Genomic DNA, 72089 nt, shown 5'->3' with positions numbered 1-72089 from the left:
TTGATCAATGTCTTGGTTCTCCTTGCTTTTCACTATAATAAACATAAAAAAATGTTATAAATTGTGACAATGAACAAAATTCATTAAACAACTATACAAAGAAAGAATCATCTATAATCGTCCGTAATAATATTTTGGTCTTGATTGTAGTTTTGTGGGACAGTGCCCTGGTCATTATATTCATTCTCCTTATTTCAAACTATAATCAACATATGAAATGATATGAATCACAATAATAAAAATAATAATTTAAAATAATAAAAAAATATAGAGTTACAATTATTAATACTCATTTCTATCTCCATCGTTCCATGGTCATTGTCATGATTAATTTCATTCATCTCATTATTCCCTATAATAGTCATCCAAAAATGTTATGAATATGGAAATTAAATAAATTGAAAAATTATCAAGAGAAAAAACCAAACAAATTATGTACTTGGTATGATAACTTCTTCCTCTCCTCCTTCTCCTCCTGTTTCCATCTCCATAATTTTTCAACAACATAAGCATTGTGTTGATTATTTTTTTCTTCCCACTTTCATCATTCTCTATTTTAGAATCTCCATCATTAGTCATTTTAGTAAACACTTTGACAATTAAGAAATATGAAAAAAATAGTATCCAAAGTATTATAAGAAAAAAAAATGAATTGTAGTACCTGAATTTTCCAATAAGTTAATGGATCCTAGATTTGATAGTTGAAAAGATTTATAATTATTTAACATGATCGTCCTTTGTGACTATGTTTGCACAACACATGAAATTATTCTTCCATATGTACAACATGCCTTGATTAAATTTTTCCCCGCATAAAGAGAAACAACCACTTTTGCATCACTACATTGTTGGTGTTTTTCCACTAAATCCATCCAGAAATCATAATCTCTCTCATTTTAATCAAATGTGTCTTCAAATGTGTGAGAGTATTTTATAGCCTCCAAAATTTTTAATTCTGAAGTATGGAAATGTATAGTAAGAACTATATCATAACTATAATTGTTTTGGGACTTACATTCATAAATGCCACTATTCATTTTATAGTTGAACTTGGAGTTCTTTATGGAAATTTCTAAACATTGGCATACATCATTACAAAACCAAAGTTATAGTAAGAGAACAGTAGTAAAGTCATTCAACTCATTTTTTTCGATAAGAAATCGAAAAAATTCAATATAATAACCCTTGTGGAATTATTCTTTTTTCAAAGCCAGTGTATCCAAAACAACAAGGCCCGTATGTAAAACTGATTACAACTGACATGGGAAAGAGTGCAAAAGTGTTGACAAAAGATCAAGGCCCCCAAAATGACAACCAAATTCAAAATTTTTATCAACCTGTTGAACACTTGTTGATCCATTTATCATTCTATCAAGGACTCCACATGCTTACTGAGAAAGGGACTCTATCTTTGTATTACATGTTCCTTGACATAAGTAGACCCCTCCACCATGTTGCAAAAATTAGTAAATATGATATCATTAATTTCATAATGCTCAAGAATGTTGAATGTGGTAAGAGTCATCTCATTCAAGTTTTGATCATGACTTTGACAATATGTAACCATTGCATCCAATATTGTTCTGTTGGTTTTCAATTTAGAACAATAATATTTTAATTTTATGGCATTTGTTGAATCATTAAGTGGAATAGAAAACCAAATGGTTCCATCCAATAGTTTATCTACTACTGAAGCAATTTCTTCCATGGTTAATCCCTGAAGGGGCCGAAGAGTAGCTATTGTCAAATTGTGTAGACTATTTCTCTTGTAGTTCTCAAAATCAGGTTGACTTGGAGAACACTTTAATGTGCCTAGTTGATAACAGTTAAAAACAGTGTCCCATTCATCCCAAATAGGTTCATCAAGATATAAGAGAATTTTTTTATCAGAAAAATTTGTAATTGGACAGTCAGAGAATGAGCACAACATTTCATCATCAACCTGATAAAATAATAAATATAAAATAATAAGAATTCAATGTAAAAATGAAACTAAATAAGGTGTTATAATATAATGAGAAATCATTATAAATATCAGAAAATATGACTTATATTATCATCTTTAGTCATTTATCTACAATAAAAATATATACAATAATAAAATGTTAAATGTAAAAATAATTAAAATTACATACCTTGTCTTCAGCCGTCTTAGAACATCCAATCCTCCTTTTCTTTAATTTGTCATTGGAAATTAAGAAATGTCTTGCCGAGCGCACACAATCAATAAATGGAGTTTTGAAGAATACTTTATTTGCAAAATTTAATTGACAACAAATGTGGATCACCTCAGTGGTTTCAATCGAAGGATGCAAGAATCGAGCATTACGTTTTTTATATTTATTTTTTTCGCTTCTGTCGAAACATTATATTTAGGATTTGTTAAAATTTCTTTCGCTACTTGAATGGTATGTTGACCATCAACTATCCAAAAATTGATATTCTTAGAATTTATATCTGTCTCATTTATAATTTTGATAGAGTTGACTAATGGATTAGGCTCATTGATGTCAAATGGAATCAAAAGAGCATCGGGTAATGAGGTTTGAAATTTTTCTAGGAATGATTTAACTAATACTTGAACATCTAAATCATATCGTGATCTTAATTTGAACACTTTGGGGGCTTCTTTACATCTTTCAACAACCACTTTTCTATTAAAGGAGTTTGAAAATAGATGGAAATGCTTGAAGGCTTCATGAATCTCATCACATTGATTTGCAAGGTTTGTTGTCTCAAATTCAACGTTCCTAGTTTTTTGAAATTTTGTAGTGGGCTTGAAATCACTTTATATTATGTTCTCCTCCAAATCAGATAAATATACTCTTCTTAAAGCAAGTAATTGAGAATCAATTTTATCATCTGGTATTTTATCAAGAAATTTACATTTTTGTTGTAAATGAAGAAGTACAGATGATGTTTTTTTACTTCTTACATAGCAATATCTCAAAACGATGGCAATGCGTTTTAAAATATCTGCACAACTATTTAGTCTAGATTTAGAGAATCTCTCATAATTATCCAACTTGAATATTGAATTCTTTATCGTATTTGTTGAATCAGTACTTGAAGCTTCAATCATATCTGGTCTAAAATTCCTATACTCCACTAGACATGAAATTAATTTTACCTCATTTTCTTTAATCACTTCCACTTCAAAGTCAATGTCATTTTCATTGTAAACATAGCAATTAATTATTATGCCTAATATCTCTGGTTCGTTTCCATCTATTGATCCAAATAGATATATATCAAGAAACATGTTCATGGGAACTTCTATTTGGATGTACCAGTCTTGTACAAAATCATATTTATTATATGTATTGTATTTTTTAATCATTTCAAAAGTAGAAGTAGAAGGTGTTATTGATAATGCCTTTTGAGTTGAATAACTTTTCTTTTTCTTAAGTGATGGTTGAAACATTTCATTTGATTTTGGGTCAACCAATTCTGCAAATAACAACAAAAAAATATTTGCATTAATCAAAATGAAAATATAATTTCAAATATTGTCACATAATGTTCTTATAAATATTGAAAAACCACCTAATCTAACCATTTCTAAGGGAGTGTACATAAAATATAAAACCACCATACCAGTTGAAGGAGGCAATGTTTGTATATCACTTTTTTTTTGTTTCTTCTTCACTACTTTACTTCGAATTTCAAGCACACTAGATTCCATAGTTTCTAGAAAAAAAATTATGTAATACATGAAATACCAAATATCATTAAACAACCTTATAATACATGATTTCCATTTACATGCACAATAATAAATGAGTACATATGCTATGCAAGTTTACTATATGACACCAAAAGTTATCACTTGGGTAATATTGCTAAGAAAAGAAACCACCTAATCGAACCATTTCTAAAAGAGTACATAAAATATAAAACCACCATACCAGTTAAAGGGGGCATCATTTGTATATCAGTTGTTTTTCTTTTTGTCTTTGCTGCTTTACTTTGAATTTCATGCACATCAGTTTCCACAGTTTCTAGAAAGAAAAATATGGAAGACATGAAATAACAAATAGTATTAAACAACCTTATAATACATGATTTCCATTTACACGCACAATAATAAATGAGTACATATGTTATGCAAGTTTAGTATATGACACCAAAAGTTATCACCTAGCTAAAATTGCTTGGAAAAAAAAATACCCATGTTAGTATGGGTTGTCCTCATTAAAACCCCACTCCTAAGGCTATTTCCATGGGTTTTGTTAATCAACAACCAGTTATTAACACAATTCCTAACGATTGTAACAAAGTATAAACTAAAATAGTCATACCATTTAAAGAATTTAGTGTCGTGTTTCTTGAACTTCCTTTTTCCTTGGATGCTTCATTTGAATTCTCACTAGCTTCATAGTCCATGGTATCTAAAAATAAAGTAAAAAATTGTTATCACAGTTTCGAATTATTGAAGAAAATATGAATTTATAAATACTATAACTACTCACATCATTATACGTGTAACAAAATGATCAATAACAATAACAAGTGTAGAAATCACAATAATAGCTAATCAAGGTTAGAAAAAGCACACCCCCAAATAATTTATTATGTTCTTTTAATCGTGAATATAGGAAAACAAACATCTACTAGGTTTCCTTCTAGCACAAGCATTAGAACATTTCCAAAAGACATTACATTGTGAATAAATAAAAACAATTGTAGAGACTACAACAACATCATATATACAAAAAATTTATCTCTTATAGTCATTTATATTCTTAGTTTTCTTTAGAAAAAATAAAAGCAAAACACAATGAAAGAACATTAACTATGACGATCATAATATTTTCTTCTAGATCTTCGTTTAGCGCAAAGACAAACACATAGCAACTTTGCAAGGTGAAAGAAATATAGAATGTGATAGAATTACTTGTAACACGAACAAAAGCATATTGCCAACAAGAATCTTGAAAAGCAAAAGAAATATTCACATCCTAGATTTATTTCTATTACAAACGCATGGATATTGTCAAAAAAAACATTGTAAGGTGAAATAAATCTAGCACGTGCTAGGATTATTTTTAGCACGAACACATTCATATTTCCAAGAAAAATATTGCAAAACAAAATAAATCTAGCACAAGCTATATTTCCTTCTACCACAAACACAAACACATTGTCATTAAATATATTGCAAGGCAAAGTGGTGACCTAGGTGCAGGCAATATTGACAAGCGTTCAAAACCCAATATGATTTCCTCTAATTCAGGCGGAATCCCTTCATCAATCTCAGGCGGAGTATTAGTCATCTATTATAAAGACTGTCTGTTCTGTTGATTTAGCATGGTCACCAAATATCGCCCCCAACCATAGTGGTTCCACTATTCTCTATATCATTGCATATCACAACCACCGACGAGTATCAAACCTTTAAGCGACGCGACGCAACCTCCTTTGTCCGATCAATTCCCTTATCCGACAGTTAGCTCCTCACTCGATCAATAAATTTTCTCGGTGTTCCTCCGTCGTAGATCAAACCTCAAGTTGATCCAATGACTGATAGCGATTTTGGGCGCACAAACTGCATGACCCTTAATCAAATTCTGGACCCGATGGAAATTATAAATTGCCAATGTAAAAAAGTTCGGGTCTGACCTCTCACTTAACACCTGTTCACTTTTTTAACCTGAAATCTATCAGATGATGAGGCCCGAGTGTTCTATGGCTTGCGGGATTAAACTACTACACAGGTTAGTCAACGAAATCAACAGTGTAGGATGACTGTGGTAAGTTGCTCTTGCTTTAGGAGCAAACTCTTCCAACCCTTTGTGGTTGTAAATATAACGACAAAGGATTTTAAAACAATCACATTGAGACTAATTCTATCAACCAAACATAAATTCAAATTACCTTTATAAATTCAGTTGAACAAGAATTGATGATAAATAGAGGATTACAGAGGAATGCACACCTCCAGGATTGACTAATTTACAGTGGAAATACACAGAGCTTAAGCTTCTGCAAGTTTATTCATATAAGGCCAGACAAGTCGAATAAATTCCAGTCAGTCAAAATCCCCATTTCATCATTCGAAACTTACATTAATGCACTCCACTCCAACTATCAGATCCTTAAACACTAGATCGAATCTGCCTATTTAGACAAAAATCAAATCTGAGAAATATCCTCCTCAAGGCTCTCAACTAAAACAAAACCATTCTAATTAATCACAGAATCATTCAATCCTAAATTCTAGTTCAAAATCCTATCTAGACTATATTCCATCGCATACAAGAAGATTGCCAACAACAACATTGTATTGTAAAGCAAATCTAGTGGATGCTAAATTTCCTTCTAGCAAAAACATAAAATCAATGTCAACAAAAACTTTGCAATAATAATATTTCCTGGGACATCTCCATGCTTATGACATTTGACATTGCCTTTTAAAGACTACGAGGTTTTAGTCCATGCCTACATAGACTATTGTTACAATGTAAAAAATGTTAAACCCTAAAATGATTAGAAGGCCCTTCATATGGAATATGTGGTCTAAGAATGGGATAGTGTACAAATATTTCCTCCTATAAAAAACACAAGAACGTTGCAAATAAAAACATTACATGGTGAAAGAAATATAATGCATACTATATTTCCTTCTAATGCGAACATAATCACATAACAACATTGTAGGGTGACAAAAGTTTAGTCTGCGTTACATTTACTTCTAACACAAACATATAAATATTTCCAATGACAACATTACATGACAAAAAAATCTAGCACAAGCTAGATTTCATTGTAAAATAAAATCTGACATGTGTTAGATTTCCTTTTAGCGCAAACTCGAGCACATAGAAACATTGTAGAGTGAGAAGTCTATCAAGTGCTAGATTTATGTCTACCACAAATACAAGCACGTTGCCAACAACAACATTGTAGAGTATAAGAATTCTAGATTGTGTTAAATTTTCTTCCAACACAAACACAAGCACATTTTAATTTGAAATAAATATAACACATGTTATATTTCCTTTGAGTGAAAACACAAAAACATAACAACATTGTAGGAATAAATAAGTTTAAAGTGTGCTAGATTAACAAAAATGCAATTTAAAATAAAATCTATCATGTGTTATATTTCCTTTTAGCGCAAACTCGAGCACATAGAAACATTGTAGAGTGAGAAATCTAGCTAGTGCTAGATTTATGTCTACCACAAATACAAGCACGTTGCCAACAACAACATTGTAGAGTATAAGAAATCTAGTTTGTGTTAAATTTTCTTCCAGCACAAACACAAGCACATTTTAATTTGAAAGAAATCCAACACATGCTATATTTCCTTCTAGCACAAACACAAGAACATAAGAACATTTTAAGACTAAATAAGTCTAATGTGTGCTAGATTAACAACATTGCAATGATGCTTTGACAACTTCGCAGGGAGAGCGATGGCTAGGGTTTCAGAAGGAATGAATTGTGTTGCTGCCGCACAATAACCCAGAGATCAAAGCTGCAATGGAACAACAAGGAGTTCAGCAGTTGGGATCGCCAAGCATATTTATCTATCAATGACTTGGCCTAGATCTGAATCAGGAAATGATACCCATGGGATGGATCAACTCATACCTCGGCCAAGGGAGGGTTCTCTCTTCCTAACTCAGGGCGGTTTACACTGGGTGAAGCTAGGATCCATACCACTGGGACAAGGAATGATAGATTTACTTCAGCACCGACTAGACCCTACCCTTGTTCGAGCCACCATTCAAATTGATGAAGGAGAACAGTCAGGCAAGGTAGGGTTGCACGCGATGGGTTGAAGGCTGTGCGGTTGATTGAACCCCCATCCTCCTTCGGACTGTCCCGTGTCGACCGATATGCCATTCTCAGGCAAAACAACAAGGGAGAGGCCGACAAGCAAGAAAGGGGTGCGAGTAAAGGGTCAAGGGTCAAGCGGCTTGCAGTACCCCTGTTCTCCACCGGACAAACGCGGGCTGATGACATCAAGGGGAAGAAGAAACTCATGACCGGGACTCTCCTTATCAAAACTGCCATACCTCGGGAGGTCAAGGCTTCCTTGATACAAACAGAAACTCTGGGCATCATGAATGGGCATCTGAAAAATGACCTCGGAGAGCTTGAACATCTCACTGTTCCGGTGGCCCAAATAGCAGAAGGATCCTGGTCAACCAAGGACTCCGGACAGGAACTAATACAAATTTTTATCAGAACCCTGTCAAGGAGAACGATATGCAAGCAAACCTGGAAGAAGAAGCTGATAGAAGATATAAAGTATGAAATACAAGCACATATAGGCATATCAGCAAACATGCAAAGCTTGATATATGCAGGACAAATTTTACAGGACCAATACACAGTGCAGGACTATGGAATTGTGCGAGATTCAACCATCATACTAAGCACGAGACTAAGAGGTGGAAGCTCTGGATCCAGCTCATAGGGTACAACTTCGTTCAAGGATGCTGTCAAAGGGAAGGGGGATGCCAGAAAAAAGCTAGCACCACCACAAGATCTACCGGGACCCTATATTGTGGAGAAAACAATGCAGACTCCAGTACTGACAATCGCTCTGCCTGAGGTAAACAAATTTTATACTGATTTTTCTACAAAGGTTTTCATATGTAGATTCAATGGCTTTTGGTCCAAATCAAATGCATTACAACAATGGATCTACTCCACATGGACAAAAAACTGTGATATTCATTTATGCTCCAAAGGTTTTTTTATTATCAGCTTCGACACGGTCAAGGATAGGGAATATGCCCTCCATGAGGGTCCATGGTTTTGGGGCAATGCAGGACTCTTCATGACCCCCTGGTTCCTAGGTTTTGATGCCAATACTATGGTGGTTTCCAAAATGCCAGTATGGGTTAGGTTACGCAACCTCCCGCTACACTTCTGGCTTCCCAAAGTTTTCTAAGCAATGGGGAATGCGATAGGAAAATATCTCAAGCAAGACAAGGAAATAATTTCAAGAGGTATACATACTTTTGCCAAAATTTGTGTAGAAGTAGATCTTAGCCAAGGCTTACCTGATAGCATAATTCTGATCCATAACAACACAGTGGAATCAACCACTAGATTATGAGAACACAGCCTTTAGGTGTCGTGGCTGTCAAAAAACAGTTCACCTTCTTAGTAACTGCCCACAAGCTAAAAATAAACTAGAAGAAACAAGAAACAAACACAAAAACCAAGAGGCTAGCAGTGCACAGTAAACCCATATGAAGCAGCAGAGGATGAGGAGGAAGCTATCCCTCCACCAGATCCTAATGATGTCCCTACCATCCCCAAAGTGAACAATCATACACACAAGGCGCCAGCAATAGAGGAATTTGTAACACAAGAACTGATGGACTCTTTTCCGGAGAAGATACCAGATACAACAGACACTAGTGGAGCCAAAAGACAGCATTCTCTAGAACAATCGGATTCTGACAAGGAAAATCCATGCCCTGTGGAAGGAACTTCTCTCACACTTTATTCATCCTCATCGACTCAAGGGGAATGGAGAAAGGTTGAGAAGAAAAAATGGAGAAAAACATGATTTCCTCCCCACTTGTACATTATTTTTTTGGTTTTTTTTTACAACAGTCTTTTCATCTGCTTTATGCATATGAGCCTCAGCATCTACAAAATGTAATTTTGTTATCATTAATAAAATTACAATTACACAAACACAAGCACATTTTAATTTGAAAGAAATATAACACATGTTGCATTTCCTTTGAGCACAAACACAAGAACATAACAATATTGTAGGACAAAATAAGTATAAAGTGTACTAGATTAACAAAAATGCAATTTAAAATAAAATCTATCATGTGTTAGATTTCCTTTTAGCACAAACTCGAGCACATAGAAACATTGTAGAGTGAGAAATCTATCAAGTGCTAGATTTATGTCTACCACAAATACAAGCACATTGCCGACAACAACATTGTAGAGTATAAGAAATCTTGCTTGTGTTACATTTTATTCCAACACAAACACAAGCAAATTTAAATTTGAAAGAAAATTAACATGGGTTATATTTCCTTCTAGCACAAACACAAGAACATAACAACATTTTAGGACTAAATAAGTCTACTGTGTGCTATATTAACAACATTGCAATGTAAAAGAAAATCTAACAGGTGTCAGATTTCCTTTTAGAGCAAACTCAAGCACATAGAAACATTTTAGAGTGAGAAATCTAGCAAGTGCTAGATTTATGTCTACCACAAATACAAACACGTTGCCAACAACAACATTATAGAGTATAAGAAATCTAGCTTGTGTTAAATTTTCTTCCAACACAAACACAAGCACATTTAAATTTGAAAGAAATCTAACACATGCTATATTTCCTTCGAGCACAAACACAAGAACATAACATCTTAGGACTAAATAAGTCTAATGTGTGCTAGCTTAACAACATTGCAATGTAAAAGGAAATCTAACATGTGTTAGATTTCCTTTTAGTGCAAAGTCAAGCACATAGAAGCATTGTAGATTGAGAAATCTAGCAAGTGATAGGTTCATGTCTACGACAAATACAAGCATGTTGCCAACAAAAACATTGTAGAGTGTAAGAAATTTGGCTTGTGTTATATTTTACAAACACAAGCAAATTTAAATTTGAAATAAAACTAACACATGTTATATTTCCTTCTAGCACAAACACAAGAACATAACAACATTTTAGGAATAAATAAGTCTAATGTGTGCTATATTAACAACATTGCAATGTAAAAGAAAATCTAACATGTGTTAGATTTCCTTTTAGAGCAAACTCAAGCACATAGAAACATTTTAGAGTGAGAAATCTAGCAAGTGCTAGATTTATGTCTACCACAAATACAAGCACGTTGCCAACAACAACATTCTAGAGTATAAGAATCTAGCTTGTATTAAATTTTCTTCCAACACAAACACAAGCACATTTAAATTTGAAAGAAATCTAACACATGCTATATTTCCTTCGAGCTCAAACACAAGAACATAACAACATTGTAGGACTAAATAAGTATAATTTGTGCTAGTTTAGCAACATTGCAATGTAAAAGGAAATCTAACATGTGTTAGATTTCATTTTAGCGCAAATTCAAGCACATAGAAACATTGTAGATTGAGAAATCTAGCAAGTGCTAGATTATGTCTATGGCAAATACAAGTACGTTGCCAACAACAACATTGTAGAGTTTAAGAAATCTGGCTTGTGTTACATTTTATTCCAACACAAACACAAGCACATTTTAATTTGAAAGAAATATAACACATGTTATATTTCCTTTGAGCACAAACACAAGAACATAACAACATTGTAGGACTAAATAAGTTTAAAGTGTGCTAGATTAACAAAATTGCAATTTAAAATAAAATCTATCATGTGTTAGATTTCCTTTTAGTGCAAACTCGAGCACATAGAAACATTGTAGAGTGAGAAATCTAGCAAGTGCTAGATTTATGTCTACCACAAATACAAGCACGTTGCCAACAACAACATTGTAGAGTATAAGAAATCTAGCTTGTGTTAAATTTTCTTCCAACACAAACACAAGCACATTTAAATTTGAAAGAAATCTAACACATGCTATATTTCCTTCTAGCACAAACACAAGAACATAACAACATTTTAGGACTAAATAAGTCTAATGTGTGCTAGATTAACAACATTGCAATGTAAAAGAAAATCTAACATGTGTTAGATTTCCTTTTAGCGCAAACTCAAGCACATAGAAACATTGTGGAGTGAGAAATCTAACAAGTTGTGATGGATGTCACACACTCATCTCCATATCCCTCCACTTGCTCCTCCCCATCTAGGAGATGCATATACATGTTTATAAACAACATTAAGTAAATTGTCTCTCTCACTCGTGTGAAATCCTAGGTCTTTGTAAGATTTCCCAAACTATGCAAATAGAACAAACTCTAACATTATCATCAAGAAAAAAAATTCCCTCTCTATGCTTACTAAATCTAGAGTTAAGATGGCTCTTGATGCAGGGTTAACCTTGCTTACACCCACAGTATGCATAAATTATGCATAAACCTATTTTCCCCAGGAATTTTAACTCACAACAGAGTCAAATCTTCATTCATGAATGGTTAAGGCCCCCTTTCTTAATCTCTATGGAATAATTCATTACAATATCCTAGTTTAACCCTTTATTTATCCTTTCCTTTATATCAAGATTCATTCCCCTCATAAACCTTAGTTTACACCTTAAGCCCGCATATATATTCAAACCCACTTATAATTGGACTTACACATAAAATCCTCCTATCAACGCTTTAATTCATTATAAACCATTTAAAAGGGGAATACACATAAACATACATGTGTAAACATACCCTTTTCTGCTTATTCCATAGCCTTTTCACATTCTCCAATGTTTCCCCTTTATCGCTATTGCTAATCACTGCCTCTACGGGTCACATTAACACATGCCTCCTTCCGCCTCCAATATGCGATTAACATACTGGACTTCAAATCAATAAAACCCCTCCTATACTTAATCGGGTTTGCTCCTTCACACTTTACATTATCCATCAGCTGATACATCACCATTTAATAACTGCAATGCGATCACTTCATTGATCGCATCGGCCATCGCATATCACACTTCTTTATCGCCAAGGTTATTCACTTCTACGAAATAACATTGTGATTAAATCCGCACCGTTGATCCTCGTCTCAGATCTAATGGTCCTCCTTTCATCGCTTAATCGCAATCGCTAAATCTTAAGGTCGGGTTCATTTCTCCTGTTTCTTTTCTCCGATGCGATATATCATAACTCCATTTATGTGATTTAATCCTGGCCATTGATCATAAAGATCCAATGGTTCCTGTGTGCCGATACTTCACTTCTCCGCTCTTCTTCTTTACTTAGATTTTACATCATTTCCTCAGTTTTCTGTGGTTTTGGTTTTTCTTCAGGCTTTTGACCTTTTTCTTTTCCGCTGCTCAATCCACTTCCAAGTTTGACTTCTACGTATTCTGCTATGATCTTTGTCTCTATAGAGATTTCCTATAGAAGAATAAAGAAGAATGGACTCTTGTACCAGGGAAAATGGCCATGGGACATCTCCATGCTTATGAAATTTGACATTTTCCTTTTAGATGAGTTTGATTGAATTTTATGGTTGATTGCTAGATCAAATGTGAAAGGCAGATTTGGGTCCAGGGAATGAACTCAATCTTGCAGAGGTTTCTGTGGGGCGAGGTAGGTAAATTCTTTATTACTTTAAATCGAGTGAAATGGATAGTCTTAAGACTGGTGAGGAGTTGGAGAGGGCATGAAAGTATCAGGAATCCTCTTCAAACAGTTGAAAACATGTATAGCTAAATAAACCCTAGGTAGAGCACTGCAACATCAATGATTTCTACCTTTTATCCTTGATTCATTTAGTTAAGCAGAAAAGAGAAAGATGATGGCACGCATAAACACATGTAAACTTAAATCATGGAAGGAAAAAAAATACTAAATCACCTTGCCACAAGAATCCCACAAAATGCTACAAACCCTGGTCTATTTCCTTGCCAAACTACAGAGATGAATGTACAATAATGCTCAAAGCATTCTCAAGAGTCCAACCTTTACAAATGACTGAAAAAGTACTAGATATAGGCAAAAAACCACCCATGCTAGCCTTTATGGGTCGAATTCATGATTTTAGGAGCTATTTCAACAAGATCTAAACTAAGAACAAAAAAATAGGCAGTGGAATAGCTTGCCTCTAAAACCTAGGAAACTGATTCATTCAGTTCAAAACCACCTATACATGATGTAACTACCTCCTTGAGTAATTTTTAATCATTTTTACATCAAATTACATCCATTTACATCAATTTACATCATGATTTTGACCATGTGAGAGAAAAAATTCAAATTGAGAAAAAACTAGGCGAAAAACAGAGTTTTTGAGCAAAATTGGCACTTTTTCATCATGTGCGTAATGCTTTTTCCCAGCTGATTTTGAAGGACTTCCCCTTCACTAAATTTGCTCCAAATGAGCTTGTTGGAAAGGTCTATCTATCTACTTTCTAGAACAAGTGGAATGTTTGAATTTGGTGCCCATTTTCCCCTCCAAAAATCATTTCTCCCAACATTGCTTCCTGTGTGGCCAAAAAGTGGTAGAGAGGGCATTTTTGAGGTGCTTTTGACCCTTTTGGAGGCTCAAAACTTGTCAAAAATTTCTAGTAATTTCTGGGTATGCATAATTTTTCATGAGGAATCCAAAAATGTAAATTTTTCCTCCAGAGGATATCCCTATCAGAAGCAAGAGCCGGGTGGCGCTACACACCAGCTGGAAAAACCTGTTTTTTCCTTCAAAATTTCAAAATTGCAAAAAAGTGTGCCAAATTTCTTGAAATTTGGCATGAGTGACCTGCATCAAGTACTATGTTGGGCCAAGGAAGCTTCAACCAAGATCTTGAGCTTATATTGCTCTTTCTTTCTCCTCAAAGTTTTCCTCAACTTGGTTTTTAGGCTCCTTATCCTCACTTTGCAAATTTTGTTTCGTGCCAAATAGTGATAGGCCATGTGCCTCAACATATTTTTCTCTTTATTAGCTTTCTCAAGTAGCTTCTCCAAGTGCATATTTTCTCTCTCTAGCCAAGCTTCCCGATCAACATCAATCTCTTCCTCAAGTGGTGTCAATTTGACTTTCCTCCTCTTTGTTGCTTGCCGGTTTTCCCTTATGTTTTGCAGCTCCATGAATGTCTGTTTGTCCTCCAACTGCTTGTTCCATTGCTCAAGGTAATTTATGATCCACTTAGCTCTTTCAAGGTTAAGATATAAGTCATGAATTTCAGCTTCTTGTTCTTTGATGATCTCCTTGAGTTTTGAGCTTTGGGAGCCCAAATCAGTATCCTCATCCTGAATCAAAATGAAATCTTTCTCCTGACCTTCAGAAGGCCCCTCATCATGCAATGGTTGTTTCCCTTTGTCCTGTACCTACTTTGCTGAAGAAGAAAGAAAATCCCCTTTCGCCCCCGCTGAAGATAGCATTTGCCTATGATCTGATGAATGAAATGAGACCCCTTCCACCCCAGGTGGAGATAGTACTCGTTTGGCAACTGCAAATAATCTCCTTGTGCCCTTTTCATAAGTGATAAATGCTAGCATACTGGTGGTTTGAGTCTCATGAACTTCTTGCTGTTTTGAAGGCCCTCCTACCTCTTGAAATACTGATGTGGTCAATTGAAGGCTTTTGAAAACCTCATGTGAAATGAAATCATCCCATGAAACATTCAGCAAACTCAGTTGATGCAAAACAACAATCTTCATCAATGCAAAGTGATAAATGTTGTTGTATTGTTTATGAGGAGGTTTTCTTTGCACCAATGTGGTCATTTTCTCAATATTTTTGCATATGAAACAGGGGAGGCTCATCATCCTCACTCTAGTGAAATGCATCAATAATCTAACATGATATGTGTACAAGCGAGAAAATCTCCCTTCATAGCTGAAGTATTTGATAATGAGCTTCATGAGTGGAGCATAAGTGTCCTGTAGGTATCTGAAAGGAAAGACTCTACTAATTTGCTTCTGATAACTAGCCTTGATATAAGGCTCATAATGCTCTTTGTCCACAAGCTGTCCTTTGTTCCATTGTTCACCCACATTCGGAATACCTGTTGCTTCAGCTATAGTCTCAGGGCTCAAAGTGAAGGTAACACCTACCAAATTGACCTGGCTATTATGAAGATGGAGAACAAGTAGTCTAGCAAGCTCATGGTGGTATTTCACTCTTTCCACCATTTCACAAAACTGGTAGCAAGACTGATGTTTGAAACATGCTACTGCAAGAGGACAAGCCAATAGCTCTGTGAGTGTAGTGGGCTCCTCCCGGATGTGTTTTCCTCCCTTAAGTGGTTTTCTTGGTGCATGAATCTCTTGGGAGAAATCACTCACAGTTTCCTCATCCCTTTCATAAGCTGAATTTGTTTCCATATTTGCCAATGTATGGTGTAAAATGATGAGTGTGAATAGATTTTATATCAAAAATAGGTGACTGTTGTTTTCTTCTTTGGGATTTGATGAGTGGAACAGGTGAGTGGGATTTGATGCTGGATGTAGGGTTTTTAGGGAGTGATAGGGTTTGGGGATGCAAATTAGGGTTTGGGAATAGTGGGAATTAGGTATTAGGGTTTTAGGGTTTTGGGGATAGGGGGTAGGATGAGTGGAAATGAGAGAGGGAAAGGGAAATGAAATTTGGGAAATGTAGTGGAGGGGAATGTGAAAATGATACAGGGGAGCAAAACAACAATAATGACAACTTTCAAAACCCTAGACAGTTTTTTGCAATATGACTGTGCAACAGTTAGGGTTTGTTTTTTCACCTATTAAAACACCATCAAAGATGATAAAATCTCTTGTAATGGCACAATGGGAGGTTCCACTTACTTGAGGAATGATGATTGCAAAGTTTTGGAGCTTGAGGAGGTCGATTGGGTGAAATTTAGGCTTGGAGGACTGGTGCACCGCGCCAACACCCAGGTGCGTCGTGCCTCACAGGTGTGCCGCACCAACACCCAGATGCGTCGTGCTTCACAATTGCGTCGCGCTAATACAACTTTCAGTGCAATTTCTGTGTTCTGTGCGCCACACCGGGCAGGTGTGCCGTGCCACTACCCAAGTGCACCACGCCAAGTAGACTTTGAAAACTTTGCTGCAGTTTTTCTCCCTTTGCCTCAAAAACGCGATTTTCGTTTGTCCACTCTCTCTTTTGGCACAAATGAAGTCTTTAACCCAAGAAACACTTTATATACAAGTGACTTTAATTTTTTCATTTAAAAAAAACCCACTTTCTAAAGTTTGATTTTCACTTTATCCCTTAAAACTCTGTTTTGCAGTTTGGCTCTCTTTTTGACTTTTGATGGACTAATGCTTTGACTTTCTTATCTCTTTTGTAGGAGCTTGAGTGCAGGAGTTTGGCAAGGTGACCCAGGGCTGCATTTTAGACTTATACATACAGGAAAATTAAAATTACATGAAATTTTTATACATAGAAGATAAAACTCTGTTTTTTCTTCAAAATAGGGTTTTGAGGAAAAATCAATCATTGAGCATGTCATTATTGAAATTTTTGATGTTGAGACCTTATTAGACCTCCTCATGTTCCTGCTGACCATTGTTGAGATTTTACAAGACTATGATGACAAACCCTAGACCTAATGAGACCTAAAACCCTAAAAAAGGATTTTGCAAATGTAAAGACAAAAGATGACTGTAAATGACATGAACTTGTAAAACTAGGCCAGCAGGTAAAGACGATGAGGGAAAATTGATAATGAGCCACTACCATTAGATGATCCATGACCTAATGGAATGCAACTAATCAGATGAGACACCTAAAAATGCAATGCAAAAAGAGAAATTTGATCACTGATGGAGGGATGAAGATACCGACACTAACACATTGTACAGTGAGAAATCTAGCAAGTGCTAGATTTATGTATACCACAAATACAAGAACGTTGCCAACAACAACATTGTACAGTATAAGAAATCTAGCTTGTGTTAAATTTTCCTCCAACACAAAGACAAGCACATTTTAATTTGAAAGAAATCTAACACATGCTATATTTCCTTCTAGCACAAACACAAGAACATAAGAACATTTTAGGACTAAATAAGTCTAATGTGTGCTAGATTAACATCATTGCAATGTAAAAGAAAATATAACATGTGTTAGATTTCCTTTTAGCGCAAACTCAAGCACATAGAAACATTGTAGAGTTAGAAATATAGCAAGTGCTAGATTATGTCTACCACAAATACAAGCATGTTGCCAACAACAAATTATAGAGTACAAGAATTCTAGAATGTGTTAAATTTCCTTCCAACACAAACACAAGCACATTTTAATTTGAAAGAAATCTAACACATGCTATATTTCTTTCTACCACAAACACAAGAACATAAAAACATTGTAGGACTAAATAAGTCTAATGTGTGCTAGATTAACAACATTGCAATGTAAAAGAAAATCTAACATGTGTTAGATTTCATTTTACTGCAAACTCAAGCACATAGAAACATTCTAGAGTGAGAAATCTAGCAACTGCTAGATTTATGTCTACCACAAATACAAGCATGTTGCCAACAACAACATTGTAGAGTATAAGAATTCTAGAATGTGTTAAATTTTCTTCCAACACAAACACAAGCACATTTTAATTTGAAAGAAATTAAAGACATGCTATATTTCCTTCTAGCACAAACACAAGAACATAACAACATTTTAGGACTAAATAAGTCTAATGTGTGCTAGTTTAACAACATTGCAATGTAAAAGGAAATCTAACATGTGTTAGATTTCCTTTTAGCGCAAAGTCAAGCACATAGAAAAAATGTAGATTGAGAAATCTAGCAAGTGCTAGATTTATTTCTACGACAAATACAAGCATGTTGCCAACAACAACATTGTTGAGTATAAGAAATCTGGATTGTGTTACATTTTATTCCAACACAAACACAAGCAAATTTATATTTGAAAGAAAATTAACACATGTTATATTTCCTTCTAGCACAAACACAAGAACATAACAACATTTTAGGACTAAATAAGTCTAATGTGTGCTATATTAACAACATTGCAATGTAAAAGAAAACCTAACATGTGTTAGATTTCCCTTTAGAGCAAACTCAACCACATAGAAAAATTTTAGAGTGAGAAGTCTAGCAATTGCTAGATTTATGTATACCACAAATACAAGCATGTTGCCAACAACAACATTCTAGAGTATAAGAAATCTAGCTTGTGTTAAATTTTCTTCCAACACAAACACAAGCACATTTAAATTTGAATGAAATCTAACACATGCTATATTTCCTTCGAGCACAAACACAAGAACATAACAACATTGTAGGACTAAATAGGTCTAATGTGTGCTAGATTAACAGCATTGCAATGTAAAATAAAATCATACATGTGTTACATTTCCTTTTAGCGCAAACTCAAGCACATAGAAACATTGTCGAGTGAGAAATCTAGCAAGTGCTAGATTTATGTCTACCACAAATACAACCACGTTGCCAACAACAACAATGTAGAGTATAAGAAATCTGGCTTGTGTTGAATTTTCTTCCAACACAAACACAAGCAAATTTATATTTGAAAGAAATCTAACACGTGCTATATTTCCTTCTAGCACAAACACAAGAACATAACAACATTTTAGGACTAAATAAGTCTAATGTGTGCTAGTTTAACAACATTGCAATGTAAAATAAAATCTAACATGTGTTAGATTTCCTTTTAGCTAAAAGACAAGCACATAGAAACATTGTAGAATGAGAAATCTAGCAAGTGCTAGATTTGCGTCTACGACAAATACAAGCATGTTGCCAACAACAACATTGTTGAGTATAAGAAATCTGGCTTGTGTTACATTTTCTGCCAACACAAACACAAGCAAATTTAGATTTGAAAGAACATTAACACATGTTATATTTCCTTCTAGCACAAACACAAGAACATAACATCTTAGGACTAAATAGGTCTAACGTGTGTTATATTAACAACATTGCAATGTAAAAGAAAATCTAACATGTGTTAGATTTCCATTTAGCGCGAACTCAAGCACATAGAAACATTTTAGAGTGAGAAATCTAGCAAGTGCTATATTTATGTCTACCACAAATACAAGCATGTTGCCAACAACAACATTATAGAGTATAAGAAATCTAGCTTGTGTTAAATTTTCTTCCAACACAAACACATGCACATTTAAATTTGAAAGAAATCTAACACATGTTATATTTCCTTCGAGCACAAACACAAGAACATAACATCTTAGGACTAAATAAGTCTAATGTGTGCTAGTTTAACAAGATTGCAATGTAAAATGAAATCTAACATGTGTTAGATTTCCCTTTAGCGAAAAGTCAAGCACATAGAAACATTGTAGATTGAGAAATCTAGCAAGTGCTATATTTATGTCTACGACAAATACAAGCATGTTGCCAACAACAACATTGTAGAGTATAAGAAATCTGGCTTTTGTCACATTTTATTCCAACAAAAACACAAGCAAATTTAAATTTGAAAGAAAATTAACACATGTTATATTTCCTTCTACCACAAACACAAGAACATAACAACATTTTAGGATTAATAAGTCTAATGTGTGGTATATTAACAACATTGCAATGTAAACGAAAATCTAACATGTGTTATATTTCCTTTTAGAGGAAACTCAAGCACATAAAAACATTTTAGAGTGAGAAATCTAGCAAGTGCTAGATCTATCTCTACCAAAAATACAAGCACGTTGCCAACAACAACATTATATAGTATAATAAATCTAGCTTGTGTTAAAATTTCTTCAAACACAAACACAAGCACATTTAAATTTGAAAGAAATCTAACACATGCTATATTTCCTTCGAGCACAAACACAAGAACATAACATCTTAGAACTAAATAAGTCTAATGTGTGCTAGTTTAACAACATTGCAATGTAAAAGGAAATCTAGATTTCCCTTTAGCACAAAGTCAAGCACATAGAAACATTGTAGATTGAGAAATCTAGCAAGTGCTAGATTTATGTCTACCACAAATACAAGCATGTTGCCAACAACAACATTGTAGAGTATAAGAAATCTAGCTTGTGTTACATTTTATTCCAACACAAACACAAGCAAATTTAAATTTGAAAGAAAATTAACACATGTTATATTTCCTTCTAGAACAAACACAAGAACATAACAACATTTTAGGACTAAATAAGTCTAATGCGTGTTACATTAACAACATTGCAATGTAAAAGAAAATCTAGCATGTGTTAGATTTCCTTTTGAGAGTAAACTCAAGCACATAGAAACATTTTAGAGTGAGAAATCTAGCAAGTGCTAGATTTATGTCTACCACAAATACAAGCACATTGCCAACAATAACATTCTAGAGTATAAGAAATCTAGCTTGTAGTAAATTTTCTTCCAACACAAACACAAGCACATTTAAATTTGAAAGAAATCTAACACATGTTATATTTCCTTCAAGCACAAACACAAGAACATAACAACATTGTAGGACTAAATAAGTCTAATGTGTGCTAGTTTAACAACATTGCAATGTAAAAGGAAATCTAACATGTGTTAGATTTCCTTTTAGCGCAAAGTCAAGCACATAGAAACATTGTAGATTGAGAAATCTAGCATGTGCTAGATTTATGTCTACGACAAATACAAGCACGTTGCCAACAACAACATTGTAGTGTATAAGAAATCTGGCTTGTGTTACATTTTATTCCAACACAACCACAAGCACATTTTAATTTGAAAGAAGTATAACACATGCTATATTTCCTTTGAGCACAAACACAAGAACATAACAACATTGTAGGACTAAATAAGTTTAAAGTGTGCTAGATTAACAAAATTGCAATTTAAAATAAAATCTATCATGTGTTAGATTTCCTTTTAGTGCAAACTCGAGCACATAGAAACATTGCAGAGTGAGAAATCTAGCAAGTGCTAGATTTATGTCTACCACAAATACAAGCACATTGCCAACAACAACATTGTAGAGTATAATAAATCTAGCTTGTGTTAAATTTTCTTCCAACACAAACACAAGCACATTTAAATTTGAAAGAAATCTAACACATGCTATATTTCCTTCTAGAACAAACACATGAACATAACAACATTTTAGGACTAAATAAGTCTAATGTGTGCTAGATTAACAACATTGCAATGTAAAAGAAAATCTAACATGTGTTAGATTTCCTTTTAGCGCAAACTCGAGCACATAGAAACATTGTAGAGTGAGAAATCTAACAAGTTGTGATGGATTTCTCACACTCATCTCCATATCCCTCCACTTGCTCCTCCCCATCTAGGAGATGCATATACATGTTTATTTACCACATCAAGTAAATTGTCTCTCTCACTCGTGTGAAATCCTGGGTCTTTTTAAGATTTCCCAAACTATGCAAATAGAACAAACTCTAACATTATCATCAAGAAAAAAATTCCCTCTCTATGCTCACTAAATCTAGAGTTAAGATGGATCTTGATGTAGGGTTAACCCTACTTACACCCACAGTATGCATAAACCTATTTGCCCCAGGAATTTTAACTCACAACCGAGTCAAATCTTCATTCATCAATGGTTAAGGCCCCCTTTCTTAATCTCTGCGGAATAATTCATTACAATAGCCCAGTTTAACCCTTTATTTATCCTTTCCTTTATATTGGGACTCATTCCCCTCATAAACCTTAGTTTACACCTTAAGCCCGCATATATATTCAAACCCACTTATAATTGGACTTACACATAAAATCCTCCTATCGGCACTTTAATTCATTATAAACCCTTTAAAAGGGAAATACACATAAACATGTGTAAACATACCTTTTTCCGCTTATTCCATAGCCTTTGCACATTCTCCAATGTTTCCCCTTTATCGCTATCGCTAATCGCTACCTCCGCGGGTCACATTAACACATGCCTCCTTCCACCTCCGATATGCGATTAACATACCGGACTTCAAATCAATAAAACCCCCTTATACTTAATCGGGTCTGCTCCTTCGCACTTTACATTATCCATCGACCGATACAACGCCATTTAATAATTGTGATGCAATCACTTCGCTGATCGCATCGGCCATCGCATATCACACTTCTTTATGGCCAAGGTTATTCACTTCTGCGAAATAACATTGCGATTAAATCTGCACTATTGATCCTCGTCTCAGATCTAATGGTCCTCCTTCCATCGCTTAATCGCAATTGCTAAAAGCTTGAGGCTAGGTTCATTTCTCCTATTGCTTTCCTCTGATGCGATATTTCATAACTCCATTTATGTGATTTAATCATAGTCGTTGATCATAAAGATCCAACGGTTCCTATGCGCTGATACTTCACTTCTCCGCTCTTCTTCTTTACTTGGATTTTATGCCATTTCCTTAGGTTTTTGTGGTTTTTGTTTTTCTTCAGGGTTTCAGCCTTTCGCTCTTCCGCTACTCAATCCACTTCTGAGTTTGACTTCTACATATTCTCCTATGATCTCTGTCTATACAGAGATTTACCTTATCTTCTAATGGATTCAAATATCCATAGTGATCCTTTTTCACGCTCTCCTCTTCTCCTCCTCTGTGTATTCGCCTCGACTCTGCCTGCATATATTTATACTGAATTCCAATTCAGTCATCACTCATCATTCAACACTCAAAATACACATTCGAACTCAGAATTGAGTTTTTTGTATTAATAACCAAATGTTTACATAAAAGACTCTCTTTGGCCTGATCTTCAATATCGGTGGCCTCAGTTTACACTCTGCCCGTAGGCTTAAAACCACACTCTAGCTATCTATCTAGCCTGTCTAACTTCTTACTTTCTAACTCCTATCTATGCCTTTTAGGCTTACATTTATACCAGATGGGCTCTGTTGAACTAATTCTGGTTCAGATCCTTAATCTACTGAACTGACTCCTAATTAACCTCTAAGTCCACTTTTAACTCTAGTTAATCCCTAAGAATTCTCTCTAGTTCCTCGAATCATGAAACTAGTAAGAGTTACAATTGACTTCTAACTCTCTCAATCTCCACTAATCACTCATGTTCTCCTACATTCAAGAGCATTTACAAATATCTCACAATATATAATTAATTCCTATTCTAGTAATTCAAAAGCCTAAATAATTACATTAATTCGTACTTAGGAAACCAACTTCCATGAAAACACAAGACCCCCTATGTCTACTAAAATACAATGATTTTCCTTGAGCTGAATGCTCCTACATCAGATCTAGAGGAAAAGCTTTCACCTTGAGAAATTTGATCCCTTTGTAGGCTATCTAAATTTAGAGTTAAGATGAGTATAAAATGGTTTAATTATTAATAATTATAATTCTTATTTTATTTTATTTTATTTGATATTTATGTAATTTGACTAAATTAACAAGTTTAAATAACATTACATAACCTTAGAACATCTCACTCACTTTGGGCTAAAGTCTCCCATGTAATCATTCATGTTGGACTAAAGTCTCTCCATGCAATTTTTTGAATTTGTAGATATTTCTTTTTTTTTAATCAATAATATTTAATATAAAGTAGAAAACATAAACTTGGAAAATCCCATAATTATTATAAATATCAAGTGAATTACAATGAAATTTGAACCATTTAAAATTATAATTTTATATTTTTATTTTAGAAAAATTTCAAACCATAAAATTGATAATAAAATTATTTTATTAAATGTCAACATACCAAATTCTTTATTATTATTAAAATTTGTAGATATTTATTTTCATTTTAATGGATAATATTTAATATATAAAGGAAAGTATAAATTTGGAAAGGGCTACCCAAATTATAAATATTAAGTGCGTTATAATGTAATTTTAACCATTTAAATTTATGATTTTATATTTTTTTATTTAAAATAAAATAAAATTAAAACATATAATTAATTAAATTTATGATTTCACATTTCTAATTGAAAAAAATTCAAAACATAGAATTGATTGAAAACATATTTTTTTTAAATTATATGTAATCTTATTCTCAAATATAATAAGCAATATAAAATTGATTAGCTTGATAATTCTACAATTGGGGAAAATGGTTACAATTCAGATTTTTCTATCTCCACTTGCTCCTCCCCATCAGGGAGATGCATATACATGTTTATAAAGCACATCAAGTAAATTTTCTCTCTCACTCGTGTGAAGTCGTGGGTCTTAGTAAGATTTCCCAAACTCTACAAATAGAACAAACTCTAACATTATCATCAAGAAAAAAATTCCCTCTCTATGCTCACTAAATCTACAGTTAAGATGGATCTAGAGGAAAAGCTTGCACTTTGAGAAAATTGATCCCTTTGTAGGCTATCTAAATCTAGAGTTAACATGGATATAAAATAGTTTAATTATTAATAACTATAATTCTTATTTTATTTTATTTTATAGATATGTAGTTTGACTAAATTAACATGTTTAAATAACATTACATAACCTTACAACATCTCATTCACTTTGGGCTAAAGTCTCCCATGTAATCATTCATGTTGGACTAAAGTCTCTCCATGCAATTATTTAAATTTGTAGATATTTATTTTTATTTTAATCAATAATATTTAATATAAAGTAGAAAACATAAACTTGGAAAAGTCCATAAATATTATAAATATCAAGTGAATTACAATGAAATTTGAACCATTGGAGATTTTTTTGCAATAGTCCGGCAGAAACGAGAATCTCAGAGGTTTCGAACTCAGGATGCCGAACCCAAAGGTTTTCTTTGATATGCAGGTCAGCGGTGCCCCAGCCGGCCGAATTGTGATGGAGCTCTATGCGGATGTGGTGCCGAAGACGGCTGAGAACTTCCGCGCGTTATGTACCGGCGAGAAAGGCACCGGCCGCTCAGGCAAGCCTCTGCACTTCAAGGGTTCGTCGTTCCACCGTGTGATCCCAGGGTTCATGTGCCAGGGCGGTGATTTCACAAGGGGCAACGGTACCGGTGGAGAGTCGATCTACGACGAGAAGTTTGCCGATGAGAACTTTGTAAAGAAACACATGGGGCCTGGCATCCTCTCCATGGCCAACGCCGGCCCTAACACTAATGGCTCGCAGTTCTTCATCTGTACTGCACAAACACTCCAAAAAGGCAGCGAGGCGGGGGTTTTTCTGATGCAAATTATCATTCGGCCTCTCTACAAATCTGCAGCCCTACCCTTTGCAGCGGATCTGGGTTGGAGTGATAGCTTCCATCGGCAGAAGCTTTTTCCTCCCCCTCCGCCTCCAGTTCGTCAGGAGATAGGAGACCCAAAAGATTCTGGCCCTGTGTCGCTCCAGAAAGCTTTTGAAAATTTCTCTGCCCCCTTTCAGGTTCAAATCACACAGATCTCAGGCAAGACCATTCTGCAATGGGTATACCCTTCAGATCTGGTGCAGAATCTCAAGGTAAATCTGGAACGCCGATTCAGGATCCCCTCTGCCCTACAGAGACTTATATTTCAAGGTAAACAACTCGATGATCCTCTTCCCCTCTCTTCTTACAGCATAAAAAATAATAGCTCTTTAGTGTTTTCCCTTCGTTTGAGAGGTGGCGCTGTAGGTCAATCTTCTTCTGTTCCTCCCTTCTCCTACAAAACTGCAGTACACTCTGAGATTCCCATCTCTCCTGAACCTCCCAAACCCAAGCCTTTTCTGGTTGACAAGTTAGAGGAGGTTCCCTCTGTTGAGATCTCCCACCCTGGCCTTGCAGATGACATTCAAAAATTTACTGAAAGGGCCATCATTTGCAGATTCAATGGGCTTTGGCCACGCTCTAAGGACCTCTATGACTGGATCCATGACAACTGGACTCACCATTGCAAGGTTTGCTTCTGCTCAAAAGGATATTTTATAGTTCTATTCGACAATCCTAAGCATTATGAATAGGCCTTAGAAGAAGGTCCTTGGTTTATGGGTACAACAGGACTCTTCTTAACTCCATGGTCCATAGATTTTGACCCAGCATCTGCAGTCATCACCAAAGCGCCTGTCTGGATCAGACTTCCAAACTTTCCAGCTCACCTGTGGAATTTAGCAGTCTATAGGAGCATAGGCAACAACTTGGCCACTTTTTAATGGGAGATTCCAGGCGGAAACATCAAGGTCTCTACACATATGCCAGAATATGTGTGGAGCTAGATCTAAGCAAGGGACTGCCAGATCAAACCAATCTCAGGATCAATGACTTTTTTTGGACCCAGAACCTGGATTACGAAAACGCTGCCTTCCGCTGCCGCCATTGTCACCTAACCGGGCACCTGCATAATTCTTGCCCATCGCTGACTGTAAAATCGAAAAAGGGCAACTTTGCAAAGACCAAACCCAAGCATTGGACCCCTTGTTCTACACCACCAACAGTGAACTCTGATTCCTCAAGCTCGGAAGATGAGGAGAGCGATGTAGAACCGGACCAAGCGCCTCAGACGATGGATCCGTCCACAGATACTCCTGCGCACACCACTGTCATAGCAATATCCTATAAACGCGTCCATGAGACCTCCTCTTCTGAATCATATAAGGAGATCCCACTGATGGAGAATTCCAGTCTTCAAGTTGTTTTAGCTCATACTCCCCAGGATGGCTGGATAAAAGTCAATAAAAAGAAAGGGAAAAAACATCGTGTTGAGATTTCTGCCCCTGTGGGGTAAAAGTTAGTTTTTGCTCTCAAGTTAATTGTTGTAGCTCCGTGAATGGTTCACTCCTTCTCCGGGACCGAGGTTGATAGTTTCATCATTTCCGGTCTGCCGGTTTCTTGTCTCTCTTGATTGTACTATATTTTACTCAATAGAAATAGTTTAATTTTACTGAGAAAAAAAATGAAATTTGAACCATTTAAAATTACAATTTTATATTTTTTTAATAGAAAAATTTCAAACCATAAATTAATAATAAAAAAATATTAACATACCAAATTATTTATTATTATTAAAATTTGTAGATATTTATTTTCATTTTAATGGATAATATTTAATATATAATGGAAAGTATAAATTTGGACAAGGATATCTATATTATAAATATTAAGTACATTATAATGTAATTTTGAACCATTTAAATTTATGCTTTTATATTTCTAATTTAATTAAAAAAAAAACAAACAAAACAAAACAAAACAAAACAAATTAAAATTAGAACATATAATTCATTAAATTTATGATTTTACATTTCTAATTAAAAAAAATTCAAAACATAAAATTGATTGAAAACGAATTTTAGGGATACCCAAAGAGCAGCCAGTAGCTAAAATTCTTTATTTCAACACTATGGAACTAGAGGGAATGGATTCAATGGAGATCAAGACCTTGCGTTGTGTTTTACTAAGTGGAAGTGATTTGTCCTTTTTTGAATGTTGAAAGTTATGCTTAACTATTATAAAACCATAATAAGCACCAAAAATATTGCTTGAGAAGCAACAAAGGAGTTGAATCCAAGAGAGGAAGAGGAAAGGGAGTCCTTCGGAAGGTAAGATAGGTTACTTAATGTCCAACAAATGACCAAAATTACATCAACGAGACTTCTCAGTACATAAGTGGCAGTATAAAGTGGGATTTCAAAGGCTGTTCCTATAAAAGCAAGAACCAGTCCTACTCAAAAATATCTAAGCATGACTATCACAATGCTAAGAAGAAGAAATACAAAGGTTTGCAGCCAAGTAAAAGAGAATCCTCAATGCATCGAATTCCCACTGTTAAACACAGGTTATTCCTCTAAAGCTGAAACAGAAGCTATCCTACCATCTCAAGATCTGGATAGAAAGCTGGGTAAAAGAGATGGATTTGGTCTAGGATAAGTCTCTCTATAAGGAAAAGAGGGTCCTCTGCATGGAGCTGGTAGAAGGGAGTTACCTAAAAATCTAGAATGTGTTATCTAGAAATCCCATACAAAAACATCACATGTATTTTCTTATCAAAGGATGGGCTTCCTCTCATAACCCAATATATCATTGCTGCCCTGTATCCCTTACATAGGTTCTATATTTTGACCACGTTGTTTTAAAGGCTCTTTCACCTACCTTGTTGATGATATGTTCCAAGTACAAACTCAAAATACTATATGGAAGACACATGATCCTAATGCATGGGAGAAATAACATATACTATGTCTTGAAGAGTTTCTTTCCCTTTCATTCTTACACTATTCCTCATGCGGAAAGAACACATGCCTCCATAGCTACCATTCCATATAACCAACCCAAGAAGCCATTGATATTGAAAGATGTGTGAGTTTGTGTGAAGCTAGAGGTGTTGTGTTAGAAATGGAAGGAAAGCATTGTGTTTAATCTTGAAGACAGAGTTGCAGAGTAAGCAACATGAAATCTCATTACCCAGTTGTTTAAATCAATGTTCACTACAAATGAGCTAAGGTATCTTTGAAATCACATTATCCACTTGTTGATTCATCACTGTAATGAGCCGAGGTATACAAATTTAAGGGATTCCCAAATAGAAACCAATAACTAAAATTATTTATGCTAATGCTCTGGAACTAGAGGGGATGGATCCAATGGAGATCATTACCTTGCGAGATCATTACAAGAAAACATTGTTGGTGTCTGGTTGTGGATATATTTTTTAGTATTGTGGGTTGGTATGTATGAGAAATAAATCCAACAGCCATACTTCATCCCTGTGGTCTCATAACCCAGTTTTGGGGTGGCATTTACAGCAGATGTTTATTGTTGGGAAATTGATCACTCATTTGTCAATAATTAGATAGATATATTCATGGAAAATATGAGGGATTATCATCATTCTCATGCCAATTCTCTCTCTTTTGTAACTTTGCTAAATAATTCCGTTAAGTTCTCCTCAAGGCATAAATATCTTGCATGGGGGTGGACATTTGTGAGAGAAAATGCAGCACAACTAATCCTATGGTGGGATGGAACGTGTACCCTACTTCAGTTTCCTGTATTTTTCTAGTCGCAATAGATAAATATTTATTTCTATGTTAATGATATTAATGGCATATATGGTTTAGTGATATGCATTATTATTTGTTGTTATAATATCATTGAATTTATTCACCTTAGTGTTAGTTATGATAGTAAAGTTTGAAATTAGATAAGTGCAACAGGTTTGAATTCACTTGGTTGTGGAATTTAAATGAATTGGGATGCATGCGAAATGCATAATAATTTTCGTAATTGTATGCCTTCCCTCTTAATTGCATGATGAATTTTATTTAATTTCCTCTACAAGATATAAGTCCCAAGTTTTTACTCTAATTTAAATAAGCCAAGAAAGAGTTTTAGGGTCATTCTTGGAGTTTAAAGGTGGAAGCCTAAAATGTGACTTATGGGGTAAATAGGTCATGTTTTGGGCTAGCACAAGGAGAAGGCGCTGCTGCGGAGAAGTTAGGGTTTTTTTCGGCTCTTGCTACCGCCGTTGCGCTTGCGGCGGCAGGGCTTGCCTCTGGTGTGGTTTCTGGCCGCCCTTCTTGTCGCCATCGCTTGGTGCTTCGACGCTTTGTCGTGTAGCCGAAGTTCTTTGAAATATGTGTGCCGGGGTTCGTAGTGTCAGGTGGGGTTTGAAGTTCTGCGGTTTCTGTAGCCTGTGGCGGGGATTCAACTTCGGCCTCCGCTCCCCTCATTCCTGCGGACCTCTACCCTTGTGACGTGCAATATTTTCTTTTTCCACAGCGCGGCTCTGCGTCCATTACCTCGTCTTCGGCTCTGACGATCCCGGGTTGGTGGTCTGCTCAGCTTGGGATCTGACTTTCATCGGAAGTGTTCCGGGGGACTTGCTTTGCGCATTGAGTCGGGAGGCGGTGGAGTGTGTTCATATCTACTGGTTTCGGTGGTCTTCTGCTCAAACTTCCATGCCGCTCTGCTTTGGCGGTCTCACCAAGGGGTTTTGGCCTTTGGTGTATTGATCTGAGCCGCGGAGCGGGTGCGAGGTATTGTTGGTCCTCTTGATACTCTTCGTGGGGGCGAGGTGGTTGCCCTAGCCGCCTCTGCCCCCAGAATCAAATCGCCTCTGCTCTGGTTGGGACTTGATGGGTTCCTTTGCTGAGGCGTTTGGTCCTATTTTTGGTCGCTTTCTAGAAGTTGAAACTTGGACCATGGTGAGGGAAACTCATGTTGATCATCCTGTCCAAATTTTAGATCTTTGGTCATGATATTTTAGGAGATATTATCAAGGGAAGTATAGCTTCCTGGATGCTCCTAAAATCATGTATCAAATAGGTCATGTTGACATTTATGCTATAACTTTTCATCAAGAAAGTTCCAAAGGCTAAAACTTGAATCATAGTGAGGGGAATTCCCACTAATCATCTAGCTCACTTTTTATAACTTCAATTGCTATATTTTAGGAGGTATTCCCTAAGGCATTTTCTATATTAGTTTTCGTTCAAAGTGTTTGAAGAAATGCCTAAATGGCTTAATGATTCATTTCATACAAATTGTTTGATGAAATGCCCCAATGAAAATGTTTTGGATGGGGACAGTATTCTTGTATGTTAGCATTGTTGTATGATAGTATTTTTGTAGATGATCTATGTCTATATGCATGCAAAGCATTTGAAGAAATGTGTTGAAGTTGTTTTATTAGAATTTTCATACAAACTATTTGATAAAATACCTCACAGACAAAAATCACAAGTAGCATGATTGAGTGGTATACTTAAATTAGTATGTTACAAGTGGAATCAGAGAAATGTTTCTTATTTGATTTCATAAAAAATGTTTGACAAAATTTCTACAGAAAAAATACTACTTAATTCGTTGTATACAAAGTATTTGGAGAAATATTTACATGTAAAGTGTTTGAAAAAATGTATGAGAGATGAAAATCAAGTTTTTGCAAGTGTGGTTAGGATAAATTTTGTAGGGGTATGTGACAGAGTGGTATTAGAGCTTATTTTTAAGCTAGTAGAAAGAAAATTAATTTTTTTGGTGCCTAGAAATACATCTGTTGGAAAATGTAACTAGATTTAATCTTCATATTTGTCATTGTACTCATGTCATTATGTATATTTTATGTTGCAAGAAAAATAAAGAAAGAAAAATATTATTTTCCAGGATGGTTTCATGCATCATCTAAATAGTCATCTAGGTCAAGCATACATTTCATGCTCCTAGGGTTTGTCAAGTCAAGAAAATTATATTGAGTCAAGAGATTCATTATCTTTGTATAAGACCCGATTAGGAAGGTTGTAACATGTAAATAATTTATTTTTGAGTCGAAGAAAGTCAAAGAGACCTCCAAGTCCAAGTTATCTAGGTCAAGAAAAAGTTGGCCTAGAAGATCCATATTCAACCACATGAAAAGAGTATATAAAGGAAGGGAGCTCAATTCACTTGGATACACTTTTACAGTTCAATGTCAAGAAAGAAAGAAGAATAAAAAGGACCAAAAGTCTAGGAGAAAGAATCATCTCAAGAAGAACTTGAAAAACTAAATATTGTGATCTTTTTCTCTCACATGTGCAAAGATTCTATGGTTTATGTAGTTTTTTTAGGGCTAAAAATTGCAAATCGATGTTGCAGATCTAAATTGAGGGTCGAAACCTTGTTTGGGGTAAATTGAAAGAAGTTTGACTTTCATTGACCTTGAAGTCTTTGACTTGATTAAGGAAGGATTTCTTGGAGGGCTGACTTGGTTCTTGGAGGAGGTATTGACATTGGTCTTTGGGTCTTGGTTTTCTCATTTGATCTAATTCTATAAGGAGAGAAGAGATCATTTTGGTTTTTCCCCTTGGAAGGATTTTGCCCTCACTTGGAACCTATATCATGTTTCCATTGTCTTTTATGGTTATTCTCTTGATAATTGTTTAATGAAGAAAATTTAACAAAGAACAATAAGAAGTTAACTAAAAGTTCACAAACAATTATTAAGGATAGGAGAATTGTTTAATTAGTTTCCCTTCTAGATTCTCCAACATGGTATCAGAGCTAAGGCGAAGAGAAGGAAGCTTGGAGATCATCTTGTTGACATAAGAGAAGGTTGTTTGTCAAAGGGAATAATTTCCTAAGGACACAAAGAAGGGCATAAGGAAGGAAGGTTACTACATTGAAGGTCTCATCATCTTGAGAAGGATGTGTATCTCTCTTGAAAGCACATTTCTTTTGAAGGAAAATCTTCAAGGAAGGTTTCTTTATCTTGAAAAATAATATTGATCTCTCTCTCTTGGAAGGTTATCAATTTGAAGGCTCGTTGGAAGATAACTTTGTAGGAAGCATCATATCTTGGGAATATCATCCACTCCTTGGAGTAGCTTGAAACACACTATTGTTGAAGGTATCCTAGAAGTCATCACTTGAAGGACATCTTTAAAGTCTCTTCAATATTCTTGAAGGCATCAAGTTGAAAGCATCATCAAGAAGGAAAATTGTTTGGCAAGTATCATATTGTTATCCATGTCTCAATCTACAAATCAAATGACTTTGTTTTACAAGGAAGGAAAGAAGATCCCTAGATAACAAACTTCATAGCATGGAAGAAGAGGATTGATTTGGTTCTCACAGAAAATGAAGTCATGGAATAGGCTCTTGGAGAAGTTAATCAACTAGAGAAAGAGAAGACTTGGGAATTATCGAGATATAAGGAGGGAGAGGTGAGGGCTCAAAGGATTATTATTGAATCCATCAAGGATCATCATATTCCCTTTGCTATTGATTTGAGTACATCTAACATCTATGATAAATTGGTGGAATTATACTCTATAAGTACATCAGGTTAGAAAATATCCTTGAGGAATCCACTATATAGATCAAGAATGTCAAAGGATGAATATATGTCCTAATATCTTATGAATATCAAACAATTGAGGGACCAGTTGCAAGGGTTTGGGGAAGTCATTTTCGATTCAGAGATGACTACTTGTGCACTAAATGATTTGTAACTCAAATGGAGTAATTTTCCAAATAGCGTTTACTCAAGAAATGATATCACTTCCTTTGATGAACTTTGGGCTCAATTTATCTTGGAAGAAATAAGTAAAAAGGTAAAGGATGACACTGAATCAAATAAAAAGTCTCAAGCCTTCGTTGTAAAATACAAGAAGAAGAAAGGGAAGTTTGAGAAGTCCAAAGGAAAATAAGATATGTCTAACATAGAATGCTATGGGTGCAATTCATATGTAAATTTTAAAATGGAATGCCCAAACAGTCCTTAGAACAAGAAAAACAACAAAAGGAAGGAGAGAAGTGAAGCTCACATGGCTGAAGAAAAGGAAGAACATGAGAAGAAGAAGTCGAAAGGTGAAGATCCCAAGGATATATACTATTGAAGGAAGCTCCATCTCTATCAGGTTCATTTGCAATTTTTATTTCTTTTATTAGAAAGTAGCAGTTAGAGTAGCATGCATCATTAAATTCTCTAGAAGAGTCTTTATTTTATGAAGCATGGCATCATAGAAGAAAGCATATGATAGTAGATGATTCAAAATCTATATGCTCAATTTTCTTTGAAAAATAGTGATTTATCTGGAAAGAATGAATAGATTGGGATCATCTTACACATCATAGTTCATCCAAGCATCTTCTAACATAATGTTAGAGGCAATCATTTTGCAAGAAGGGTCATTAGGATCCTCCAATAAGGACCATCATTTAAGGAAGGTTCTTTTGAAAGAAGTGTTATGAAATAACTAGTATATTTCACTTAATGTGGAAACAATGGTCTTGAAGGATGAAGCAATGAAAATTGTCGTGTTACAGTATGAAAGACATAATTGAAGTCTTTCTCCTCTTAAAGAAGGGAGCTTATTTTCGATAAGGATAAAAGGAAGATCATTCAAAGAAAGGATAGCTAGATGGTTATATAGAAGAAAAGGTATGCATGTTGTTAGTAATTATTTCTCTAGAAGGTAGAATTCATGTCTACAAGAATATTTCATAAATAGTTGGTCATAAACACTAGCTTGAGAGGTCTTCCATGTAATTACTCGATGCTTGGAAGGAGGAGTTGGTATGCTTTGGAATGGATAAAATCAAGACTCTTTCACGAGATAGTATGACTTAGAAATGAAAATATTGATCAACATCAAATATGGTCTCCTGAAGAAAGAAAGAGAAGTTGATAATGATAACTCCAAGGAAGCACATATTATAGCTTGCTCCATGGACACTTTGATCGAAAGCATGGAGAAGGATTTTTTTTCAATATGAAGATAGACCATGCATAAAAATGTTTATCTCAAAGGAAACAAGAAATCAGAATTTGATTTTATGAAAAGAAGCCATCATGTTGAGGTATGTACAATATTAAGGTTTTGGTATTGGTTATCTGGTTGGTATATGGTTTTTCTACCTAGAAGTATATTGTAGAAATACATAATAGCAGTTGAAACAAATTTATCTACAATTGTTTGTGGATGAATTTGATAATCCTTTGATGATTATGTGGTCAAGATGTCTACATCATCTTGGGATTGAAAGATAGCAGTATAAAGAGATAACCTAATGTTTATGTTTTGAAGATCACTTTCATGATTGGGAGAAGCTATATCTAGCTCTACTTTGATTGACTCAATATAATTCCTTTGTTGATGGTGACTAGAGTAAAGTGATGTGAAAGGTTGATGTCCCAAACCCCATCACGAAAAATCTTGGCTCCATTACAATAGTTCAATATGATGAGATGAAAAAAGGAAGGAGGAGCCATGCAACTATTTGAAGATGTCCATGAAGAACTAATAGTTTGATGAAGATAAACTAAAGAACTAACTTCCTAAATTGAAAGGAATTTAGGAATATCCTCATCCTTAAGAGCGAGTAAGAAGTCTCCTTAAATGTTGAAAAAATAGCAAGGATTTATTCCCTAATCAAGAGGGAATGAGGATCTCCTCTCTCGATGAGAGGGAGTGATGTGTAGAAATTATGGTGTAGATTTGCAATTGCTCATGAAGTTTTAATCAAAATCACAAAACACAAACCTACTCTATTGCTCTGTGAAATTCAATTCACAATTTAGAACATCAATCACAAACATGCAATGAGAAATAACACATATGCACAAAATATTTTTATGGGGAAAGCAGTATGCTATAAACTCCAATGTCTTCTTGCATTAATCTAATGAATAGAGATGTATTACAATTAATTTTCTCAACTGAGCACAACCTACAAGTGAATAACCTATCTCTCTACTCACTAAGAAGCTCTAACCCAAACTTAGTCAATTTCTTCCTCTTCTTAATCCCTATTTCCTTGTGCAATTCCTTGAGAAATTAGGCCCCTATTATTTAGGAATTTCTCCAAAATGTATTTCACAATTCCCAAGGTTGATCATCTAACTACATGCAACACCTGTACACTCAAGATTAGTCTATAACTGATGTTACACTACCTTGGAATCTCCACTATAGATGGGGAACTCTAATTTTCTATATGCACTAGCTATTTTTGGTTATTTGATCAGTTAACTGGATGATCACTAAATTAAACTGAAGTCTCACTGCACAACTGAATTTCCACTAGTTCCTCCAACACTTAGAACTAGTTTAATTGGAAACAACTTGAAATAATTGACCTTTATTATTACAAATTAGCAATCTTACATTCTTAACTGAACTCCAAACCCTCTAACTCAAATTTACTAAGTAAACTAGGTGACACAATTCATGTCACACAAGTTAATTGCATCCAAGTTGTCTACTGATGTGGGAGTTCAATTTTTCTCAGTTTAATCAAGGCAAAATCAAATTGAGAATTTCTCAGTACACTTCAAAAGGGAATGAGGATCTCCTCTTTGGATGAGAGGGAGTGATTTTAGACATCATATTCTCCATGTGTCATGCACTATACCAACACTAACAATCGTAAGTCTTAGTGAAGACACTAGGAAGTGGAATGGAGGATTGAATAAGCATCTGAGATTAATACTCTTTGAGGATATAGAATCCAAGATAGGAAGTTGACTGATACTCTTTGAGGATTGGACATGTATCCAAGACAAGAGTGGTCGAAGCAGACCAATGTTCTTTGAGGATAGGTAATCCAAGATAAGAATAAGTCATAAAAGGACATACCTAGTGAACATCCAAATGAGGTATGTGCCACTAGAGGTAATGTGGTGTCTCACGTAAAGCCTCCCGACATTATTCTCTAAAATAAAATGATCTTGTCAGTTAAAGGCCTTACTATGATGATAGTGTTGGTTATGATGTTGATGCTTAAAATATGCATTATCAATCTGACTCTTCTTATGAGAACTCTTCGATTTGAGAATACCCTTGTATCGATTGTACAATTATGAATACCTCCCTAGTTAAGAGGGAGTGTTGGAAAATGTAATTAGTTATGGTATTCATAATTGTCAATATACTCATGTCATGATGTATATCTTATGTTACAATAAAAACAAGGAAAGAAAAATATTATTTTCTAGCAAGAGTTTCATGCTTCATTTAAATAGTCATCTAGGTCAAGCATGCATTTCATGCTCTTAGGGTTTCTCAAGTCAAGAAAATTTTGATATTAAGTCAAGAGAGTCATTATATTTTGTATAAGACCCTATTGGGAAAGTTGTAACATGTAAATACTTTATTTTGAGTCTAAGAAAGTAAAAGATACCCCCAAGACCAAGTTCACCTAGAGGAGGCCTATTCAAACACATGAAAAGAGTATATAAAGGAAGGGAGCTCAATTCACTTTCCTACACTTTGGCAGTTCGATGTCAAGCAAGAAAGAATAAGAAAAAGGAGAGAAAGTCTAAGAGAAAGAAGTATCTCAAGAAGAAACCAAAAAACTGAATTTTGTGATAATTTTCTCTCACACATGCAAAAATTATAGGGTTTCTACAGTTGTTGCAAGGCCAAAAATTGTAGGTTGAAGTTGCAAATATGAATTGAAGGTCAAAACCTTGTTTGGAGCAAATTGAAAGAAGTTTGAATTTCATTAGCCTTGAATATTTTAACTTGATTAAGGAAGGATTTCTTGGAGGGATGACTAGGTGCTTGGTGGTCTTGACTTGGGTCTTTGGGTCTTGGTTTTCTCATTTGATCTGATTATAAGAAGCGAAGAGATTATTTTTTGAGTTCTCCCCTTGGAGGGGTTTTTCCCTAGCTTGGAGCCTATATCTTGTGTCCATTGTATTTTATAGTTTATGCTCTTGATAATTATTTGATGGAGAAAATTTAACCAAAAAAATAAAAAGCTAACTAAAATTTCATAAACAGTTATTAAGGATAGGAGAATTATTTAATTAGATGGCCTACTAGATTCTCCAACAACCTAAATCAAGTCAATGTTGGAATCTTGAGGACACTTGGCGAGAGATGCGGTGGATATAACTTTCAACAGTCTTGTTGTAGATATTTTTAACATAAGGAAGGAATTCATCCCATGTTAATGGATTCTTGGACTTGTGCATTCTAATGATATGTACAATCATCTTGTTGACTATCTACATTTTTTCATTTATTTGGATATGGAAAGTAACTAATTTCGCCAATTTGGTATTCATAATGCACTAATGGTTGGACCAAAAGATACCTAATAAATTGTTGTCCATGTTAGAAATAATGGTATTTGGTAACCCAAAATGAACCCAAACATGCTTAAAGAAGAGCTTCAAAGTGGCTTCAATTAGTACACTCTTTTTGCAAGCTGATAAAATTTTCATCTTAGAGAACAAACCAAAAACCATAAAACACAAACTTTATGTCCATCCTTGGTTGAGTTCAAACTTGACATAAAATCCATGGAGATTGGTTCCTAAGTATTATTTAGAGAGGGTAGAGGAGTATACATTCTATGTGTCTTGATTGCAAGTTTAGATATAACATAAGGAGCACACAATCTATTATATATGTTGACATATTATTAAATATTTCACCAGTAGAAGTACTTTCACAACACATCCATTATCTTTTCCACAATGAAAACCCCTACCACAAGATTGTATTACATCTCACTAAATATCTTTCATGCTCACTTGAAGGAAGAAAAAGATGGCCTCAATGATATAAATGTCCATATTGAAGGTGAAATTCTAATAGTTCATTATTTGTGACCAGTCTCTCTTATGTACTGGTGAAGACAGAATCAATTTCATATAGTTGGGGGAACTTTGAATTACCATGTACACAATATTTGAGGAATGTGGTTAGTGCCATAATTAGAGGTCAATTGAGATAATTTGCAACTTGATCATAATTCTTTTCATATTATTAATATCTAAATGGAATTATCAAAAGCATATCAACCACTTATGATTGTAATCACTTAACAACTAATGCATCTAAAAAATGGAGAGGCTTCTAGTTGGTGTGGTTTATAATGATTTTTTTACTAATAAACTTGGACAAAAGATTAAATATCCTTTTCATAGGTAGTGTATCCATGAATTATAATAGATAGTGTATTTTTGTGGTAGGCCCCAAAATTTCCATGCTATGTGAGGAATCCACCAATGATATAATCCAAGGCACTTGTCTTAGTGCATTGAAAATGGTCATAGTAGATCTAATAGGATGATAATTGGAGTCATACAAAGGAGATATTTCAAGTCCTAGAACATATTTTGTTGTTCCTAAGAAGAAGAAGAAAAAGTATCCTTAGCTCCATTGTTTATCACCTATCTTAGGTATAAGCAATGTGCAAGAACCTTGACACAAACCTTTCGTACAAGTTGGCAAGGACAAAGAAGCTATGGTGTTTTGTTAATATATTTGAGGTAAGCTAATCAAGAATTATTTATAGCTTATGTAGATCTACATCCATGCCATTCTCATTCATGGTGTATACCACTTATTAAATTATTTACATGGAAAATGAGCACCTATCCAAGTTAACATATATTTTTTGTTTTTGCTAGGTATTTAGTACTTGTTCAAGGTGTTTTATATGTTGGTTCTTGATTCTAATTAATATAAGGACATTTTCCTTTTATAAAACCACAAAATAATTGGTGTATGAATGTAAAATATCATCCATCATCCTCATGAGCATTGCTAGTATATTACTCAAGAAGGTGTTGGCATTATGATATAGGTTTTGTCCTTGATGGCAACTCACTCAGATGAAAGTTCACATTGTAGTAGGTCAACAGCAAAGGATTACAAATCAAACTCCAAAGAATGAAGAAAGAGAGGTATACGCTGGTTCACTCTATCCAAGGCGCATATACACGTGATTTAACAGAACAAAAGTATATGCACTTTCATAGGAGGAAAAGCACATACATGTTGGAAAACTAAGTTTTTGGTACAAGGTATTTGATCCAAGGTATTTTGGTCCAAGGTATTTGGTCTGAGGTATTTGGTCCAAGGTATTAACCCTAGGTATTGGGTCCAAGGTATTGGTCCTAAGTGGTTTTGGTCCAAGGTATTGAGAAAATCCTAAGAGTATATAAGGAGGAGAAGATCATTAGGCCAAGCTGTGCAAGGAATGAGATTCTAAGGAATACTTCTATCTGAAGTATATTTTATGTTGCACGGTTATGTTTGGGACTAGATCTGAAATATTCATGTGCACCTTGAGTTCAATATTGGACCAGGAATCACGAGACATGAAATGACTTATTCTTGAATGATCTGATATTGGTTGAGACCATATCTAATGTTTTGTGCCTAATTTTATTTGTTATCTATCATGATCTAGGTTTGTCTAAAATCTGGAATTACAACAAAGCTCTGAGTCAAAATTTGCAGATCTGTACGCAGGTTCATCTCGGCTAAAGAGTGTGTACATGCAAGTTTGGTTCTTTCAAGTAGCGTATACACTCTAATGCATGATTTTTTAGGTTACAGCTGGTTTTGAATGATTCTGGGTTCAGCACAGTGTTCTGGTGTCAGTGATCTGATTGTTCAGATTAACTAAATATTGGTTGATGCAGTTTAATTTTTAAAAAGCTTTGATGGGTCGAGTGTGAAAATTTGATGAAACGAGGCCTTTAGATTATGGTGTTGTGATCCAGGAGTATTCAGTCTAAAAATTCATGAAACGTGGTTCCTGGTGGAAGAGTGGAGTTTTCTGTAGGCTGGCACCTACGTACTAGTAAACGTATTGGCTAGTACAAGAGCTAGGGGGTTGTAGCTGCCTTCCAGTAGAAGCTGGAAAATGAGAGAATGTTGTAACCTTCTGTAGGTAGAAGCCTGCGTACTAGTATGAGTCTGCACCAATACAAGATTGTAAACAGATTTTCTTATTATTAAAAGAAGACAAAGACGACAGTAGCAGGTGGTGTTTACCCACATTGGGTTTCCACCTTAAATCTTGGTGTTCATGTGTGTTGCTTGTGTGTGATTCTTTATTCTTCTTTTACTGCACTGTCTAATAAATCTCTGATATACTAGTTTAAGCTCAACACATGATAAATTGTCTAAATCACAAGTTCTCTGCATATACACTGGTTTCTTTAAGCATAGTTGCGTTTATATGCTAGTTCACGTCATTGAAGTAGCATATATAAATTTGTTTGGGAAATAAAATTTTTGATATGATAATACTGATTCACCCCCCTCTCAGTATTATTTCCAACAATTGGTATCAGAGCAGGTCCTTCAGAAGAAGCTTGATCGCTTGAAGGGATATCCATCAACATGAATAATCAAGAAAGCATGGGACCCATCAAACCGCCAATCTTCGATGGGAGCAACTTTGTTTATTGGAAAATAAGAACCACAACCTATCTACAATCACTTGGAATGGATGTTTGGGAAATTGTGGAAGGAGGATATACATTTCCAACAGCAATACCTACAGATGCGGCAGGTAAAAAGCAATATGAAACCAATGCCAAAGCTGTCAATACTTTATTGGGAAGTCTATCACAATCAGAGTTTGTCAAACTCATGCAGCTAAAATCAACTAAAGAAATATGGGACAAAATCATTCTAAGCTACAAAGGAGACTCTAAGGTAAAACGTGCTAAGCTTCAAACTCTCAGAATTCAGTATGAAACTCTTAAGATGCATAGTGATGAAAGTATAGCTTGTTACTTCTTACGTATAGATGATGTTGTAAATTGTACGAAGAATCTAGGTGAAGAAATTAAGGAAGTTACCTTAGTTAAGAAAGTCTTGAGATCCTTATCTGTTAAATTTTAATCCAAAGTGCCTGCCATAGAAGAAAAACAGGATCTGCAGTCACTATGATGCAGCTTCACGGAATCTTAACTGCCTTCGAGTTGAGAAAAGGAGGACCATCGGATATGCGATAAGCCGCATTCAAAGCTTCAGCAAAAGAAAAGGAAGAACACAATGAATCGGGACATATTTCAAAAGAAGAAGATGAGGTAAACTTTTTCAATAAGCTTCAACGAGATTCTGGAAGGTTTAGAGGTAAGTTACCCTTCAAATGATTTTCTTGTGGCAGAGTTGGTCATTATGCTGCTAGATGTCCTCATAAAGATAAATTTGAAAAAGGAAAGGAATATGCAAAAGGGAATAGAAAACAAGTTGTGAATAGAAGGATTTATTATACTCATGAAGATAGCGATGGTTTATATAATAGTGATGAAGATGAAACTGGACAAGATTACAGACTTCTCATGGCTTATGATAGCAATGATTTTTGTGATAGTTTGGAAGAGGATAGTGATTATAGACTTCTCATGGCTTATAATGATGATAATTTTTGGGATTCTTTAGAAGAGGAAGACCCTCATGAAAAAATATCTAAACTCAAAATCTGTTTAGAAGAAAAGAATATGATTATAGATACCTTGACATACCAACTTGTTGAAAAGGAAAAACACAATGAAAAACTAGAATGTGAAATTATGGGTCTAAGAAAGGATCTTGAGAAAATGAAATCTCTCAATCTTAGATTTACTAAAGGATCAAAAACTTTAAATGAAATTATCAAAGTTCAGTGTTCTCCTCTGATAAAGACATGTCTTGGATATACTGAAGAAGCATCTCAATCACAAAAGCCATCAACCTCCACCAAAAGCTATCTTGATGTAGCAAAGACCAGTGAACAATATGACAATCATCAGCAAAGGCATAAAGCAGATCACCAGGTAAATCATACCCAATTTACTCCAAGGATGAATAGAAGCCACAACCAACCTCAAGTAAATCATACTCAATTTTCTCCAAAGATGGATATTAGAAACTACAATCACCAGGTCAATAGATTCGATAGTCGCAAGAACTTCTTTAATGGGCAATGTTTTTCATGTCATAATTTTGGACACAAAGCTGCTCAATGTGTTGCTTACAAAACCATCATGACTAGAGAAGCACGAAATCAAAGGAATGTAACGGGGATCAAGAAAATTTCCTATAATAACTTTTCTCCTCTTCAAAATGAAATAGAATGCTCAATCTGCAACAACTTTGGTCATGAAGAATCTGAATGTAGGAGCAAATTTCGGCAAACATCTCAAAAGGAGAAACCGTTATTAAATCCCTAGATATGGAGAAGGAAAGAATCTCAAACAAAAGATGTGGTATAGCCTTGTATGCAGAAGGACAAGAAAATCAGTGGTACATCGATAGTGGATGCTCAAAACACATGATAGGTGACAAAGAAAAACTTCACTCATATAATTCCTTAGAAAAGGAAAAGAATGCCTCATTTGGAAATGACACTCCTATTGTCATAAAAGGTAAAGGCTCTGTTTTCTTGAAAGAAAAGGTTAAAGCTGGAAATGTTATGTATGTAGATGGTTTAAAGCATAACCTGTTGAGTGTCAGTCACATGTGTGATCAAGGAAATGAAGTGGTGTTTCGATCAAACGGATGTGTTGTTCATGAGCTTAATATAGGAGAGACCATGATCAAAGATACAAGAACTCCAAACAACTTATACATACTCAAGGGAGGACAACAACAGTGCTATCTAAGCAAAAATGATGAAAATTGGTTGTGGCATAGAAGATTGGGACATCTAATATTTTCTCAAATAAGAAAATAATGCAGACTCAAGGTTGTTCGTGGTCTTCCAGATATCAACATCCTAGAAAATACAATATGCAAACCATGTCAAATCGGCAAGCAAACCAAAGTTCACTTCATGGAAAAAACAAGGTCAGCTAGTAAGCCTCTTGAACTTGTCCATACTGATCTATGTGGACCATCAAGGAAAAAGTCACCTCGTGAAGAAGAATACTTTATTTTGTTCATTGATGAGTTTTCCCGAATGTGTTGGATAGGTCTTCTAAAGCATAAATATGAAGCATTTGAAAATTTCCAAGCCTTCAAAGCCTTGGTTGAAAATGAATCAAATCGAAAAATCAAATACCTCAGATCTGATCGAGGAGGGGAATTTACATCGGATGAATTATTTGACTTTTGTGAACAACATGGAATAAAAAGGCAATTCTCCACCGCAAGGACTCATCAGCAAAATGGTGTGGTAGAAAGAATGAACAAAATAGTTCAACAAATGGCTCGAGCTATGCTAGATGAATCTGGAACTCTTGCAACCTTCTAGGGTGAAGCAAAATTCGCTGTCGTAACTATTCTCAACAAAAAAAATGTTCGGGTAAATAGCACTCAAACTCCACATGAATTTTGGTATGATAAGACTCCTACTATAGAATACTTTAAAGTTTTTGGAAGAAAATGTTATATCAAAAGGACTGATGAAAAACTTGTAAGTTTGAACCCAGAGCAGATGAAGGTATTCTTCTTGGTTACTCTGCCAGAAGTAAAGGATATAAATGCTATAATAAAAGACTTGGGAAAATTGTTGAAAGCATTGATGTTGTAGTTGACGAAGCATGCAAAAATCAAAAACAGATAAAAACGAAAGATTATGACAATGAAGAAGATGGGGATTATTTTCCCACATCAAAACAAAATGATCTTGAAGAAGAAACCAATGAAGCACCAGAATAAGAGATAATGGTAGAAGAAAAGACTCCGTCCAAGTATGTTCAGAGAAACCATCCAAAAACTTAAATTTTAGGGGAAAAAGAGGCAGGTGTACAGACAAGAAGAACTATTACAGGGACCTCAATCTATCTAGAATTACTATCCTCCACCGAACCTCAAAATGTAAATGAATCATGCAAAGATGAATGTTTGGTCAAGGCCATGGATGAAGTACTTGAGAAAATTGAAAAGAATGATACTTGGGAATTAGTTCCTAGACCTCATGATAAAAATATTATAAGAACAAAATGGATATTCAAAAAGAAGCTAAATGAAAATGGAGAAGTGATTAGAAACAAGGCCAGACTTGTTTGTAAAGGGTATGCTCAACAAGAAGGTATAGATTTTGAAGAAACTTTTGCACATGTTGCTAGACTTGAAGCCATAAGGATGTTTCTTGCTCTTTCTAGCTTTCAGAAATTCAAAGTATACCAAATGGATGTAAAATCATCTTTCCTTAATGGAGATTTAGAAGAAGAAGTTTATATTGAACAACCAGAAGGATTCATTCTTGCAAATGATGCAAAACTTGTAAGCAGACTCATAAAGGCTCTCTATGGTTTGAAACAAGCTCCAAGGGCCTGGTATGACTGCCTTGACAAATATCTACACCAACAAGGTTTTACAAAAGGTTCAGCAGATAGAAATCTATATACAAAGATTGAAACAGATAAACTGCTGATTATTATTGTTTATGTTGAGGATATCATTTTTGGTAGCAATGAAGAATCCATGAGTCATAATTTTACTTCACTAATGCAACAAGGATTTGAAATGTCCTTGCTTGGTGAACTTACCTATTTCCTTGGTCTACAAGTTCAATAAAATAAAGATGGTATATTTATTTCACAAACCAAATATCTCAAACAGATTTTGAAAAGGTACGGAATGGAAGATTCTAAACCTGTCTGTACCCCAATGATAACAGGATGCAGTCTCAGCTCAAATGATGAATCAGCAGCAATACGTCAACCAACTTACGGATCCATGATTGGCAGTCTCATTTACCTAATATATACCCGACCTGACATCATGCATGCAGTAGGAATAGTTAGAAGATTCCAAGAAAATCCAAAGGAATCACACCTTCAAGCAGTCAAAAGAATTTTCAAATATCTTCAAGGAACTCAGGACTATGGTTTATGGTATCCTAGAGATGCAGATCTTACTCTTCATGCATATACAGATGCAGATTGGGTAGGAAGTTTTGATGATAGAAAAAGCACTAGTGGTGGTGCATTCTATATGGGTTCCAGGTTAGTGTCTTGGTTCAATAAGAAACAAAGTTCAATTGCTTTATCTACAACTGAAGCAGAATATGTGGCTACTGCATCTTGCTCACATAACTACTTTGGATGATGCAAACTTTGTAATACGTTCAGATCACATGTACTCCACCCATCTCCATTCTATGTGATAATACAAGTGCCATCAGTATTTCAAAGAATCCAATCATGCACTCCAAGACCAAGCACATACCCATCAAGTACCATTTTCTACGAGAACAAGTGCTTGAACAAAAGGTCAAATTGGAGTATGTTCCCTCCAAAGAATAGGTTGCTGATATATTCACTAAACCACTACCCAGAGAAACATTTGAATATCTCAGACAAAAGCTGGGATTATTTGTTGCATCATCCTACTATTAAAATCCATTTTTCCAGAGAAAGGTTATTATACACGAGTTTCATGAAGTATAGTCACGTATACATGCGGGCTGCTATGGGTGAAGGAGTGTATATGTTTTTCAAATAGAAAAACAATAGGGCAGACTCTGATATGGGTGCTCTGTCTGAGATTGATGATTACAGTCTATTGATATGCTCTGTTCATTAATTTTTATCTGATTGACAAAGTTGCCTTGATCAATGACTTGTTAACAATGCACAGGTAGCACAAGTTCAAGGGGAGCATTAGCCTTCACGCGCATTCTACATTGTTGGCGTTATGGTTGCTGAGTCCAGCTATGGCTTCATATATTTATACCTTTTGTTGCTTAAGTCATGTAAAAGTCTAGGGTGTTATATGTCTTATCATACATTTGAATGAGTCCTATTGGACAAATGATGTAATTTGTATCCTCACTTTGCATGGGATGGATGATGTAATTGTATTTATGTCATGTATAAACAATTGGTATATCCCCACTTGGTTGGGTGGATGAGTCAAATTTGGTATATCCCCACTTGGTTGGGAGATGGATGTATGCATGAGTCATTGGTCATAGGAAGGTCATACTCACATAGTTGAGTTATAGAGTCATGTTATTCTTTTGCAAAATATTTTTGCAGATTCTGCTTGTGCTCAGGGGGAGAATGAACGGTTTCAGTGCATCTCAACATGTATAAAGGGGAGCTCAATTAGAGAATCCAACATGTACTCAGGGGGAGCATGAACAACATAATGTATGTCAAAGGGAGAGAATATCTTGGCCTGCCCTTTGCCCTTGATTTCAATGGGGGAGGGTGTCTTCGTGTTGTTGTTTCCATCAAGTCCAAAGGGGGAGATTGTTGGCCTTATGATACAGGTGTTGTCCTTGATGGAAACTTACTCAGATGAAAGTTCACAGTGTAGCAGGTCAACAGCAAAGGATTACATATCAGACTCCAAAGAATGAAGAAAGAGAGGTATACGCTAGTTCACTCTATCCAAGGTGCGTATACATGCGGTTTAATAGAACAAAAGTAGTGTATAACATATACACGCACTTTCACAGGAGGAAAAGTGCTTACATGTTGGAAAACCAAGTTTTTGGTCCAAGGTATTTTGGTCCAAGGTATTTGGTCTGAGGTATTTGGTCTGAGGTATTTGGTCCAAGGTATTGACCCTAGGTATTGGGTCCAAGGTATTGGTCCTAAGTGGTTTTGGTCCAAGGTATTGAAAAAGTAATAAGAGTATATAAGGAGGAGAAGATCATTAGGCCAAGGTGTGCAAGCAATGAGATTCTAAGGAATACTTGTATCTAAAGTATATTTTATGTTGTAGGTTATGTTTGGGACTGTATCTGAAATATTCATGGGCACCTTGAGTTCAATATTGGATCAAGAATCATGAGACTTGAAATGAATTATTCTTGAATGAGATGATATTGGTTGAGACCAGATCTAATGTTTTGTGCCTGTTCTATTTGTTATCTATCATGATTTGGGTTTGTCTGAAGTCTAGAATTGCAACAAAACTCTGAGTCAAAATTTGCAGATCTGTACGCAGGTTCATCTCGAGCAAAGAGCATGTACATGCAGGTTTGGTTCTTTCAAGTAGCATATACACTCTAATGCATGATTTTCAAGGTTACAGCTGGTTCTGAATGATTCTAGGTTTAGCACAGTGTTCTAGTGTTAGTGATCTGATTGTTCAGATTAACTAAATATTGGTTGATGCAGTTTAAGTTTTAAAAAGCTTTGATGGGTCCAATGTGAAAATTTGATGAAACGTGGCCTTCAGATTGTGGTGTTGTGATCCAAGAGTATCCAGTCTGAAAATTCATGAAATGTGGTCCCTGGTGGAAGAGTGGAGTTTTCTGTAGGTTGGCACCTACATACTAGTAAACATATTGGCTAGTACAAGAGCTAGGGGGTTGTAGCTCCCTTCCAGTAGAAGCTCGAAAACAAGCGAAGTTTGTAACCTTTTGCAGGTAGAAGCTTATGTACTAGTATGAGTCTGCACCAGTACAAGATTGTAAACAACTTTTCTTATTATTAAAAGAAGACATAGATGACAACAGCAGGTGGTTTTTACCCACATTGGGTTTCCACCTTAAATCTTGGTGTTCATGTGTGTTGCTTATGTGTGATGCTTTATTCTGCTTTTACTACATTGTCTAATAAATCTCTAATATACTGGTTTAAGCTCAACACATGATAAATTGTCTAAATCACAAGTTCTATGCATATACGTTGGTTTCTTTAAGCACAATCGCATGTACGTGCTAGTTCACTTCACTGAGGTAGTGTATATAAATATGTTTGGGAAATAAAAATTATTGATCTGATAATACTGATTCACCCCCCTCTCAGTATTATTTCCAACAGAAGGGTATGATAGACCATTCAAATAGCTCTTTCGTATACTTGAATGTTTGTCTTCCACTCATCAATTGGCTCATTTGGAGCTTAGTGATAAATTAACTTCATTTTCCAAGAAAAATATCACAAAAAAACCCAACCAAGGACAATGGCCCATGTAAAACAATGCTCGGTCTTCTTCAAAAAGTCACTATCTAGACACTTCCCCAACGACTATGCCATTGAACACTCATTACTTGCATTCATTCATAATTATATTGTCACTACAACTATGCCATTGAACACTCATTGCTTGCATTCATACACAATTCTATTGTCACTACAACTCTCATTCTTAAACTATTTCCACAAGCACAATCCAATGTGCCATTGGTCTACCCTATGAACAACTTCTATCTTCCTCAACCTTAACCTTAATCTACATGAGCTCATCAACCCTTCATCTTCATCTGTTGTCCAAATGTTGTGTCTTTTATCACTGTAAAACTATCATAGTCTTTTCACCTCACTTTCCTTGAATAGTGCAATTCAGAAGATGACAACCCAAAAAGCTCAACTTAATACTCAACCTCCAATCTTGATTAGCAATAATTATACTCACAGAAAAATTTCATAATGATGTTATGACAAATTAAGTTTAGTGCGAATTTGCTTTAGTTATGTCTTTTAGGACTCAAATTACTTGCACAGATTGCATCCATAGATATTGTATCTACAAATCTTCTTCTACAATGTATGACTGATCTAGATTCCAAACTTGTATCAAACAAGAACTTCTTGTTCGTTCACAATGGCAAAGAGAAATTCATCTATACCGCAGGATTTTTACGTGATGCGAGCTAATAGCCTCATGGAAAATTCAATCGTTTATATATATATATATATATATATATATAGTTAGATGTGTTGTATTTTAAGTTGGCCTATAGAATTAATTTTTGTCTTGTAATCAAAATGTGCCGACTTGTGGTTTGATTAGAGCCGACCAAGGATCAACAACTTCGAGGTTCGACACCATTAGAGTTTTTTTCCAACAAAATGCAGAGTGTTTCTAGCTTGTCATCGTCACTTCCTAGTCTTTTAATTGAGAATAATTGAAAACATCGTTATGGTGAAAGAGCAGGCTCACTATGAAGGAGATTATTAAATTGAATTTTAAAATAAGATATGTGTTCCTTTATTAATGAAATTTGTTCATCCTTTAAAGTAATCTCTCTCTCTCTCTCTCTCTCTCTCTCTCTATATATATATATATATATATATATAGAGATATAGAGATATATTCTATATATATATATATATATATATATATATATATATATATAGAGAGAGATAGAGATATAGAGAGAGAGAGAGAGATATATAGATAGATATAGAGAGAGAGAGAGAGAGAGAGAGAGAGAGAGATTTATATTTATATTTATAGGGGAACATTGCCTTTCTTACTCATTGATAGAACAATATATGTTATTTGATATTGGGTTGACTTCATTTTTGTTGGTGCGATCAATAAAGTGTTCAACTAATGGTAATTATATAATATTATATAAAATTTTAAAATTTTAATCTTTGTACAGCTCCGGAGCACGCATGAGGAAGCAATTCTACAATTTATTTCTCTTATTTTACATCCCAATTCTTGTGTCAACCCCCTCTAGATCATTTCTATACGCCTTTATTATGTATCCATGTTGAGGGATTCCATTTGTCATAATGGCACTGGGGGCGAGGAGAGGATCTGCGTCCTTCCATATAGCTCTTACAAGGAAAGGTATTCATTCAACAGACATACATGCCCTAGCGTTAGGGACTTTGGGTTTGTCACAAGTGCCAATCCTAGGGGATAAATGGAAAGAAAGTTTGCGAGGGCATTTTATACCAAAAGTTACTACAAACCCTAGATTTATTATACCTTCTAATTGTTTAGAGGATCATTGAAAACAGATGAGAGATCACGCTTTCATTTGTAAGTTCATTGGAATTTGGCCCATTGAGAGGGAGTTGGAACATTGGATTCAACAACACTGGCAGCCCAAAGGAGAGGTAGACTTGATACTAGGCCCAAAGGAATTTTTCACAATCATATTTTAGAGGACAAAAAACGTATCATCAAAGGGGGGTTGTACTTTTACAATAATGTTGGGATATATATTTGTCATTGGCAAGCATGTTTTAACCCAGACAAGGAGGAATTTACTGTTGCCCTCGTTTGGGTAAGGATTTATTCTCTTCCCATCTATTTTTGAATATTGGACATACTAGAGGGCATTGGACAAGCCTTTGGGAAGTTTTTCAAAGTCTCAGAGGTTATGCGGCAAGGCCGAAATATGTCCTTTGCATGTCTATGTGTATAATTGAACATATCCCAACCATTGTTGGATTCCATAGAGTGGGATTACCGAGGTGAAATCTGGACTCAAACACTGGGCTATGAACATGTTCCATTCTAATGTCACTTATGCCATCAACATGGTCACCTTATTTTGGAATTTACTTGGCGTAGAAAGGACCAGGAAGCAGGTCTAATTCTAGGTAATGATGGGTTTACAATCAAAAGAATCAAACTCTTCCAAATGTTATGTCGGGACAAAAAATCATTCTCTATCTTGGAAGCAATGGAAGAAGATGGAGATAAAATAGATGATATCAACATGATCGAAAACTTGGACACCACTGCAGGAGAAAAACATGCCCAAAAGCAAAAACTAGAGAATTATAATCCTTTCTTTGGCTTACCGATATTTAATGAAGTCATTCCTCTGCTTAAGAATATCAGGCCCTCTCTCCAAAATAATTACATTTGACTAGTTTGGTAAATGAGTGGGAAGTGCAAGATCTTGTGGAACTGAGTAAAGACCAACATTACTATTATGGGAGTGTGTATCTCTCATGGAAAACCAAAACTACACAAGCCCATCAATTAGCCATCAGCCAATACAAGGACAAATGTGTTATTTAAAGATCTATTCAAAGATATATATATATAAAAAAAAAAAGGAATCGCAAGGAGATAATGAAACCTTCTAATCAAGCCACAACCCTAACTGCTCAGGTAACAACCTTACTTGATGCTCAAATTAAATCTACAAACTTCTCTCAATGAAAGTTCTATCATGGAATATTTGAGGGATGAATAGTAAAGGAAAGCAAAGACATCTTAAGGAAAGAATCCATAAGGAGAAACCAATGATTTTAATTCTACAAGAAACAAAAATGATGAATGATAGGTTAACAAGTTTTTCCTCATATTGTTGAATAGGTTATCAATCCATGGCGATGGAAGCAAAAGTAAATGCACAGGGACTCACAATTCGGTGGAGAATACAGGCCAATTTAGATATATAGGCACTAAGGATAATGTATATCTTACAACAGTATATGGTTGATCCACTAGGGGGATAAACTTAACTTTCTACACCAACTGGTGAAATTTAAATATCTAGTAGAAGACTCCTTGTGGATTTTCGGTGGTGATTTTAATCTAATTTGATCGTTGTGGGAGAAAAAGGGAGGAATTATATCAAACATCGATAGCCTTTGATGCATGTATGAATCAGTTTCACTTAGTGGACATACCTATAATCAATGGTTTATTTACTTGGAATAATAGACAAGGAGGTTAACATCTGAAAACAAGTCGGTTGGACATATTTCTTCTTTCTGAAAGATTAATTCAAAAGGATATTTTCCTTGAAGTCTCCATTTTTCCTTGCATGGGGTCGGATCATTGGCCACTCTGGTTAGAACTTGATTTAAAATAACACCTTATTAACTGGCCCTTTCACTTTGAACAATTTTTGTTTTAAGATATGCGATTTGTAGATCTTCTGCACAACTCGTGGAAAAAATTCAATATTAAAGGCTCATCCAAGATGCACATTTTCAACTAAAGTTGAAAGCTTTAAAAAGTAAAATCAAGGAATGAAATAAACACATTTTTGGTAATATTTTGGTGTATAAGAAAAATTTGGAACATAAATTGGCAAACATCTAACAGAATATTATTTGTGAAGGCAAATCTGAAGAACTAGTAGCAGAAGAGGGAACCACACTAGTCAAATTGGAACAATGCCTAAAACAGGAGGAGGAGTTGTGGAGGAAGAAATCAAGGATTCAATGGTTGAAATAAGGAGAACGAAATACAAAATTCTTTCACAATTCTGTGATACAACATCGACATGTCAATAGAATATTCTCAATTATCTCTCAAAATGGAGATCGGAAAATACAACGCCGGGATATTGAAAGGGAACTGATATCTTATTACAAGGATTTGGTCACTGAAGATTCCTACAAGAGGCAAAAGGCTATCAATGTTGTCACTCGAAATATCCCCAAGTTAGTAACTTTTGAGTAGAACGTAGCCTTGATGATTCCAACCTCTCATCAAGAATTAGAGATGGTAGTTATGAGTATGTTGAAGAATAAGGCACCAGGCCCTGATGGATGTACTTTAAACTTCTTTCAAACTTGTTGGATTTTTTTGGCTAATGAAATCCATGAGCTAGTTTAAGAGTCACGTCAAAAAATCAATCTATATCATGGTCTTAATGCTACTTTTTTTACCCTCATTCCCAAAACAAGTCATTCAGAGAATCCTAATGGTTTTCACCCTATAGCACTTTACAATGTCATTTACAAGATTATCTAATTGTTCATAGTCAATAGATTAAATCCTATTATGCCAATCCTTATCTCACCTCCCCAAACTGGCTTTGTGAGGGGTCGCCAGATTGCTGATGGGATCATTGCAACACAAGAAATCATTCATTCACTCGTAACGACAAAGAGGCTAGGTATGCTTATTAAACTTGATTTATCTAAAGCATATTATTGTATCAATTGGAGTTTTCTGTTCCAGATGCTCAGTGCTTATGGATTTTCTGATCAATGGATATGGTGGGTATCCTCCTTAGTATCCATAACATATAGTTAAATCCTTATCAATGGATCTCACTCCAAAAAATTATCTTCCTCCAGAGGATTAAGACAAGGAGATCCCTTATCTCCCTTCTTGTTCATTTTAGCAATGGAAGGCCTTCAAGGAAAACTTATACAAACATCGTGTTCCTTGGAGCATCTTCACAGGTTGAAATTGTATGGTATACACTTTCCCATTTCGCATCAACGATATGTTGATGATGTTGTTTGATATGGATTTCCCACAATGAAAGAGGGACTTGGAATCATGAAAATTATATAAATTTTCATGGAAGAATCAAGTACATTGATCAATAGAGAGAAGACAAAAACATTATTCTTTAATTTCCTAGACCTCCTTACCACATAGTTAATCTGAGTATTGGGCTTCAAAAAGGGTCATCTCCCTTCCAAAAACTTCGGAGTACCATTGTTTTTGCATACAAATAGAATTTTTATGTGGGAAGACCTCCTAAAGAGGACTCGAAGAAAGATAACCAATTACAATGTAAGGTCACTCAATCTTTTGGGTCACCTTACACTGTTGAAAGAAGTATTACAATCCATAACTAATTATCAATTGGAAACTATGCCACTCCTAGTTGTAGTGGCCTCTCGTTTTAAATATTTATGGGTATATTTCTTATGGAGAGGCACTGCAAAAGATCGAAAGTGGGCCCTCATTGATTGGGACACTTTAGTTGTAAGAAAGAGTAAGGTAGGTATGGGAATCATATATCCCCAGTTGGTTAGCCAAGCGTATGCTATGAAATTATGGTGGCTCTGGGTTCAGGGAGGATCACATCTTTGGAAGCAGATCTGGCAGAGAAAGTATCTACCTCTCTCATCGCAAGAGGAGAGACTCATATTTAATGGAACAAATAAAGGCTCACCAATATAGAACTAGGCTATAAGTAAAATTCGTGACCCCATCCATCAATACACATTTTGGGATATCAAAGATGGGAAAACAACAACTTTCTTGGAAGAATTGTGGAATCAATACCCATGTTTAGCTAACCTGCCACATCTCTAACTGATACAACACCTCTCTAAAAGTCTTGGAGCATAATCACTAGAATATTTCTAGAAACCATGTATGTTGAATCAAGAATGGAGAGTGTGTAAGGATAGAGATGATTGGTATGGTATTAACAATTACCCCTAGAAGGAGTTTCAAAAATTATTAGATCATAGACCTATTAGGGTCTCACAACAATGGGATTTCCCCCGATGGGGCCACCAATCAACTAGAAAGTTTGAGTTGAAGGAAGCCTACCTAATACTAGATGATAGCCATGAAGGATACAAGTCAGAGTTATGGAGGAAATTGTGGGATTGTAAGAGTTGACCGAAACTAGTTATTTTCTTATGGCTAATGAAACATGGGAGAACTAGTACATGGGATTGATTAAGTAGAAAAGGATATGAGGGAGTGCCCATCTATCTTTTATGATATCAAGCATAGGAAAAAATGTACCATCTCTTCTTAACTTGCATCTTCGCACGTAATTTCTGGTAGATTATAGGGAGAATTTTTCATTTTCCCATCCCTCAACCTAGTAATCTCCAAGAAATAGCACAACAATATTCAAACAAGTTTAATAATCCCATGGTAGCACAATCCTGGATACTCGCATGTGGTTTTTTTGTATGGAATATCTGGAAAGAATGGAGCCTTAGGATGTTTCATATAACCAAAAGGAATGTTTCTAGTTTACAAGACATAACAATTAAGAATATACGGGAGACATTAGTGGCATCGTCCTTTGTACAAGAAGAATTCTCAAATACAAGGATGGAGGAGTCGATCTTTAAAAACTTGGATCTATAGGAAATAATGTCAGACCCCTCTCCCATCAAGTCTCTCGCCTCCCAGCATAATGAGAACAATTTATTCACCCTACCTCCAAAACATTTCAAAGTATTGAGTTTCGATGGTGCCTTGAAGGGGAAGCCAGGACCAGCAAGTTATGGAGGCATTTTCAGGGATTAGACATGTCAGCCTCTACACCTGTATGCTTAATATTGTGGCATCTCAACAAAAAACATAGCATAATCTCTTGGCCTAGAGAAAGGTTTGAAAATAGTAGTGCGAGAGGGCTATAAATTTTTACATGTACATGATGAATCCTATATTGCCACACAATACCTCTGTAAACTACTACAAGGTCAATCAAAGGAACGAGTATGCCATAGTTGGAGATTAAATGGGATAATCATGAGAACCAGATACATGGTGGTGTGATTCCAAGTCATTATCCCATATCACACAAAGCGGGAAGGTAATCGAGGGGTAGATGTTTTAGCTGATTGGGGTAGTTGTGCACAAGAGCTTCAACACAATGAATCATGGTCAGCTGAGGTGCCAGTGGAGGTAATACCTCAAATCCTTAGGTGGCTTTAATATGAACGAGAGTGCGTCATTAGCCAATCCTCTGTTATTCCTTTGATTTTTATGGGGCAGGAGTTAGGACCCCTCCCTGATGGGGGTGCATTTAAGGTAGGGTGGTTTGATAGCCCATATGATTGACATGCATGAACGGTGAGTGAGAAATTAGGAGGCTGATCATGGAAGTTGAAAAGAGGTTACCACCTGTCAGGTGGAGGTGTACGGGTGACTGCCCCATTTTTTATATGAGATATCATGGCCTTCCTTGTCTCAATAATTTAAAGCAAGTCAAATGGAGGGTAAAGAGGTTCAGTTTGACATTCCCCTAGTTTATGCTTTCCAAGAGGCGATTTTGTTCATGGAGGTACCTCAACATAGTGCGCACATGTTTGGGGTGTTAAATGTTGGCATGAATATGTGTGCCCCAACACCCACTTGTCTTTCCTGTGTCATTTCCCCTACATACACTGCTTCTTTCCCGTTATATTCATTGGTAGGGAGTTTTCTTTATAAGTGTGGGAGTATTACTACAGGGTGGTGTATTCTCTTCTTTGTGTTTGTGGATGCACACTCAATGCTCATTGCGCTTGATTACAACGGTGGTTTTTTGTTGTTAAACGACCTCCAGCAAGGTTTGTTACCCTACTCATATCTTCCATGGTCTCCTTTCACGATTCATATTAATTCTTATCTAGTTTTACTTGGGTCTGGCACATATTTTGTCTATTATAGGTGTCCATGTTTTTCGTTTTGTTCGTCCAAAATATAGTGACAGGTCCATCCTTTGAACTTTTCAATGTATTTCCCTCCACTTTCTCTTAAATCCCTAACTCAGCAAGCATTTCATTTAGTTGCACAATTCTTGTTTGTGGGATGTGGCATCCAGGCACGTTCTCCTTGTAGTTTTGATTATTAGTTAGAAATTCAAGCCCATAGGCTAATATCAAGTCCTCAAATCGGTAATTTCTGAACTATATATGGTCAAATTACCACAAGTCCTCAAACTGGTTTTTTCCAGCCTATATATGGTCAAATTGGGGTGGTTTGTCTAGATCTAGCCGACTTATGATATATTTGGTTGTTATTTTACTATCACCTCCATGACATCCCTTTGTAATTTCCTTTCAACTTTTGTGTCCATGTATACATCTTTCAAGTGCCACCTTTCTCATACTTTAGAACTTGGGCCTAGGTGTTTCACTTTTACCTTGACAATGACTCTTTGCAGCTCTCTCTCAACAATTGCGTCCCAGTATGTAATTTTCAAGTAATGCCTCCTCCACACTAGCGCAATTTGGCTTGGGTGGTTCTGCAACCTAGGATTTCTCATCTGATTATTTGTATTATTTGTCATCAACCCATGTTAAGTTTTCCTCCATCAACTGTGCTTGTGGCACTAGGGTTCCGCCAACCTAGTCAACTGGGAGGTGCGCCTAGTGCCTTTTCCTCTCGACATCAATGTCTTTTTGGATGGAATTATGTGGCTTAACATTTTTTTGCAATCCCTCCTAAGGTTAGAAACAAAATTATTCAGTTGGAAGCTAAATAATTTGGGGACCGAGCTTATCATTTAGACTCATAAATCATTGATTCAACACTCAGATGGACTCCTTATCTGGGAAAATTCCAGAAAAGGAGACTTCACTTTCTACATTCATTAACTCTACACATGCAATTTGAGACCTTGCTACATATGGTCATATGTGACAATCAAGTTGATCACTATCAACTATTTGTAGGACATGAGGAGATCAAAAGGATTCTATGACATAAGATACAACTTGGATGATTTAGTCTCCAGGATGACCCAGGTGGAATGTTATGTGGCTTGTGATTTAGAATCTGGCTCCAGTTTGCAGCTTCATACTCCAATTGTCATTATTGAACATGGAGAAGACATACATCAAGGCAACTCTAATGTAATCTCTCCAGTTATTATTCTCATTTTGTAATCCTGTTGTTGGTATATTTTGGTCTATGTTTTGTTTTTTCTCTCTACTATACAGTCATGGTGACTTTTACGGTATATTGGACTATATATGTTTATGATTTTTTGTTGTTGTCAAGCCGATTATATCCATTGCATGGAATTTTGAAGGGTTATCTAGTTATATGCTACTTTGTACTTCATTTTGGCTAGATGTGGACTATTGGACATCAGTGATGGATAGTGTATTAGCTTGTATGTTCACACATAGTTTTCTGGAATAACTCTATCATCTATGTAAGTTCAGTTTTTTCATAATATAAATATTACCACCTAGCTTACAAACAAACGAAAAACTGATGGTAATTGTAGAAAGTACTTCCCCTAGAAAAATTGAAGAGTGATTCATATTCTATTCATTCCCATAGATTGTTCAAGAATATGTAGATATTGAACTCTTCCACTCCCATCAACCCATCGATGGAGAAGTGTGCCTTAAACATATAACAATATTTTTAATACGCCTCATATCTTTCCATCTCTTTTCTTGCAACAAGCTTATTTTCTACCCAAAAATATATTCCTTTTTCCTTTCTTTGATATCAATGACAAAACAATCAACACTTTAGATTAATATTGTTGAAAATTTTGGTTCCTTTGAGCTAATTAAGTATTGGGGATTGACGACTAATTCTTGATTGTGATTTTATTCAAGGTCTAATGGCCAATATGAAGTTTCCTTACCTCATTTTTCATATGAACTAACATAATAATGCTCCCTCAAAGTAAGGATCTTATCTAAATGTGGCCCTTTTATATCAATTGTTGAATGTGGAATTTTATCCCATCATTCTCTAGAAGACCACATATGTATGTAGGGAAATTGGGTAGAGGGGAAACAAATTGGCAAGTCAATTGCATGTTTCTAGTAATAATGAAGAGGTATTGTTTTAGGTGAGGTGAGAATGTATTTGTATTCTTCTACCAATTGATTTACATGTATCTACTACATAGAGGGACATATTACTTAGGCTTTGAGGTTACAATGATTTACATTACAACTTCTAACTAGACCATGAAGAGGATAAATCTTCTAGTCTAAGAGATTATCTTCATACATTACTTACTAGTGATTAGAGATTCCATGAGAGTCAAAGATACCTCTAGAATCCTATAGATATGATCTCCTATGGTGATAATGACACCACGAGTAATAAATTGGTAAATAATGTGACACTTCTACATATATGGTTTCCCTAAAGGAACATCATAAAATTTAAGCATACTAAATTTTCTGTCATACCTCATTTTTTAATATATTGATGTCATATGACATGTGACATTGCTAACTAATGTGGATGTATTTTGTTTGGCTCAATGAACCAATGATGGGGATGTAATGTCATTGGAAACTTCATCTTCTTTACAACCTCCAATAGGATTGAGTTATTTTGGCTACAATTATAAACAATGAAATGAAAGGGTGCCCCTTCAACCCCATTTTTGAGTGGAAGAGGTGGTCACCTTCCTTGGGCTCCTCTAGCTCCTCCAATCATATCCTTGCATGTGATAGTAACATTGTTTTTCATGTATATGATATAGTTTCTCCTATCTATGGGATCTTATGGTATTAGGGTTGTTCAATCAAATTTTAAGGCTTTTAAATTAGGAATAACTATTATCTTGCACAACATTCACGTGAAAAGGAATTTTATGGGTGTCACACCATTTTTCCATGCTTTTATTCACCTTCATGTTCTTCCTTTTTATGTTCTACTTAGATTAGTTGTCTAGAGGTTGGTTATGCTTGCTCCATCATTTGTCCTAAGAGTTAGGGCTACCTTTACGCTTCTTTTGTTGTGGTCAATTTTCAACCCCAATATATTTCTTACCTTTATGCCAAATTTTTTGCTCATGATGACATATCAATAAGTTCCTCTCAATGAATATATGTCCATAAACTACATATTTATTTAGTTGTATCTACATAGGGAGATGTAATATTTGAGAACCAAATGCCACATGAATTCCTTGATACTTAACTTTGTATGCAAGTCGTAGAAGGTTATGTTATTATTTAGCACTATATGGTTTTTATCTTGGCACAAGATAGTTCACATTGTATACCAGTATTCATAGTTTCCACTAAGTTTCAAAAAGGTAATGCTTCTTCTTAAGGGCATTAAAAAAAATAAAAATAAAAAATCCTTAGAAGTGGATTTTTCCACATAAATTTTAGAATCCTCTTCATCATGTTGCACACAATAAGTATCTCGCTAATCTTTGACATGGGAAAGAGAATTTCTGAGTGTCAAGTTGGTCTTCTTGTTATTGGAAACATTGTGAATATATAAAATACCTTTTAGTAGGTTTAACTATCTCTCTACAGTTTCTTCGTCTATCCTTCCTTCAAACAAAAGGGTATCAAAATTGATTTATATCGTGAAGGACATTGTTCCTCCAAAATGGTTGTTTTTTGAAGGTGCCTTCGTCATTCTTGGGAGTCATCTAAGGATTTGGGTAAATTGAGTCACCACCTTTTTATTCTATTGAATCTCAAGGGCTTATTGGAGCAACAAATTGATATGAATTTATAATTTATCTTTCTTTAGTTCATCCACCATGGGAGGCCACTTGGGTCAGTGAGGAAGATCTTCACCAGGCTTAGTTAGCTTGAGCCCTATCTCCCTATACCCTAACGTCATGGGGGACATGCACCAAGAAAAACACAGTTTAGATGTCTCTAATACCATTGAACTAGCTTGGTTTGAGAACCAATTAAAAGAACATAGAATACTGCAAAGAACACAAGATACAATAGTCAAGGTAAATTATTATAATGAAAACCAAATTCTCTTAATGAATCAAATGGTGAAAAACATTTCAATGTGCAAACAATACAAGGTGACTAGTAGAATGGTGGCAGTTTATCTCTAAGAAGAAATGTAATTCCTCCACTCATTCAAAAATAAAGCCCATGACAGGAGGCTAAAAACACATTTTATAAAAATGCAAAAATCCCTATGATGCAAGAACCCTAACCCTAGCAAGAAATAAGGGTTGAGCAGGAATATTGAGCTTCATGAATTTGATCCATTTACAAAAAAAAAAATGGTTCCTTACCAAGGTCATTTATGATATGGCCTTGGATGGCCATACAAATAATATATTAAGGAATGTTCATTCATATTCTAATGGTATTAACTTAAATACTTGGTTAGTGCAATGAATCAAAGAAGTTCTTATTGGTGAGTTGCAAAACAGTGCCTCAAGGATTAGGACTATACTTCATATGGTGATTTACAAGAATATGATGGGGCTTTACAAAATGGTTATAACATATCTTCATTAGACATAGTTAGTTTCCTGGAAAATAAGTATAATTATAGTTTAAAGATCATTTGTTAGTTGAAATGAAAAGGTCATATAGAGGAAGAGTTCAAAAATAAATTCCTCCATGGTTCAACTTGCATGCAACAATTGATGAGAGGAGGATAGTCAATGTTTTATTAACACTTTTTTTAGATGGTCCAACTAGCTTGGTTGAACATCTTTTTTTCAGAGGAAAATCTTGATGGATTCCTCATTCTTCCCCATAATATTTGAATGGGGAGCAACTCAATTGTAAGCCACAGTTGTGGTTAGTAACCTTAAGGGACTCAAATATATTTGAACCTATGGCCTTCCCATTGGCAGCATACCTTGGATAGATGGTTCAACTAATTGAGGTAAACACTTTGGGCTAGCTTGGTCAAACATTTAATCAATACTCTCTTGGAAATTATCTCTAATAAGAGGTTGTAAGTTTTACCCAAATAGTTAAATATCAAGTTGTCAAATTAAAAATAAAAAAAGTTATTACCTTGTCTCTATTATTTTTTATATATAGTTTTAGTCCAAACCTATTAAAAATATATATAGTTTTAATCCAAGTCTATTAAAAATAGTTGGAGAATGAGATCTTTACTAAACCATTATTACATTAATTTAATAATAAACTTTTCCTTAAATTACAACTCCAAGATAAAGATAATACAAACTCTTTACAACATCTTATGCACCCATCACTTCAATATTCACATTTACTTGTTTTAAAGGAATGCTAGTTAAATCACTTAATTAGCATTAAGTGTTAGGTTGTAAATTTTTATGATGGGTAATAACTTTGAATCCTTAATTTTAGTCATAGGTTAATTAACTTGGAAACATGGTGTCATGCACGAAATAAATTTAAAATTATGGTTGATGATTGAAATCGATTGAGTCAAACAATAATAATAACAATTTTCTAAGTGCAGTAGTTCGTTGAGGTTATTTAATTAGAATTAATATAATAATTATTGTATTGAGTATATGTTGGGTTCTCGTTGAGGTTATTTAATTAGAATTGATATAATAATTATTGTATTGACTATATGTTGGGTTCTCTGCAGTGATCTTTAGCCCAACAAATCTAGTCAAATAATATGATAGATTGAGGTTACTCAATGAAAATTATTATTATAATATTGTATTAAGTATATGTTGCGCACTTTTTTTTAGTGATCTTTAGTCTTATGGGGAAGATTTAAATAATAGTTAGGTAGAAAAGCAAAAGTTCATAGAAAACAATAATCCCATTTTATTATTTTAAGTTATAATATGATTTTCTAAAAGGATTAGAGGTTGACTCGAGGTATGATTGAGGAATCATGAAAAGTTTATGTTGTACGTAGATTTTGTTATTCTATTAATATTCTAGATTTCGTCATCATATCGATAGTGTGAGACATGAAAAAACAATATTATTAAGATATATATAATGGAAGACTATAATAATAGCATCGAGTTGTGTTATGAATGTATTGATATTTAATTTATGTAAATTGGGTGATGTGATTTAATCATAAACATAATGTTGTATTTAACTTTTATTCGTGATTGTTTATTTTTTTTTAATGAATGTTAGTTTAAAATTAAATTATGTAAATTAATGTATTTTATTTAAAGGAATTTTATATAAAAAGAGTGTGTAATATCTATATATTGTATTGATGGCATATTTCGTTAGTTTTTTTTTGTTTCTCCATGCTTACAGTGTTGGTCGTGCCTGGAACTCTTTTATGTATCAACAATGATTTTGGTCATGACATCACAGGGTTTATTTCTTTCATCTGCAAGGCTTATGGTCGACGGGGTCAATTTGGACGGTTCCTAGGCTGAGGTCCTAGTGTTTTATCATTTTAAGCAGCAGATTCAGATGATCCAGCCCATGGGGCATGCTTTGTTATGCAGCCCCAAAGTTGTCTATTTTTTATTTCAATGTTACCTCTAGGGATCCTACAAGATGCGGTTCTAGAGATTTTCTTGGGTCATTGAGGTCAAAGGATATTCGCTCTCAAGGTTTTGTAGTCTCTTTCCCCTTTCCTGGTGAATCAATCCTTATAGGAAGGGTGTTTGTTGCAATTTACTTCTCTCTCTCCCTATAATTATGTATGTCATATGTTGGTGCTGGAGTAGACCATCCCATGTGCTCTATCCACTGCATTTTCCCCTCCTTTTATCTTGACATAACAAGGGAATGAAACAAAGCTTCATATTTTCATTAGAACTTTTAGAGGAAAATGAGTTGTTTTATGGACAAAAAACTCAGACCATGTTATATCCCTCAAATTGTCCATTGAAAATAAATGGGGCATTACCACAAAATACCAATGCCTGCAATATGAAGGAAAGGTCCTTAATGACTTCTCCTTATTGAAAGAAACCAAAATTTTTAGAAACTCAACAATAATATTGAATTCCAAGCTATGTGTAAGTGCTCTTGGTAGAGGGACATAAATGGAACAATTGTATCTTTTAAAGAAATAGTTCAGGGGGGGCTTTTGTTTCTGCAAAACAACCCCAATTTGTTCTAGGTCCTTATATTGTTGACCAAATGGAACATGCCCCAATTTTGAAGGTTGATAATGCAGAGGTTTTTTTCTCTTTTTTTTCTGCCCTTCCAAAAAGGGCAATCATTTGTAGATATAATGGCTTCTAGCCTAAACCAGAAGCTCTTACCCAATGGATATTTTCATTTTGGACACCAAACTGCGACATATACCTATGTTCCAAAAGATTCTTCATAGTCCAATTTGACACCCAAAAGGACCTGGATTTTGTACTTTAGGAAGGGCCATGGTTTTGGGGAAATGCAGGTTTATTTATCAGTCCATGGTTTCTAGAGTTTGATGTATCAACAATGGTGGTCAATTCCATATCGATTTGGGTGAGGCTTACAAACCTTCCCCTTCCCTTTTGGCACCATAAAATTCTTAAAGACATAGGAAATGCATTGGATAAGTTAAAAAAAAAAAAAGATATTGAAAGAACGAAAAAAGGTCTTTTCACCTTTGTCAGAATATGTGTGGAAATAGATATGAGCAAAGGGCTTCCATATCACATAACTTTGAACCACAATAACTTTCAGTGGACATAAGTTTTGGACCATGAAAATATGACATTCCGATGTCGCAAATGTTTTTGCAAATGTTTTCAAATGGGCCACCTACAGAATACATGCCCGCAGGCCAAGAAAACTATGAAAAGGAAAAAGAGATAACCCAACTTTCCAAAAGGATGGCAATTTCCAGAGCCATCCCCTTATGCGGATGAAGAAGATATTAAAGAGAATCCACCAGACCAACATGATGCAGATAATATGGCACACCCTAGATATCAATCGGAAGAGGTATCCTCACCATCAACAAGATAAGTTACACAGATTCAACGGATCCCTATCCCTGGTAGTTTGCAGAGTTCAGATGGTTATGGGGGAACTAAAAGAGTCCACGTCTCGGAGAGCTCCAATTCTAATAAATAATCTCCCTAGGTTGTCGTTGAAAATGTATTGGAAATGGTTCCTGTAGAACCAACTCCTGATGTTTGATGTAAGGTGCAAAAAAAGAAGGGAAAAAAGTCTGACAAATGTCTGTTTTCGATGGTTGCTCCTATATTTTTTCCATTAGTTTTCTTAGTTTCCTTTTTCTTTTTAGCTCTAGGCTGAAAGGCATTTTATCTCAGGAATGCTTTATATCATATGCAAAATGTAATTTTATTTTTTTATTAATAAAATTACGCGTCTTTTTCCACAAAGAAAAAACACAATTTATTTATATTAAAAAAAATATTATAATTATATTAATTAACATGATGATGTATATATAGGAACAAATTATTTAATAAAAGAATTTAAAATGTGTGTGTGTGTGTGTCAATTGGGATTATCTCGGTTGTTTGGGAGGAAGGAATGAAATCCTCCCCACCCAGGTCAATTCCCCCAAGTAACATGACAGATGTTGACAGTATATGTAGATTCCACATATAGAATATGCAACACTGTATTTGTGAAATAAATAAATAAATATAATTCTTTCACAAAGGATTGTTTTTTGTTTTCAAATACATGCAAGACAATTTTTTTGACATTTCTTAAAATATTGTTCTTAATATTTAGGTAGTATTTAAAAAATATTAAACATGTTACCAAATAAAAAAATATTGGATATGAGCTTCCTCCTAATTCTCTTTATTGGTCATGAAATTCCGATCTACAGTAAGAATTTTCACATCCCCTTGTTGTTATTGTATTGTTTCTTTTTCTTTGACCTCTTCCATTTATAGACCTAATAGATAACCTAGCAATTGAATGTGTTAGGAAATTGTTTCTTGCTAGATCCAAAACTAGGTGTCCAAGAGTAGCACATTCAACTTGAAGATCCTCTATTTTCCTATGCTATCTATGAGAGTTTCCATAGTGAAAGTAGCTTCAAAATTCCTAGTTGTCTCCTAGGAATGCATTTTTCTAGTGATTGAAAAGTTATGTTAAGTTATTAGTGATGTAATTATTTTTCCTTCTTAAAAATTTGTGAATTTCACTAGTTTCACACAATGGACATCTCCTAGAATTCCTATTATCCATTTTGATACTCTGACATAACCCCTAACAAACCCTTTATCTCCACTCACGACACTTTGACTAGAAACCTTATTTTCATAATGCACTCATAAAACATATACTAGCAAGTTTATTTTCATAGTCCAACATTCCCTTAGAAATAAAGATGGAGGATAGAATGCTAACATTTAAAAAGTTTGAGTTGATAGGAGCAAGGGGGCTTTGGAACAACTGAAACTTCCAAGCAAAGAAACAAATAGTTTAGACAAGCAGCACAAATTGGAAACTAGAGAGCCATGCAACCCAAATTACACAAACCCAAGTTGCCAAGCAACCAATATTTAGAATTCCACAATTCGAAGCTAGAAATAGAACCAATTCCTCACCCATTAGGGCCAACAAAGCATAAATCCAACTAATATCAAAAGTTATAATCCCATGGAGATGCTACAACATGGCTCGACTAACAAGAGAGGATGCTACAACATGGCTCGACTAACAGGAGAGGAAGCTACAACATGGCTCGACTAACAGGAGAATAGACTACAAGAGCTTATATATACTGTACAAATCCAATTCAAACTAGGTTGAAGTAGAACCATGAACCACAAACAAATGAAGTACAAAAATTCTTATTAAACACATCAGTGCCAAGAGCCATCATCCCACTTGCAGAAAGAATAAAATTCTAGAGCATTTGATGAACCTAAGTTCACACTAACCTTTGAGTGTGCAAGGGTATTGTAGATTGAATGCTCCTTGTTCAACATCTATTATAATCAACCACCCCATGTGTGATAACACACCAAATGTTTAACATGCAAGAGTGCTTAAAGATAATGGATTAAAAATTAGGGGTGAGATAAAAAAAATTCCTCTTTTAATTTTAATTTGTCGCATTCCAAAAGGGAAGCCTTCTTGGCTAAATTATCTACTCAATGATTGAGATATCAAAGGACGTGATAGAACTTAACAATCTTGAACTAAATGACTTCTTGCTTGATTCTCTTGAGCATTTTCATTACGATGTCATCACTCGAAAACGAAGCCTTAATTTATTGATTAAAGCAAAGTTCCCACTACAATTAGCCTTTTGATGTGCTTTTCATTGATAATCCTCAACCCCTAAAACAAAGTCAATGCCTTTTCTTTCTTGTTTAAAACTTTACCCAATCACTGCTTGAAATTGTTTTCTATGTTTCCTTCATACTTAAAAATAATTTCTATTCTTTTATTAATATATAATTAATTTTTAAATTATTTGTTTTTTCCAATTTACTTAAATATTGAGTATCATATTAAAATAATAATTTATAAAATCAGTTTAGGGGTAGTTCAATTGGCAATAGCATTAATGATGAAGTGTTATGTTCCATGAGATTCTAGGTATCCTCTCATGGGTCAAAACACTTACTTTGTGATATGTTTCACATTACTAGGATTAAAAAAATTATTATTATTATTATTATTATTAATTATCAAAAATTATTATATGAGTTAAACATATATAGAAAAGAACATGTAATAAGGTTCTTCACCATGGAGATTTACACATATTTTACTATAGAAATTCTGAACATGTAAATAGGCCTTGTTACAATACCATGGGGCAATAACATATGGCTTACTAATACCACATAAAAAAAAAATATCATAACTCATATTCATATGACACATGTTCATAAGAAGGTTATGGGTCAACTTTAACTTAAGAAAAAAAAGGAATTATAAATGAATGAGTTAAACATATATATAAAAGAACATGTAATAAGATTCTTCACCGTGGAGATTTACACATATTTTACTATAGACATTCTCAACATGTAAATAGGCTTTGTTACAATACCATGGGGCAATAACACGGCTTACTAATACCACATAAAAGAATATCATAACTCATATTCATGTGACACATGTTCATAAGAAGGTTATGGGTCAACTTTAACTTAAGAAAAAAATGAATTATAAATAAATATTATAAATAATAATGAACTTATCATGGACGAACTTATTAGAATTGGAATAATCTCAAATCCCTAGAAAATTGGTGGGCGGGGAGCCACATGGCATGAATCTAATTTTTTTTAAATTATTAAAAGTCAATGCAACCTAACAAACTCTTTAATACAGTACAACCAACCATTGACAAATATTAAACTAAGCATATGTTGAGCATATTCCCTCTAGAATCAATCTAAGGCCTCAATTAAACAAAAAAAAAAGACTCAACAGATCCTCATCCACCTTTAATTTGAAATAAAAAGCCTTCGGTAATAAATCCAAAATAAGAATAAGCTAAAATATTGTGTGTAGATTAAATATTTACCATCCATTAAATAATTATTGATAATTAAATTAAAATTCTATTCTAAATTTAAAATATACTTATGAACATAATCATTATTATTATTATAAATATACTTATTAATTTAACTTAATTTAAAATGAAACTGATAAAATATAGTCTTACCCGACTTTAGGGAAAAAATTAATAATAATAATAATATTTTAAATGGTTAGTGTGCTAATTTCACTTCCATTTTCACTATGAATTTGTGGATTTAAAATTTACTATGTGAGGAATGACTCCAAAAACTAAACTTACTATATTGTAATAAACAAGTGAACTCGGGTGTTTGTGGGTTTGTTCGTAGTTGGTATTTAGGTGTACAAATTAATTCAGAAATGAACGTTCTTCCCAAGGGTCATGATTTCCTAGAAATTTGTTGAACCCACTTTAATTTTGGTGGTTGTTGCTTTATATATGTCTCAAGGCAAATTAGAAGTTAAACCCACTCTGATTTTGGTGCTTTATATATGTCTCTAGGCAAACTAGAAGTATATGTCTCTAGGCAAACTAGAAGTAGTTGTAGGTAGTCAAATTACAAGTTGTTGGTCATTCTCTTTTTAAAGGAACATATCCCATCAACTATGGAATTGATAGTTTTTGAATAATTAGATTATTTATGATTTTATCCTAGACTTGGAGGATTATATGGAATTGATAGTTTTTGAATAATTAGACTATTTATGATCTTATCCTAGACTTGGAGGATTATATGGTTTTAGCAAATTAGAAGTTAAACCCACTCTCATTTTGGTGGTTGGTGCTTTATATATGTGTCTAGGCAAATTAGAAGTTGTTGTAGGTAATCAAATTACAAGTTGTTGGTCATTCTCTTTTTAAAGGAACATATCACATCAACTATGGAATTGATATTTTTTGAATAATTAGATTATTTATGATCTTATCCTAGACCTGGTTTTAGCTTTTTTATGTTTTTTTAATTATTAATATATTTATAAGATATGTGATCTTATCCTAGACCAGGATTATATGGTTTTAGTTTTTTTATGTTTTTTTAATTATTAATATATTTATAAGATATGTGATCTTATCCTAGACCAGGTGGATTATATGGTTTTAGTTTTTTTTTTTTTTTTTTTTTTTTTTTTTTTTTTTAATATATTTATAAGATACGAAAACGTTAAATTTTATTTGTTATTAAATATGTATAAAAAATGTTTTTTAGTTATATTTTGGATTTTTTATAGTTATTTTTATTAAAAAATTAATGGGGATTTGTGGGAATTATAAGTTTAAGTTAGGAAAACAAAATAATTTTGGAAGTTTTTTTTATAAAGTTAAATTTATTTATATTTTTGTAAAGTAACAAAATTATTCAGAAAGTAATAAAATTGTCTCGCATAATTAAGATAAAATAACTAAAACATAAAAACGACAAAATTCATCACAATTTTACCATAATTTATATGTCAAAATTAAAAATAATAATAATAATAATATAATCTACTATTTTTTATATAAATATTAATTTGTTATTAAATTAAAAATATAATTTTTATAATTAATATACAAAATTTTAAATATTTTTGTAATATTATTTGTTGTATTGAAAATGATAAAATTATTTTCATAAAAATTAAATAGATTCCACATTCATATAGTATAACTTTTCAAATTTATTATTGTTGTTAATAACCATTATCTTATTCCTTTACAGGTGGAACTTTGAACAAAGAAAATAACATAATATAACTATTAGGGTTTGAGTTGTCAAATTCATATTTATCATTTTAGGTAGACATAAAATGTGTAAAATATAAGTAATTTTATTTTCATCTTCCACTTATTAAGAACAAAATATATTAATTTTAAAAAAACCAAACATATTAATATTTTAAATTTCTTTTTAAGGTGTCTTAATTTTAATATTAAATTTATTATAGTAGTAATATTTTTTTAATTAACAGCAAATTTATATTTATTTACAAGGCATAGAATAGATGGTGATAGGGTGTATTGTTAAGTCATTCGTAATGTAAAAGTCACCAATTTAAAATTCAGTGTAAAAAAAAAGAAAGAAAAAATATTATATATATAAATATATATTTAAGTTTTTAGTTTGAAATTAATAATTTAATTATATTATTTTTGTAACAATGTTGTTTTATATTATATATATAAATATATATTTAAGTTTTTAGTTTGAAATTAATAATTTATTTGTATTATTTTTGTAACAATGTTGTTTTTTTAATTTATTTATGATGATAATTTTAATATTATTAATATTTTGAAATATGATAATCACTTAATTTCTTCAATATTTTTATAAAAAATAATATTCTTATGCCATTTTGTCTTAAATCTCAATGGACAATTAATATGTCTTATTCTTTAATCCTTCTATATTATGATCAAGAAAAAGTGTTTTTCTACTCTCCTTCCTTAATAACATTTACCAAAAATAAAAGTGATATAAAAATATATATATCTTTTATATTGATTAATATATACTTATATATTGATGATGATGATTAATGTTTATTAAGATCAATAATCTATTAAACTTTAAGAAGGTATAATAGAGGAAGGTGGAAGTCGGGTTGTTGGGGAGGAACTTCACTAAAGCTTTGCTGAATCTTCTCAAAACCCAACCCGGGAGAAATTAAACTAGGAATCAGCGTGAGACCGCGATCCGACCTCGTGAATCTGTAGAACAGGTTGGAAAATTTGTAGAATAATTAATAAAAGGGGATTTTTAAAGGTTTTTATTTGTTTTTATTTTGGTTAAGTGGGTTTTGATGATAATTGTGATTTGGAGGAAAATAATTAAGTTGACCATGAGGAAGGACTGAATCGACATCAATTGTGGTATCAAAGCGTATTTTTTTATTAAAAGGAAGAAGGGGAGGTCGAGAGAGACCTATAGAAAATGTGGCTTTGCCAGCGTAACCAAGAAGATTTCGAGAGAAAATGGCAGCCTATAAATATTGTACAGAGGAGAGAAACTGGCACGAGAGATGTTAGTGATGTTGGAGAAGAATTTTTCAGTGATAAAGCACTAGAAGAATCATAAGATGTAAAGATGACGAAGATGTTTGCTAAGATAATTGTTAAATTAAAGTTGGAAATTTTGCCCATTTAAATGTTGATGAATTGGTGGATTGGATAAATGCACTTATAAATATTTTGATTATGAAGATATCGACTTTGATAAGTATGTAGTAATCAGATCAAAAGGTCATATGTGATATGAAGAACAAGTTAAGCAAAAGAGGAAAAGAAAAGCTAAAATTAAAGACAAAAATAGAATGGTGGAAAAACTTAAAAGGTATTTAAAAAAAAAAAAAAATTATTAATCTTTTTAAATTGTAAATTAAAAATTATTGTAGATAGTACAATTACAATTTGTTCAACATACTCTATTAAAGTAACATCATCAATTATGGAATTGATATTTTTGTAAATAATTAAATCATTTATAATCTTATCTTAGATATGGAGGACACACACACACATATATATATATATAATTGATTTAGTCGTTATAGTTTAAGTGTTATTTATTTTGGTTTTTTTTTTGTATTTTGTATAGTCAATTTTATTAAAAATTTAGTAGGGATTTGTGAGAATTATAAGTTTAAGTTACGAAAACTGCATAATTTAACTATTTTGTTGCTATGTTACAAGGTTCGTCTAACTTTAACCTTGAGGTTTTATTTTGGCATTGGACGAACCTCGTAGAACTTCATAGCCATAATTGACCAAGTCCATATATCAAAACTCATAAATTCATGTCACAACTCAAGTTTGTAATTTATCTTTACACTTTCCGTGATAACATTTTTTATGTTTATTGATGTTGATTTCTTACACACACACACACACATATATATACACACACTAACGAAATGGGGGAACCTCATCAAAAAATTCGAACTCAAACCAAAGTTAATCATTGTCAAACCCGAACCATGTAACGTTGTTCAAGGTCTTTTAGTACTTAAAATCTATTTATACTTTCAGAAACCTTTTCGAACGTAAAATCTATTTATACATTCAGAAACACATTTTAAGTTACAAAATTGTATTGCATAATTTAGATAAAAAAACTAAAACATAAAAGCAACAAAACCAACCACAATTTTACTCTAAATTATAGGTGTGGTCTAACTTATAGATGAAATGATTTTAATCAAAATCCGAGAGAAATTTTTAAAAACTTAAATTTAAATTGTTTATTTTATTGAAGTCACAGTATTGAATCTATTTATATATTCAAAAAATCATATTCTTTCTTTAAATTATATTACCAAGGTA

Source organism: Pinus tabuliformis, chromosome 7, assembly GCF_031772625.1.
Source record: "Pinus tabuliformis cultivar Carrire ecotype Pingquan chromosome 7, CPIR1, whole genome shotgun sequence".
In the NCBI taxonomy this organism is placed as follows: Eukaryota; Viridiplantae; Streptophyta; class Pinopsida; order Pinales; family Pinaceae; genus Pinus; species Pinus tabuliformis.
Note: the sequence above shows the minus strand (reverse complement) of the source record.